The sequence below is a fragment of the Numida meleagris genome, chromosome 2 (genome assembly GCF_002078875.1).
Source record: "Numida meleagris isolate 19003 breed g44 Domestic line chromosome 2, NumMel1.0, whole genome shotgun sequence".
Lineage (NCBI taxonomy): Eukaryota > Metazoa > Chordata > Aves > Galliformes > Numididae > Numida > Numida meleagris.
This window is the reverse complement of record NC_034410.1, coordinates 101,450,383-101,522,471: the sequence shown is the minus strand read 5'-3', so window position 1 is coordinate 101,522,471 and position 72,089 is coordinate 101,450,383. Positions and strand designations below refer to the sequence as shown.

General features: G+C 39.5%; 1 protein-coding gene and 1 long non-coding RNA gene across 8 annotated transcripts; one reads left to right on the top strand and one right to left on the bottom strand.

The window, feature by feature from the left end:
* Window positions 22,443-61,196, bottom strand: RBBP8 (RB binding protein 8, endonuclease). 7 transcript variants are annotated; one of them, XM_021389014.1, is made up of 20 exons: window positions 61,007-61,195; window positions 53,872-54,095; window positions 48,739-48,781; window positions 45,234-45,329; window positions 43,594-43,706; window positions 42,472-42,547; window positions 39,767-39,936; window positions 38,229-38,327; window positions 37,034-37,131; window positions 36,274-36,401; window positions 35,586-35,637; window positions 34,752-34,979; window positions 34,543-34,669; window positions 33,332-33,429; window positions 32,496-32,610; window positions 31,248-31,418; window positions 30,571-30,640; window positions 29,466-29,562; window positions 25,534-25,675; window positions 22,443-23,043 (listed from the first exon to the last, which is right to left on the bottom strand). In XM_021389014.1, the coding sequence occupies exons 2-20, from the start codon at window positions 53,981-53,983 to the stop codon at window positions 22,946-22,948; spliced, it is 2,133 nt and encodes a 710-aa protein (XP_021244689.1). In that variant the 5' UTR covers window positions 53,984-54,095; window positions 61,007-61,195; the 3' UTR covers window positions 22,443-22,945. The 7 variants fall into 7 exon arrangements, with proteins under 7 accessions (XP_021244689.1, XP_021244686.1, XP_021244687.1 ...); XM_021389011.1 differs by lacking the exon at window positions 61,007-61,195 and adding exons at window positions 55,231-55,397; window positions 55,755-55,829 and having other exon boundaries at window positions 34,752-35,637; XM_021389012.1 differs by lacking the exon at window positions 61,007-61,195 and adding exons at window positions 55,231-55,358; window positions 55,755-55,821 and having other exon boundaries at window positions 34,752-35,637.
* LOC110394939 lies at window positions 55,906-58,108 on the top strand. Its single transcript, XR_002436046.1, has 2 exons — window positions 55,906-55,991; window positions 57,469-58,108. It is a non-coding gene; the product is annotated as an uncharacterized LOC110394939 (long non-coding RNA).

Genomic DNA, 72,089 nt, shown 5'->3' with positions numbered 1-72,089 from the left:
ATAGTCAGGAATGGAAATTGGATAAAGACAGTGCAAATTCTTTATGAAAGACTAATACTGCATCTGGATAGTAAAGGCCTGTTCCAGTGCCAGACCCCAACCTTCAGTCTGTTGTAAATTTAGCCTGATTCTCAGAAATGCTAAGTACTTGCTTCCCATTGGAAATTTTTCAGGAGCCTGAGTGTTTTATTTTTGAGGGCCGCCTTTACTAATTGAATATAAAAGCTTGACACTAACTTGCTTGTCATCTTGTTAGAAAAACAGATTCCCTGGAACTGCATAGATCCACAGCTGTCTCTTTATGAGGAACCTAACTTTGTTTTCTTGCCTTGTTCTAAGGTATGTGCCAACATTAGCCAGTGAACATAAAGCTAAATTGTTACGTGGTGATTATAACGTGGGAGAGATTTGTGATTGCCTAACATGATGGTTGGAGCAGAGTGAGCAAGATCCCGAGTGTAACTGGCAGGACGTGCAGAAGCAGATACCCACAGCAAAGGTGACACGCTGCCTGCACAGATCAGGTGACACACGGATCACGAGGGCATGGAACCTCATTGTGTAAGATGTCAGAGGTGTGGCACATGTGGTGTTGATGTGCTTGTTGTACTGCCTTGAACGGCTCCTGAGATCACCGGAAGGCGAGCAGTGGGCGGCAGGGCCAATTGGATAGATATTTGTCTCTTAAAGAAATTAGGGCACTCTGATTAAGTGGTGAGACCTGGAATCCATACCATTACTCCGACTCGCAGTACCTTTAGGTGAGGCTGGTGGCAACAGCTTTTCATTAAGATGACTTAACATTTTCCGTTGTAAGTCTGTGGCGTTTTCTTTGTTAGATCCTCTTTAGGCCAAACATTGTTTCAGGAAACTTGGGTCAAAATCATTATGGCAGCTCCAAGAGCAGGAACAAGAAAAACACATTGCTTCTCCCACGTTAGAAATTCTTCCGACCTTTCCTTTGAAATACCCAAGCATGCCTGTACTGAAACAAGAATTTAGGAGGTGGGCTTCTGTGTCTGAGGTGTGGCAGAAAGAAGGAATGCCCTTCCTATCAAAACCCACCAAGCTCTGTCCGGTTTTAAGCCTTTGAATCATGTAATGTGTACATGGTTCTAGGTAGAGACTTATTACTGCCTAGCTGCTAAAGCTGCCAGTGGTGAAAGTGAAGCCTTCGTTGAGCAAATTTCAGCCTTCTGAAGCAGCTGAGAGCATCCAGACCCTAGGCCTACAAGAGTGCTGCAAGGGATGTTCTGAGCTGCTCTGGGTCATGGTGGAGGCAGCTGACAAAATGTGGGTTCAGGGTGTGCAAGTGGTGTGGAGGAGGGAACCGTATGTTTGGGTGCGAAGAGGGAAGGAGCTGTGTGAGAAACAAACACTGTCCTCCCTTCTGATGAATGCACAGCAAGGGGGCTGAGGAGCTGCACACTTAGTCTGAATTCTCCTTCCTCACTTCTTGTATGCTTGAATTTTTAAGGTTACTCTTTCATCTTAGGCTGAGTTTGAGGATTTTTGTTGTTGTAATTGTTTGTTTGCTGTACATACTTTGCAATCTCTTAAAGACCCGTCCTAAAGACGGGAGCTCCATTTTTCTAGTTGCTGCTAAAATGCTGTCCCATACCGCAATGAACTTGCAGATAAATAGACAAAACAAGGAAGGTGGCCATGTCCAAGCTGCAACTGGAACGTAGCAGTTTCTGGCTCCTATTTGAGTGATTAAATGGGAACAGGGCCACATAGCTCCTCCCTTCTCTTGGAAAACAAAAACTGTGGACACTTGTAGAGAAAACAACCCCGATCTCTGTCCTTGTCTTGCTGCAGTTTTCTTCGGTGGAATCAGAAATGTCTTTGCAGTATCACAGTAAGTTAACATAGGTGTGAGATTGAAAATGGAGTAGTCTTTATTCAGATGAGCAAATGTCCTATACTCCTGGCAATCTCCTTAAGCAGCGGCATAAATAAAAAGCAGCTTGTAATGGCAGTAGAACTGAACAAGACTGATGTCTAAAAAGAACATTTATACTGTTTTTGTAAAGTAACAGCTGTGATTTATCCCATTCTTTACCATTTAGAGATAATTTGGACTCGAGTATAGAATTGCTGGATGTGAAGATTTCAGCAGGAAGCCTGGGAGAACATCCGTCATTGCCATGGCTTGTGTTAATTTTTAATCATCTCCAGATAATTTTAAAACATAGCTGCAGGTTTCTGAAACATTTATGTGAGCAAGTCTGTAAGTATGTTGGCTGCCTTGGGTAGGAAAATCCTCCAGTTCACAGGACAGGCTGACCAAGGAGCTGTGAGAGAGCAAAAATGCTGTTGACACCTACTGAGACACAGTCTTCAATGAGAGTAAAAACATCAAATAAATAGTATCTGAAGTTCCCAGAGGGACATGCTGGCGGAGCACTTCACTGCAGAGACTCACACAAGTTCAGCCTGAATGGAAATGTTTAATATACAAGGGGGGAAAAAAGTTCAAGAGATTTTTTTTTCTCTTCTTGAAACTATTAAATTCAGGGAGTGCGACTCCAATGGGAATGAAGGAGGAGAATGGAAAACTTTTGGTGGGGCGAGCTGAGGTTTTGCATCTTCTCAGTGGCATTCTTCTGCCTCTGTGCAACGTGATATCCCATGAACACTGTGCTTGGTTCACTCTGAAATTTCAGGGTTGAGTTGTCCAGCTCTGTGAACTTTGGGAGATCCTCAGCAGGTAGAGATCATCGCTGGCTGGTGGAGATCAGAGGCAGAGCGGGCTCCCCTCATGCCACCTTGACCTACCTGCACAGGTGGCCTGGGTCCATGGCCTCCCCTTCTCCTTGCCCTCCAGTGAGGCACAAGCCCTGCCGAGGTTCTCCAAGCAATACTCCTCTGTAAATATATGCCATGGGCAAATTTCCAGCATTATAGTGCCCAGCAAGGTCAGCTCTGCCTCTTTCCCAGGGCAGTCAGAAAAGCTGGCACAACACACTGAGGAAGACAGAAATGGTGGCAACCTTGGTGGGGCTGAGGCCTGTCTCGGCCATGAACTGGGTAGGAGGAGGGAGGGCAGCTCTGCTCCCTGAAAAACCCTGAGTTGGTTAAGTCAGCATTGCTGATGCTTGTGTGTGCTCATCCAAGGGTCCCCATGGCCAGGAGTACTTTCTGGGGGGCTGAGGGCCTTAGGAGTCTCAGAAGTAGCATAGGTGGCCCAACCCAGGCATGGATGTCTAAGAGAGATGTCTGGAGGATGGATTTCCTCCTTTGTCAGTGAGAGTTGTATGTGGAGGGGGACCCCTAAATCCTGCTGCTTGCCTTTGTGTTGGGACAGAGGAAATTCAAGACCTGTCTGGATGCCTTCCTGTGTGACCTACTGTAGGGAACATGCTTTAGCAGGGATTCGGCTCAGTGATCTCTAGAAGTCCCTTCCAGTCCCCACAGTTCTGTGATTCTGTGAAATTCAACTCTCATGAAGAACACAAAATTCATCTGCAGAGGAACAGCCAAGGGTACAGCTAGCTGCCACTCAGGGCAAGCCAGCAGCTCAGTGCTACTCTGAATAGCCATAACTTGCCATATGCTTGCCTTGTATAAGCTATCTGATAGCTAGAAATTGGTCTGAATGGGATGCCTTTTCCCCTCAGGAAGGTTTTGGCAAGAAATTTTTGTAAGCAGCCAACAGAAATAAATGGAAAAGTGGTCCCCAAGCAAGAGAGATGCAAAGTCTTCCTCTGTCTCCACTCAAACTGAGTAGCACCTTCGTGTAATAGTCTTCGTGTTGAGATCAGTGAAGTTGTTTAAATAAAGGAAGCATTTAAGTGTAGAAGAAAGTAGAGAAGAGAGACTGCATTTAAATCAAAAAAACAAATTTCAAGTTTCCTTGAGCCCCAAGGGAAGGATAAATCCTTTAAGCTGTGAAAAAGTGCTAGAAAAATTCCATGAAATCCATTCTAAGTTTATCACAAAATAGAACTCAGTTAAGGGGCAGAAAGGAAATTGAACTGTTCAAAGATACAGCAGTGTGGCAAAAGGGAACATCTCTGCTAGAATGACTTTTTGTACATATTTGGTGTATCCGCAGGTCTTTTGTTTTGAATCTTGACACAGTAGTAATTCCCTCTTCCAAAGTTCAGATCACTGGTTTAGTTCTAATTTACTGCAATGCCTGTTTTTTGTGCCAGATTTCCCCTCAGGCGGGGGGGCGGGGGGGGAGGGAGGTGGAATTAAAGTTCAGGCAGATTCACACCAAAATAAATTATATTTTGCATATATATAGTGTATGTGTATAAAGGTATATGTATGCATGTATATACAGATAGAAGGGTGTTGTATTTTCCCCTGCAGGGATGTAATTTCAACTGGATCTAATAGGACATAATACATACACTCAAACTAGAGCAGCTGCAAGAATATGCAGCAGAACTATTCTGCTGGCTGTTTCTGGAAACATTTTAGCCATCTCCATTTTACCAGCATGACTGCGTTCCTATGGGAACAAGCTTCCTCATAGCAAGAATCTTCTATAGCAAGAGCAGGTGACTCCTGGTTAAAAACTTGGGGTTTGGCACACAACTTAATATTTTCTAAGTATCAAATATTCTGCAATACTTCGTCTAAACTCACTCATTTTCAAAACTAATTAGATTTTTTTTTCCAACTCTGTCAATGAGGCTAAATACAACAAGCCCTGTTAAAACCCTCATTGGGATTTACTATTAAATCTGCTATAGTAAAAGCCTGTTTGCGCCTACAACGTTGCTTCCAAGAGCTGCAAGCAAGAGGTGGTACCATACTGCAGCAATAAGGCTGCAGTAGGTTTTAATAGGACTATTGGTGAACTAAAGTAGTAGCATTCTTTGTGAGGGAGCCTATTAGAATCTGACTTTGTGTTAACATCTGCCTTAAATACATATCTCCTCTGAAGAAGGGTCTTGTGTTGTATACTGTGAGAATATTCCGTTGCCTTAGTGTTTACTTGCTGCAAGAGCGATGCTCACAGGAGGGAACCCTAGAACTTTACAGCTCTCTCAAGGATGCCTTGGAAATAAAAAAAATTATAGGAGAAAAAACCCATCATTCTAGCTGATGAGTTAGAGAACGAAGCAGTCACTGTAGCTAGCTGAATACTACTTTGAATCAACATTCTGAGCCTTCATACCCTGCACTGAAACTGATCTAATGTATCTGCTTTATTTTTAACTCTGAACTGTTAAAACTGCCAGCAAAGTATCCATAGCGCATATAAGTGATATGAAGGAGGCAGAACTTAATCTGCAGTTCTTTGCCAGCAGATAATGAATGAACATAGCTGGAAGTTGTAGCGAGGCCGGGAATCAAATTTCAAGGCAAGCTTGTAAGTTGTGGGGAAGTACGCAGTTAAACTGAGTCAGTTGTGCTGTGTATCAAGGGTACAGATGTAAACAAATGGAACAAAGATGTCAGGGTTGTATCCTCTGGTCTTGTCTTTATCCCTCCTGTAATCACGGCTGCAACTCCTCTGGCTCAATTCTCAGCACTGGTTCATCTGTCTTACCTCTGCTGGTATAGTCCTGGCTTTCCTTGCTGAGGCTCTAGTCTTGGCTGCAGCTCCTCTTGTGCCTTGGCTGTGGTGAAGCATCCACCTGCTGAAGGCAAGGGTACCTCATCTGTGGCATTTAACTAATCTCCTTAGGGCAGATGATGGTAAATTGGCCCTGAGGAAATCCCAAAGGTGCCTGAGACTCAGTAAACTTCAGGCACTTATGGAAACCTCCAAGAAAAATGCTGGAGTAATGGTCTCGTTGGTGATACGGTGTGACCAGGGCTTGGTGTTGAGAAATTGAAACACATTTCAGGAGAGCCTACTGTCTACCCTGGTATATGCACTGCTGGTTCAGGCCCCTTCAGCAGCTCACAAGCAGCCCAAAAATCCCACCCTCCCGTAGAGTTTCACCTGACTGATTCATTATTTTTGAGAGTAGAAAATGTTCATGAGAAATAGAAATAAAGAAGAACAGTGTCTAAAGAAACGTTTAACAATTGCAAAACTTAGTGTTGATGTTCTATTTAATCTCAAGAACCTTCCCAGTGTACACTTCCAGCTGCTCTTAGCAATGACAAGTTGTCACATCTCTCTGTTTTTGTGCTTCAGAAGCTACAGGAATTCTAAACTGCAACACCTAACCAGCATTTCAGCAGAGCCACTGTTCTGATAGTAAATCATGAAGCATATACACGGTACCCTTGGAAACAACTATTTGCAGTTGCTCTCTAGAACAATCCTTCTAGCTCAAAGGAGAGCTACGCAGTAAAAACATGGGTGTGCTAATCCTTGGTGTGCTTGATAAGATGTGAATTTGTTTGCGTAGCCATCTGCTTGCCAACTGGAACAAGGTGGGTTGAGGGTTATAGTGCTTGCTCTTGTTGCTCTATATGAAGTAAACTTGGATACAGAGAAGAACAGTGGAGCACGAAGGCCATAAGAATGATAAACGAAGGTAGAGCCATTTTTTTCTGGGAACTTCAAATGCTTAAGCTCAGCAGGCATGTATTTCTGGAGTGAATATATATGCCAAAAGAAAGCAAGACAGTACCTTCTAATGGGATACAAGCACTACAGAGGTAACAAAGAAAAGTTAGCTCACCTCTTCCCATGACCAGTAACAGCCCAAAAGAAGTACAACCTCTGTTCAGAGAGATGCTACTCTCTTGGCTGCTAGCCCTTAAATGAGGGTGAGGAGGGGTAGATCCAGGCTCTACCCCTTCCAGTCCCTCAGGTGCACGGCTCCCTAACCCCTCCCTGGGTTAGCCACGCCTTCTCACCTGGTGCTCAGCCATTGCTACAGGCCGTGACCTGGCAATGCCACTGCAGGATGTTTTTAAAGGGCAGAGAGCCAAGTTGTTTTAAGCCAAAAGTGTAGCTGTTTGGGGAAATACCTCAGAGAGTATTGATTGACTCCACCAAATATCATTTTAATTGGGCCTGAATGTTTGCAGTTCTGCCTCAGCTTGGAGGCCAGCACCTGGCGTGGCAGGGCACTGTAACACTCAGAGCCAAGCAGGACTAGGGCTGGTCCTCTTAGAGGGGCTGGTAACACTCATAGAGGATCTTCCTTTCCCCGCCCTGCTCTGAGTGTTCCCTTGCAAGTGTTATGAAATGCAAACGCAACAGCACTGTGTGGGTGAAACCTAGAAAGCACAACTCCTCTAGAAGCTGGCTAGCAGTGAAGCGTTCCAGCCTTGTTTATTCTCAGGACAAATGCTGTCTCAAAGAGTGTGCTGGTGTGCCTTGCTTTGTATAGGGAGGTTCTTCTCCCCTGCTGGCAGTGCCCTGGGCAGCCTGTTCCATGCCCACGGCCCTCTGGTGCAGCACCTTTCCCTAACCCCCACCTGCCCCTCCCATGACACAGCTCCATGCTGTTCCCACAGGCCCTGTTGCTGTCACCAGAGAGCTGCAGGCCACAGGTGGAAGGGAGATGGCCTGAAGGAGAAGCAGAGCTGCCCTTTGCTGTGGATGCAGCAGGGTGGTGCTACACCAGCTCCCCAGGTGTGGGACTGGCTGGCTCTCTGCCTGCCCTCCAGTCAAACCCCTCCCCTGGAAGCAGAGGCTGTCTCCAGTCGGGGAAGTACTCTGTGCTCGTACTTTGCCTCCTCTGAAGGCTGTGCGGCCTTGCCTCCACAGTTGCTGATTTCAGCAAGGCTCTTTGAAGTCCATCAAAGTAGTCTTTAATGCAGCGTGACCGACTTAAAGGCTTTTTTCTTTTTCATCAGCTTCACGAGGAATAAAGCACATCTTATGCAGGGCACAGCAGTGCTTTCTCTTGTGCTGGAGGATGGGCGCTCTGGCAGGACAGACTGCTGAAGGAACAACATCCCTACTCTGATTCTTTCTGACAGGACTGATGGAGCTGTTTTTCCAGGGAATTTCCAGCTAGGCTGTTCAAATAAACTGCACTAGAACTTCTGCCTGGAAGCCATCATCCTGCCTCTGTATTTGCCTCCATTCAGTAAGGGTCTGTGATGTTCTTGGAGATCTCCTGCAGAGCTTTCCCTTCTGTGGCAGAAGCTACCCTGTACACCACCTGAGAGAGCACTGGTACCTCCCATAGTCATGCAGAGCACTTGGAGGCATCCTGCCCCTCTGATAGTTACCTGAATGCCGCCCATCAGTGCTATCACAGCCTTGAGTGAACTGGGTGATGTGTTGTGCCCCGTGTGTGGTTTGTAATTAAGTCACTAGGCAAGAGGGTAGGTTTTTGTCTGCCTATATATATATATAAAAATAAATATATATATTTAGCCAAGTTCTAAAGTCCATGCTTAAGGCCTCACATGCTCAAATTTCCTTTAACTCTTGACAGGGGGAAAGAACTGAGTCGCGACCTTATGGTCTGAGCGTGAGCAAACAATCTGTTCCAGTGAACACACACAGAGGGAGAAACAACGATGATTCAAGGCAGCAGGATCCTCAACTTGAGATCATCATTATCGTGAAGGCAGGGGGTAACGGCTGGCTGTCACCCACAGGATCATATCCTCCCGCTGTCCCTGGAGTGACCTGAAATGAAACCTCTAATGCTGGCAGGGATAAATCCCAGGTCAGGGGAGGCCAGGATGTCTGGGCATCACCAGCCTTTCTGTGCCTGTGCTGCCAGCCTGAAGGAGGTTTCTGGAGCCTCCGTGTTTGTGCTTGCTGTGATGTTTTTGCTATTGGGTCCAGAACGTGGGGATTGAAATAGTTGCCCCCGTGCTGCAGATCCCTCACTAAAATCATAGCTGAGAGTTCCCTGTCCTGCTGAAGGTGTGACAGAAAAGCTTTATAACACAGCGCTTATTTCCAAGATGTGCCTGTAGTTTGGTTAAAAAAACTGTTGGATTCTCGAGCTTATTTTGTGCTGGATTTAAAAACATGTGTTCTTCCAGGAACACAACATGAATGAATGCGAGCTCTAAATTATGCTGACCTTTCAATTAGAAATTTTCCACCGCCTATCATTCCAGGACAAATATTGATTGAACAATCTGTGTGTGTGTGAAGCGCGGCCTGACACCCGGTGTGACCTTCCTCTTCTGTGCCTGATCACCAGTGGTGGCTTTAAGCTTCCTTTTGTACCAAAACCTTGTTTCATAACTGGACTGCCTGCTCTTTGGAACCTGAGTTTCTTCGTTTGTTTGCTCAGTAAGCTGAGGTCTGTTGGGATATTTCTGTTTGATTTGGTTGTTAGCTTTGTTGCCGTCTGAAATGGCCCAGGGCTGCTTTGTTCAAGGCCATTTTTCTGGAAGGGTTTTGTTCTGCACAAGTTTCCGAGTATCACCAGTGTGATTTCTGCTCCATTGTGCGCTGCTCGCCTGCTCAGGCCAGGCCTTGTTGTGTTTGCCTGTGTTCTTGGCTCCGCAGCTCTGACCATCCACTGGGCATGGGAAAATGTCTTTCCACCAGGAGATTTCACCACTGAATTTTCATATCTCCAAATCCTATAGAAAATTTTGTACTTCATGAGGTTACAAGAGATCAGTGTTCATAAATGAAAGAATCACAGAATGGCTTAGGTTGGAAGGGACCTTTAAGATCATCTAGTTCCAACCCCTGAATGCTCTTAAAAATATGAATGAAGGACAGCATTAGCCTTCCTCAGACTGTACTCTGTTTTTGGAGCAGAAACAGAGACACGTATTCCTGTTGCAGTGTAGCAAGTTCCTCCAACAAAGATGGATTTGGTCCCCAGCTAGTACTTTGCAGCAGTGCAATCTGCCGTTGCTGGGAGAGTCAGCACAAAGCCACCCTGCACTCCCCATAGCATCGATGCACAGGGTGAGTTTTATCCAAGAGTCCTCAATCTTTTTAATAAAAGCACCAGTCGGTATCACAGAATCACAGAATTGCAGGGGTTGGAAGGGACCTCTTAGATCATTGAGTCCAACTGCCTCTAAAGCTGGTTCCCTATAGTAGGTCGCACAGGTAGGCGTCCAGACAGGTCTTGATGTCTCCATAGAAGGAGACTCCACAACCTCTCTGAGCAGCATGTTCCAGTGCTCCATCACTCTGACAGTAACCAAGTTCTTACTTGTGTTAGTATGGAACTTCCTGTGTTTTAGTTTCTGCCCGTTGCCCCTTTTCCTATTGCTGCTCACCACCCTCATCAACTTGACTCCCACACTGTAGATATTTGTAAACAGTTATGAGATCCCCTCACAGCCTTCTCTTCTCCAGACTGAAGAGCCCCAGGTCTTTAGGTATCTTTAGGTGCTGCTGGGTTTTTAGGAAGTAGGGCTCGTGAAGAGCGGTAAAGGGAGTCAGAATCACTGACTTGGCCAAAGTTGGAGAAATGCAGGGTGCTGCTCAACAAAGGCATTTCGGTGAGTCACTTAGGGATGCTCTCTTTTAGAAGAGAAGAACAAAAGTATTCTAATTTACATTGTAATTAGAATCATAGAATCATTAAGATTGGAAAAGACCACTAAGATCATCCAACTGTGAGCCCACCCCCGCCGTGCCCACTGACCATGTCCCTCAGTGCCACATCCACACGGTTCTTGAACACCTCCAGGGACGGTGACTCCACCACCTCCCTGGGCAGCCTGTGCCAGTGCCTCACTGCTCTTTTTGAGAAGAAATTTCTCCTAATTTCCAGCCTGAACCTCCCTTGGTTTGCTTTTCACAAACACGGAGAGCAGTAGATAATGGCTCCTTTAGAGCCTAGAGCCCCCGGATTCTGCTCAGGGGAAAGCTTGGGTGGGAGCTGAGGCCTGGATGTATTTGTCTCTCATTCATGCCCCCACCAAAACTGCTGACGTGCAGGCCTCCAGCTCCCACCAAGGGCATGTACACCCATGGAATACACAGGGCTGCCTTCTGACCCCTTTAAGGAATATTATTTCTTCTCATGTTAACGAAAATACTCCTACTGCTTTCTTCTGAGATTATGATTTGTGCTTCTATATATAATGCATATACATATATAGAATGTAAACACATGCACGCTGTATATATATGCACACTACATATATATCCCTTCATCCCATCCCATTTCCTTCTCTTCTCACAGACCCAACATTCCCAGTGAGAAGACGGCAAATTTCCATCACAAATGCTTTTCCCCTGACTGTTTTTTGTTTTCTAAGCCTGCGACATGAAAGCAGACATAATATTTTCATTTTGGTTTTCTATAAATAAACAGAAATCTCATTTCCAGAAAGTGTTACTGGAGCAAGTCAAGTCCTGAGGCAGAAGAGCACCCCGGTTCTCTGCTGCTGAGCCCTGTTGTGTCCCTGAGGTTGTGCTGGAACCCCCAAGGGGTTCACAGGGAAACATAGACCCCCTTTAGCTAAAGTACAACAGCTAGGTCTGGTTCTGCTGCCCTGCTCCATCTCCTTGGCTTTAAATTACCAATAGGTGTACAGGTCATTCTTTGCAAGAGATGGAGCCTAAAGCAAGGTGTCGGAGGCTGGCTGTTCCTTCCCCGTGTCTTTTCCTAATGACAGTGGTTTTGTGGGCCTCCAAGCAGATGTGCTGCTCTTCCCATGGCAATCTTCTGGATGTAAAGAGCAAGGCTTTCAGATTTAAATGCTGGTACTGGGGAAAGGGGGGCTTACTCAGGCTGAGGCCCTCAGTGAGGGTTGTGTTCATGCATGGACGTGGAACAGCTACTGCCTGACCAGTGTGCATGTGGGTCACTCCACTGACCGCTCTCTGGAGCAGGCACATGTCCTTGCTTAGTGCCCTGGCACTGGCTCTGGAAATCCCTGCTGCAGGGATGTCTGCCTGTGAAGCAAGCAGGGTCAGTGTTAGGAGCAGCTGGAGCCTGAGAGTAGTGTTCTGGGCTGGGAATATACTGCTCCACCGCTCCCATGGAACTGCTGCATTACTTACCCACCATTGCTGCATTGTGGCTTCGGGATCACTGTGCTCCTTCGAGGTTCAGCTGCACATGGCCTGTGCTGGTCACTGGTCAGCTGTGTGCACGCAGTGTGCGCCTGGACAGCGTTTCAGGGCTTTAAAGGGAATTCTAAAGGATCTCAGGAATGTTAGAGGGTTTGAAAACTTTCTGCTTTCGCAAGGTTTTTCCAGTGCTTGTTTATGGTTTAGATGCTCAGAGCAAACAGATGCTTGTTTAGAAGCAGGTCAGAAGTCCCAGACTTGTAGGAGACACAGTCTGCCTTATTTTCCACTGTTTAGTACCCAAAGCTAAGCACGTAAACTGCACCCGTGAATTACCTGAGTGGTTATCCTGCCCTGGGCACAGCTTCTCGCTCACGATGAGCTCCCTTGCAGCATAAGGAGTGCGACACTGTCCATGCACAAGCTGGAGAAACTTGTGCAAACATCCCCGCTTATTTAGAAGTTGCAGAGCTAAATGATTTATTAGTGTGCTCAGCACTGAAGCTGAGAAGGTTCTTCTCAGGTTGGCTTTTATCACTGACACCTTACGGGGTCTCACTTACTGGAAAATTCCTGGTAACTGGATAGTGGGAGAGAAGGAAGCTTGTGGCATAGCCATCCCAGGGGCATGGCCCCACTCTGATGACATCGAAGGGGAGAAGTTGCTCCCACCACACTAGTATCTTTCTCTTATTTTTGCACAGGGGAAGGCCAGAGGCTGCCGGTGCAGTGACCAGAAGCACTGTCCATCCCCCTCGGCAGATGTGTGAGCAGCCACCAGCAGGGACTGGGAGACCTCTGCTTCTCTGCAGGCCCAGGAAGTACAGCCCAGCATCTGAACATGGAGCTCTGTCCTGGGTGAATGGGTAACACTGCTGTGTGACTCTAGTTATGAGACCAGTTCTCATCCCCATACACTTCCTTTAGTTTAAAACCTCTAGTATCATAGAATCACAGAGTGGTTAGGGCTGGAGGGGACCTCAAAGCCCACCCAGTCCCACCCCATGCCATGGGCAGGGCTGCCCCCCACCAGCTCAGCTGCCCAGGGCCCCATCCAACCTGGCCTTGAGCGCCTCCAGGGATGGGGCACCACAGCTTCTCTGGGCAGCTGTGCCAGCACCCTCACCAGTAGTCTAGAACTCATTTAATACATTGTGTGCATTTCTTAAATAGAAGCAGAAAATTCTACAATCATTTGATTGGAGAGGCTGGAGCTTTAGCAGTGTGACAACTGTGATGAGATCACAACCATCAGCAGCATTACGGTAGTAAAAATGGAAAATTCTCTAAAAAGAGGAAGGCAATACCTAAATGCATGCACATAACTAGTAAAAGAGGGAGTGCAAAACAGCTGTCACTAGGCCAGGAAAATCCTGAAATTTCATGTGTTGAGAATTTATCAAACCTCCTAGATAGGAAGTTACACACAGGCCACTTGTGAGCAACGAATGAGTCTCTGCAGAGGTAAAGGAGCTGTAGGTCTTTCATGATAAGGCTGATTTCTGCCTTTCAAAAGAATGCAAGGTCTGAAGCTGAGCAGATATTCTCTGTGTGGCCTGTGGGGTCAGCAGCCACAGAAATAACCACATTATTTAATTTTCCTACTCTGTTCCCAATATTTTTCCACTTGTATGATATATTCTTGGTTAGTATACGGCATATATATCTCTACATATTTATAGAGAGAGGGTAGAGCTACCTCAACCTAAATGGTAAAAACATGCAGAACAAAGAGGGAAGTGGGATTTAAAATACAGTCAGCCAATTTGAAATATTTGAAGCACCGGCTGTGTGATAGCTGAAGGAAAACCACTAGAGCAGGAGGGTAATCCAGATGGTGCGTTTTGAAAGTGGCTGCAGAACAGGCCATGGACTAACAAAAGGATCTCCTCCATCCTTACGTTAGCACGCTTCTCAAAGCTTGGGGAATCAGAGGATATTTTCTCTCCAAACTCCCTCAGCATGGCTTGCCCTCTGCCAGTGACCCAACCTACAGCTAAGCTGTTTGCAACGGGATGTGGATTGCTTTCTGATTGCTTAACTTTGGCATGTTCCAGAGCATGCTGAGACTCTCACCCTTTGCAACAAAACCCCCTTTTTGAAAGCACTTCAAAAGACTGAGTCCGGATTTGTGAGAGATACGGGAAATCGCTGAGGGAAATATTTTACCAAGAGGAAAGCAGACAAACGCTTGGCAGGCAAGCATTAGTTTTGTTCCTGAAGAGGTATGTAAGTCTGGGATTTAGGAGAGCTGAGCAGAACTGGAATAAATGTACAAGCTTCAAGGGATACGATAGATACTAAATTATAATGGCCTGCTTAAAAATAACCTTGCACTTCATAGACAATGAGTGTGCCACAGAAATATTTCAGAGTCTGGGGATAAGTTCTTCAAGATCCATCAGACAAACCCATGTGGCATGTGGCTCAGCAGGCAGAAGGGGGCTGTAAGAAAGAAGGGGACAGGCTCTTTAGCAGGGTCTGTTTTGACAGGACAAGGGGAAATGGTTTCCAAGCAGAAGAGGGGAGATTTAGACTAGATATAAGGAAGAAGTGTTTTACAATAAAGGTGGTGAGGCACTGGAACAGGTTGCCCAGAGAGGTGGTGGGTGCCCCGTCCCTGGAGACACTCAAGGTCAGGCTGGATGGTGCCCTGAGCAACCTGATGCAGCTGTAGGTGTCCCTGTTCATTGCAGGGGAATTGGACTAGACGGCCTTTAAGGATCCCTTCCAGCTCAAATGATTCTATGATTCTATGATTTTAAGTCACTATGTGCACAGGGCTGTGCTTATCCTCCTGTGAATCCCAAAGGTTCCCTGTGTGCCCAGAGCAGCTTGGTTGGTGTGGATGATTGCTAGTGGGCTTTGGCTGGGATCCTTCCCAGTTTCCCTTCTGGGCTCCCTCCATTTGTGAGTGAGCAGTGAAGGGGGTCCTAGAACACTGTTTGTGGAAAGCAGGATGGTACAACTTGGTAGCAAATAGGATGACAAAAATGAAGCACCGGCTTTGGGGAGACTCCTGCAAATCTCATCGTTGCACAACGAAGGCAGAATGACTCAGTGCTGCTCAGGGGTCTCTGCTGGTGTGAAAAGTGCAGCCATGAGTTATGAGGACGTGGGTGAGAGCCCCTGCTGTAAGTCATGTCAAGTTTACGTATTCATTTGGAATTATCATCTGTAGTCTCTTGGTAATAAATTCCTTATGTCTTAGTGTTTGTTTTCTCATGTCTTTCCCAGTTCAGTCCTAGGATAAACAGATTCTGAACAAATTTTCTACTGTGAAAGCCCAGAAGATCCACTTTTACGTATACTGAATTGAAAGCAGTTTTCTTCACGAAGGGAAATATATTTCTTAAAACATTGTTTCAGTGCTCGTTCACATTTGCTTTGACATAAATCCCTTTATAAATGCCCCCTTTTCTGTGGAGAAATCACAAACGCAGTGATTTCAAACAGCCAGCAAAGCCAGGAGACCATCAGCACCACGTGCAAGCATGTATTTGTCTTTTAAAAGCATTGATCAACATGAGTTATGAGATCTTGGTGTACATAATGCTGTGTCAGAACAGTGTGGACGTTCACACCTTGGCAAAGGTCACTCAGGAGCCCTCCCTGCTCATGGTGATGTGGGGAGGGCGGTCCTGATGGTGTGAGCACCCACTCCACACTCTCAGGTCACGGGGGCAGGAAACGCAGCAGTGAGACGCGCAGGCCATTCCTTCCTCAGGAATGCAGGATGCCTTTCAAACCTCTCCGAGATAACACCTTGTGTCACTACTGACACACGGAGGCTGAGGAGTAAGATGTCTTTTTTGCCACCCCTGCCCCTCTGAGACAGGTAACTCACTCCACATGGGCTTGAGAAGAACACATGTATTCTGATGGTTTGACATGTCTCTGTTACGGAACAAGAGAGAAGTAGGTGAAAGAATGGCTAAAAGCGTATTCTTTCTTTCTTTTTTTTATATTTGTTTTTCTTCTTAAATGTCAAATTATTAGGACTGAACTTCAAGAGTTCTCTTGCTTTGTCTGCACGACTTGCTAAGCAGTTAACAGTTCATTACTAATTAATAGAGAGTATTTGGCAAGCCAGCAAGCTGAAAAGTATTAATTCAATTGATAGCCAGCAAGCACCGTGCATGCAAAGACCAGAGTAATTTCAGAGAGGAGTGTCACGATGAATTTGAATTTTTTGCCTTCTTCTAATCTGACAGTAATTGTATCAATTTAATTACATTAGCACAGAGCGAAATACTTCAGCAAGTTTAATAATTCAAACTCATTTCTCTTAGATGTAACTTTGTGGAAAATGTTGCCTTTTTGTTCCAAATTAGCGTGCTGATAACAATTTGAGACAGGATGTTTCCCTGGGATGGAAATAGTAAATCACGTTTCTGATCGGTGTCTTGGTTCTAATCATATTCATCCTTACACGTGTGATGGAGTACCTGTACTTCTGCAAACTGACTGAAGTAAAAGAAAATTTGAATTAAAATAATTGCCTCTTCTAGGACATCTGCTCAACATTAAAAGAATATCAACTCATTATCTGATACGCATTATCTGAGATAATGTTAGCAGTTTTTTTTTTATTTATTTTATGCTTCTTTTCAATTGCAGCTCGAATTCCCAAGCTCTCCGAAATGGTGAGTCATTAGGAACGTCATTTCAAAGACTGTATTTAATCTCTTCATCTTTTCCCACAACTGATTTACCCAGGGGCACAAGTAAAGCACACGTAGCAGATTCCCAAAGGTCCCCAAATCATAATTTCTTTCCTATCCAGCCTTATTTTCTCTCACATTATTTAAAACCATTCTAAAAAGACTCACTGAGTTGGTAATTTTAACTGTGAGGTAATGGGTGGCTTTTATCACCACAAAAATGTTATCTGATAACTGGATCTGAATTTTGTCTCCTCTGCTTCTTCTTTCATACATCCGACCCCCAGCACTGTCTCCTGGCTATTTCTGCTGTCCTTTGACTACAGGTATAGAAAGTTCTTCCCCAGCACCATGTCATTTTTAAGGCCTTCTCCCTATGAACCCATTGGCTAAGCGCAGACAATGTGAAGTTAGGTATTAACTCACTAAAAACGAATTCATTCAAAACAATTATTCAAGTCGGTGCTGAATTTCAAGCATAAAACCAAACCAAATCAAAACAAAGACCTGATTTCTATTCCTAAGTTTTAAGTCCTTTGTAAAAACAACAGGGATGCTGTATGCAAATTACTCAGAAGTAAGAAAAAAGTGATCTTCTGTATTTCCACATTGCATTTGAAGTGATATTCATTCTTGTGCAGCAGCTGAAATGAACTGGTACGTTTCATCACCACATTAAACTGCTCAGCCTTGTTTGTGGCTCCAGCTGGAGGGCTGACAAGAACCTTCCAAGGGCACACAGTCTCCAGACGTGCTTCTCGTGGTTCCTGCCAGCAGGGCTGTCTCCCACACTTGTCACAGTGGGAGACAGAGTTCTGCTTCCACCCTTGCAGGCACTCCATGCCTCTCTTGGCAGTGGTTGGGTCCTGCCACTGGGATGCAAGATGGTGGGTGCCCCATCCCTGAAGACACTCAAGGTCAGGCTGGACGGGGTTCTGAGCAACCTGATGGAGCTGTAGGTGTCCCTGTTCATTGCAGGGCAGTTGGATGACATGGCCTTTAAGGGCCCCTTCCAACTCAGATGATTCTGTGATTCTATGCTGTACCTAAGCAGCGTGCCCAGGGTGGCCAGTGTCTTGCCAGGTGTGAATTCCAACCATATTCTAGAGGAGAGGCAAACCTACACTAAAAAGAGTGGGAGAAAGAAGACGCAATTGTAACTCAGGAAAAACGTTGTATCAAAATGGTCATCGAGGGAAGATTTGTCCATATGGATACCACCCATCATTTCCAACTTAATGGTCAGATGCACTCTATTTTTTTGCCATATCCTTGATTTAAGACACAGCACTCACAAAACTGTGAAGTTTAACCCAAGCTGTGCTGAGACTGCACTTTGAAACCTGTAACTTAATTCACAGAAGACATCGCTGTTTATTGTGTCTACAGCACATCATTTTTCAATGTACTGGACACATACAGGAGCACAAATTGACCTCCAAGACCGCATGCAAAACACAAACTTGGGAAAAAAAAGCTTGACATCTCAGGTTTTATCTAATGAAACTAATCTAATGAAGTGTCAGGGGAGGTTCAGGTTGGATCTCACTTCTCAGGAAGTGGTGAGGCACTGGCACAGGCTGCCCAGGGAGGTGGTGGAGTCACCATCCCTGGAGGTGTTCAAGAACCGTGTGGATGTGGCACTGAGGGACGTGGTCAGTGGGCATGGTGGGGATGGACTGATGGCTGGACTAGCTGATCTTAGCAGTCTTTTCCAGCCTTAATGATTCTATGATTCTGTTGGCTTGGTCCATCCTCCACTGAGTGGGGCTTTGTGCTTACGTCTGCCTCATCTTGCACTTCCCTTGGCAGTTGTTCATACTCAGACAAAGAAAACGCTCTTTCAAATTTTATGCTCAGTCTGCGCAGGGACCAATGCGAAGATGGAATCTGCTTGGACTGAGCAGTCTTCCTCCACTAAGACGTGGAAGAGAACATCAGGAGTTCTTTCTTCCAAATTTTCCACAGCAGATTCACTTAAGCACAGCAAAGCCCTTGCTTTGAGGGTTGAGATGACAAGACTAGGCTGATTTTAGTGTAGATTGTTTCTGAAGGAGTCCGCTGGTAGCCCGGTATCAACGACAAGCACCTCACCAATCTCTTCTTCCCCCCTGCTCTTCCTCCATCTGTATTTTTGTTCTCTTGTACTGTTTTTTTGACAGAATTCTTCATTAATCAGCAGACATTGTCTTCTTCCTGCTTCATTAGGGACAAGCCATTCATCTTTTCTATTTGGGTTCAAAAGCGCAACTAATTAAAAGCAACTAATGACCAGAATGACCTCACAGGCAGTGACACACAGCTTGCCCGCGGATGTGTTAACACCACCTGATGCCTGCGCTCCAAGCAGCCCTAGAAACAGTTTACGATCCAAGACTTGCTTCTGGGGCTAGTATCTGTAGATCAGACAGATGTGCTAAAGTCATCAATCTGCCATCTCTGTGCTTTTGGGAGCGGCACTAGGTCACCAGCTTGAAAGCTGTACCATCATTAGACCTATGCCAGTGTCTTAACGTCACAAACTTGAATGCAGGCTAACAGTCACAAGCAACACAAGGATGATGCTCTGTGCTCCGGTGCTAACAGAAGCTCTGCTGGAACCGCTGAGTGCTACCTTGGATCTAAATTAAGAGAAGCTGACTTTCAGAAGCCACTTCAACCCATTCCAAGGGGAGGGGTCATTCTTGACGGTTGGGTTTATAACACTGGCTCTTTAGAAATTGCTACTATGACGTTCTTATCAATAGAAGTGAGACAAAGTTAACCATGAGAACATCAAGTCTTCAGCTCCTCCTAGCCATGGATAATTGAGTAACATTATATATCTACATTCTCATTTTAAAAGCTGAACAAAACCTAACGTGAATTACCATAATTTCTCTCCTATTTCATAAAATGAGAAGGGGTAATGTGAGCATACATCTGAATCCCAAGACACTATCACAGACAACATGAGGAAACTAGAAGACCATTGTGGCTGTGCCAGAAGGTGCAGTCTGATCCAACAGGCATTGCTACTCCGAGGTTTCCATTTAGATAATTATGCCCACTTTAAGTCAGTCCACTCCTGTCACCTTCACCTCAACTTGTGAGTATTGGCTTCAAATCAGAAAGTGTATGAAAACTTAGCTTATGAATGCTGTTTTTAGTCAACCATCCCGTTTTCCTCCAGACATTAAACCACTTCAACTTAGCTTTTGTCTGGAATTTTCTTTCTTCTTCACTATGCACAGATGTGGAGAAAAACAGCCCAAAGAACGCAAAGCCCGTGCTTCTGACTGCAATCACAAGGTGCTGCCACTGCCATGAAGATGGCCAGTGCTACTTCTGAACATAATAAGTTGTGTATATACGCGTGTAGTGGAGGTAAACTGGGATTAGAAACTGCTATTCGAAATTACTGCACATAGCTGAAACTGCGCTTCTAAAATTAGCAGACTTCAGTTAGCTTTTTTGGTATACAAGTAGCTCAAATTTCTGGTATTTCTTTAGGAATTTCTCTCTCTCTTTGAAAGGGAAAGCACAGTGCATCTCAACTACTGTTTGTATTCTTGTTTTTTGAGGATGAAATATGTGGCTTTGTGGTTTTTTTTTTTTCCCCTCTTTTTGGCACTAGAACAGATGTACAAGAGATGTAAATTTTTGAGGGCAACTGATGTCTGAAAATACCTGCTAACCAAAGTGGAAATAGTAGTTCTTACATTCTTTTTAAAGTATAAACAGTTCCTTACTGTCCTCTAGTGGAGTAGTACAATCTTCACAAACACCAATGGACTTTCAAAAAAATGTTATTAATAGAATATTCATGGTTCACTCTTCTGTACCCCAAACTTCTGCAAACTGCCTTTTGAATTTCAGCTGAAATACTAATGAACTTTGAAGTACATAAAGCTTATCCAACAGCAATCTAAATAATGGTACATTTCCACAATCATCACATGGATCACAATGGATCATGTTTTTAGTGACACAACCCTTAAGCTACTGCTAGGCTGGCAGGTACAAACCGAAAGATGGGGTACTCCACATTTTCAAGTGGGAACTGGCATTTCAGGTAGTAAGATGCTCTAGTAAATACACTATGGAATTTTAGTAGCATCAACAGCATAACATGAACCTAAGTATAACCATACTGATGGACAAATACCAAGATAGATACTTCCCCTAGGATACTCTCTTAGCTTCCTGTAACCCAAACTTAAGGAATGCCTGAGGCAACAGTATTATCTTTAGCACATACCATCCTTGATGACTTTGTTCCACCTTTCTCTTTTTAACCTTCCCAAACTGTCTGTACCCATAATATACTGCAGCAGTTCCATAGTATCCAACAATCAACTGGATATGCAGGGAAATGCTCCTTTCCACTAGTAATGAAACCTTCTACCTGATGTCCCTTATGAACAATCTTTCCTATTTACAGATTCCACACCTCATGACTTCATTGGCATCTATTACATCCCTTTTTTGATGTCTCCCTTTCAGATACTTTGCAAATTCTGCCCTCTTTTCTAGTTATGCTTGTGTCCCTCTGACAGCAAATGCTGTCAGCTTTCTACACTGCCCTCCATCCCTTCTCAAACACTTACAGTTAGGCTGAACACAACATATCCTAGCAGAATTCCATTGTAATTTCCTATCTCTGTGGTGATTTGATATACCTTCAAACAGTTAAAAGCAGCCTCCTACCTTTCCTTGTCAAATATCAATTTTTTAAATTAAAAAAAAAGTAAACATTTATTCAGAGAACAAAATCATTGTCATAAATTTTCAAGACACTTGCAGAGTTTCTAATTTTGGCTGCACCTACCAATTTCCTTCAGAGTATTCAAATTTTTCAGAACGCCAGATTCACCTTGGCATGGATTCTTCAACCAGCTGCTATATTGTGTAAACATCTGTTGCCAGCACACAATAGGATACATGGGAATAACTAAAGATTTTCATTGCTATTTGGCTTTCTGCCTTTGTCATGCAATAAGATATCCCTTTGCAATGCTAAGGCAAAAATTAATCAGCCAAGCAGGGTAGATGGTGACAGTGCCTGGTGATACACTATTCTTATGCAAGGCTTACGATGTTAACTTAAAAGGTTTTTGTGCTACTTACCGCAACAGTTAGTTTACTTCTTTTTTAGTTTTCTTTTTATGCATATGCCATAACCTCCCCACCAGCAGAACCTACAGTCACTCCTGTATAACTGCACCTGGAACAACACAGTTCTATCTGCCAAGTACTTAAACATGTACTTGCTCTACATACAAACACACACGCCCACATAAACAAACTACACAGATGAAAAGATACATATATGTATGTATATTTACACACACAGCACTTTATATAATGTGTGTGTATGCATATATGTGTCTCCACTTTATATACATATGAAAAAAAATCTCTACTTTCTATTCTTTTGTTTTGGTTAAAGGCATTTAAGTAGTTGCTTATTTTATGATCTCCTCTTAAAGAGAATTCCCACTGGTTGGGCCTATCGCTGGCTCTGTACTGGTTGAACACTTTCATTCTATCCTAAAATTCTATTTTATTCTTAAGTATCTTATTCTTAAGTGATCTTTTGTCTGTCCACCTAGCTAAAAGCGTTATCTGGCCTCCTTCATTCTGTTCTTACCCTTCAAACACAAGTATGGAATTAACTATACTCCCCACAAATAATTCATTTAAAATACCTCTGGAGAATTCTTCATAAACTAGTGGGTAGCAGTGGTCATTGTCTAGAACCCAATGCACAGCTGTCATACAAATTTAGAAGTAACAATGTTTATCTCCCTATCAATAAATGAGACATTGTAACTTAAAACAAAACAACAAAAAAGAAAAACTGGATATTCTAATTTAAACAGTGAAGAAATGTGGTGCTATACATTTAAGAAAGAAAAGACTGTACAGGTTTTTACAGCTCCAAAACTATGAACAGTAGATTCCTTTCCAATTTAATATACTTTTATTACAAGTAGATAAAACTATTATTTCTAGAAGAAAAAGTTCATATATAAAAATCCAGTGCAAAATGGAATCACCCTACAAAATCTGCATCTCTGTTCCCATTGACAGGCACTTAGACCTTGCAAGAAGAACTGTGATCTCAGTGACTTCAAAGAAGGTACTCAACAACAACAAGATTAGATGGGATTTGCAGAAATTGTAGCAGTCGACTTCAAAGAAAAGAAAAAGACTCATTGTTTGACAGGTGCAAAAAAATAATACAAAATGTATTAACACAATATGAAACAAACATACATTAAATAGTTTGGTTTCCTGGTAGATACTTCAGATTTCCAAATGAATTTTATAAAATTTACATATTTAACGAAATGATTTATCATTGTGAAAAACAGGTCTCTATTTCAAGTTTATATTAACTATAAATATCTAAGGACAGGAAAGACGCTCTTCGAGTTGGTGTGCTTTACTTCCCCATCATTTATGTCTTCTGCTCTTTGCCTTTTGGAGAGAACATTACAGCATAAGGCTGCCGTCTTTTTGGACGCTGACAGGGTGCGACATCCTCTTTAATATATCCTTAAAAGAATAAGAACAAATCTGAAGTAATAAATATAACAACATGCATAGCTTCAGCTTTATTTTTTCTTACCCTCAAAAAACCTTCTGATTATTCTACCCCCCCTCCCCACTTGACAAAAAGTTACAAATCCCAGGGTGCTGTATCATTAATGAAAACACTCAGTTGCTTTCTGGTAGGTGACTACAGAGTAATGCAATACTGACAGGTAAGACTGAAGAGAAGAATAGAGGCTATGAACTGTTCATCTAAATACAAAATTGCATTTTTCATCATCTTTCCTGCAGATTTTACTGAAGATTTTACATAAGAGTAACAAAGTACGCTAGTCCTGCAAATTCAGTTGTCTGACAAAATTAACTTCTTAAAATGTATTCCACTCATATACAGGAAAATTTAGGCACGTGCATTTTGTGAGTTTAAAGAGTACATCCCTCTGTTTTGAGAGCATTCTCTTTAATAAAAGACTTGTCTAACTGGAAAAAGCCAAACCTACTGATCAAACATACTTTAAACAGCTTTCTGATATGAAAAGTGCATAGGAAATTTCTGTAACACGCTCAACTTAGCTAGCATAGACAGTAAGCAGGCACTTCATGCAAATCAGTTACAGCATCTGGCTTTTGTCAAACCTTTACTGTTTATCAGCAGTTACATCCGCTGAGGTGAGAGTAGTAGATTCCTACTTCATAGCTGGAGAACACTTTCTATACAATCTTCTGTTATTTTAAAAATCCAGTTGGTTCAAGATAACAGTAAGAAATAGAAAATACATCCTACATACACTCCCTACTTCTGCAATTGTTCATCATCATTGGAAGCCTTCCCAGTGTTCCTGCTCCACCACTGCTTTTATAAAGGAAAAGCAGATCTAAAGTCTGTCTTTCATATGCTGTTGAGGACCATTAACAACTGACCAGCTCTTATCCTAGCAGAACAAGGAGACTGCTGAGAAGCCAATGTAACAGGAGTGCAAGCAGATTCCAAATGAATAGAAACAGACAATGTCTCTAACAGGATATCTTGATCACCTGATGTTGTAAAATGGACATTGCTTAGTCTGGATCAGCTTTCTCCTCGGTTGGAACACATAAAAGGCAACCAACGTTGGAAGAGGAAGGACAATGGTTTGTTCATCTCAAGAAAATCATCTCAAACCAAAGAAGAATTCTCACCACTGTAGTGCCTCTCACAGACTAATATAAAGGAGGAATGAGTTAGCCACAGCCAAGCCATAGCTAGCTGGATACAGAAAGGAGGAAAGAGATAACTCACAAAGGAAGTGGTGATTCAGCAGTGTTCCTGTGGTGCAGGCTAGCTGGACTGAAGAATTCACTGTACCAGATGCAATATCAGAGACAAATTTATGGGAGAAGAACAAAACATCTTCACGAAGCCTAATGGCCTGCAAATTTGGTAACTAGCTTAACCTCTCACAGCAGATCTTTAAGAAGGGGGAACCTGACTAAAACTTCAATGGAAAATGTCACATTTGAATCCCACGATGTGCAGGGAAACTTACAGTTCTGAACGTTACGCTTGAAATCACACATTCCCTAGAAATCCAGCTTCGAATTTATATGAGCTCAGCTCAGTACATCTTAATTAAGCAGTATGATTTGCACTAATAAAGTTATCTTAAGGATCTGAAAATCAGTGCTGTTTGTTCTGAATGATTAAGTATGATACGGCAATCACCATACAAGAACACATTCATATCCCTGGTTATGTTTTCCTACACCTGCCCTGAAACTGCTAAGAGAACAGATGAAAATAAGTGAAGATTAATGTTTTGAGTTACTTTATTCATATTAGCTGCAAAGAGAGCTCATATAGGACTCCTTACCTCACAGTTTCACCATTCTCAAGAAATGTACATACAGTACAGTACGAACTTGTTTTAAAGTTTAGTAAAAACCAGTTTTTATACCAGCATCCAGGATTTACAGAAAGTATTTAGAAAGAACAATCTTCTGTGTGAAGAGAAGTCAGAAAAACAGCTTTTGAGTTTCACTGATAAATAGGGTATGTGTACTAAGAACTACCAAAACACCTCTGACCCTCAACTTTTCCATTTTTGTTTTGTTATAAGGAACTCCCAAGATACAGACAAAGGAGATCAGTGGTGCTGCCTGTCTGTCCTCAGCAAGTACAATCTCTCAGCCTTTGCCTCTGAAAACGTCGACCCACTTCTTGTTTTGGTTCAAGGACAAGTAGGGTTTCAATTAAGTTCTATGACAACACCAATTACTTCTGCCTTTTCTATCTAGTTTATAAGAAAGTTTCCCTACATTTTCTTCTTCCTAGTAGTACAGCAGCTGCTGAAATAGACAATATTAATTCGGAATAACAGTTACTGATAAGTAAATGGATCTCAGAAAGGCTAGGTGAGAAAGGCTGCCTGAAGAACTAGGAACAAAGCACTTTATAAAGCAGATTTTTTTTTCTAAAATGGTTTCCTGGATTTATGAGCCATCTTTTACACTAACCTCTTTCCATACAAGTTTGAGTGGAAGGAAATCCAACCTCCCAGAAATTTTCAGGTGTATTTGGTGGAATGTAGCGAAATCTGTGTCTTGAACAGGCAGCTAGCTTCTTTTCTCTCTCCTCTTCTGGAATATCTGCATAATACTGTATGTTAGAAAAAAAATTCCAAGTTAACAAATTCGTATGTATAGAGGAACTGCTTCACACAATGACATTGTCAATCAGTGTTTACTAACACAGTTATCTAAAAGTAATGGTGAGGATAGCCAAGAGTAAAGATTTGTTATCCAAATGACAAATACCTGGCTGTTATCCCAAAAGTTTACAGAATTTATACACTAAGCATAGCCTTACAGTGGCACATTTGTTAGCTTTGTATCTTTTAGCATACCACAGGTAAAAGGTTTAGCAAGGTGTATAATTACTTATGTCAACAGTTTTACTGGCTGATTTTGTCAAACTGGCACAGGTGTCAAGAAAGATATGAGTTTCCTAGTAAAAGAAGGTTCAGTTTGCATTTACAAATAAAACAGAAAAGAAGTAAACATCAATGCCACAAAATTAATGCCACTACATTATAGTATCTAAATTTACAGTGCCTACAGCAAACATAAGTCAAAATTCTTCCTGCTTTAATATCTCCAAACTAGGAGCACATAAATAGCTAGATCAACATGCTGACTGATCATTGAGTCTCCAGAAACTACTTGACAGTTGTACTTTCTCTAGAGTAAGTAGTAAATTGACTAGCTACTTTTTGTTTAAATTAATAATTAAATCTGTCAGCTGTGCTAGGGAATGCACAGAGAAAAGTACACACGTCCTCCAAGCTTCTTTGCTGCATGTTCCCTTAAGTATAATGAAAGCAAATACTAGATTGTTCAGTGCAGTCTTCTAGTGTTTTAACTTGTGATTTTAGCTTAACATCTCCTAAAACTGCTATTGGGCACTTGCTACCACAAGATACTATGGCATTTTCAAAGCTGAAAGCATTATATATGATTCAGGAAGCAAAGACAGACTCAGTTTGGATTGCCCTCATAAAAGTGGTAAAACAATTTCATCAAATGATAGCGTTGTGATTCAAAAAAAATGCAGAATTAAAACCTCATTAAGTCATCTGGAAAGTAATCTAGACCGGGAAACAGGAAAGGGACAGAACACTTCTGTCAATAGAGATTACTTTACTTCCTGTCTCCATCTACTGGTAGCATTTCAAAAAACCCACTTATTTAGAACAGTAAAGTATTCTGATAAATTCCTTTTTTCCAAATTGATAGCAGGCAAACCATAAAATAGGCATGAAAACCTTCCTGTTTCCAAAATTCCAACAGCAGAACTCCTTTCAGTGCCTGAACCTGGAGAAACTTAGTTTACTACTGTCTTAATCAAGGTTTCCTTCAACAGCAAAAAGCCTATGGCCAAGGCCAGAACTTGAGTGGGTATCGACAATTGAGGGATTGAGTCAGATGAAGTAGGGCCACTGTTAAGTCAGCTGGTCTTCAGAGACCCAGCTGGAAAAATGTCTGGCACTCTGTTACAAATGTAGAGACTAATGAAAAAGGAGGAACAGACAATTATCATCTAGTACATATATCACTGATAAAAGTTAAGAAATGACGTGGAGCTAGAGTCAACAAAATTAATTATAAAAATTGTATGTGATTATTAATGAGTCTTATTTAAGTGGTACACACTATGTTTGGCCTTTAAACAGTTGGGATTTTACAAAGTAGCCTACTGAAAATCTGCAATGTACTGCATTTTGGGGGAGGGGATAAAGAGATTATGATTGCTGGGGAGTATTTACGTATCAAGCAATGAAAAATACTGAGCAGTTCTGGAGGAACAGATAATTAAAAAACCAAATCAATCAAGCTGCATGTGTAATCCAAAGAATTCAAAAGTAACTTTTCTAAACAAGCTAAAATTAAGAAGTATTGCGTTGGTAAAGACTGCAAAGGTTACATATGGCAGCTATTAAGAAAAAAATAACTCAGCTGTCTTCTAGATGGAGATATCCACACCATTGTCAACCCCCACAGAACACTGCATCTAAGTTTTCCTATGTGTGAGAAGTTAGACCTGCAGTACATTCACCATCAAATGATTTTTTGTTTACAAAACTTTACTTTTATTTGCAGTCTTAAGAGAACAAATCCTTCAAATGCTCTCCTTGTTAGGTTAGCACAGTTGCTTAGTCATTTCTCTAATCTAAATGTGTGTAAAAACACTCGACTCTGATTATCCTACTTAAAGTGAAGTGAAACTGAATCACACTAACAAACATTTTATTTTACAAACTCTATGCAGCTCCTGCACACACTCTTTCTCCGATCTCATCACCAAGTCATCATAATAGAAGACATCTTACTACATTTTACAACTGTGAGATGAATGGAACATTTGAAAAAGTTTTATGATCAGGACTTAAAGGACTTAAATATCAGATTGCCAGAGTATGTGCAGAAGTCAGATCTCTCCCATCAGCTTGCGGTGAACAGGTAACCCCTCGGATATTGCTTGCAGCACTTGGCCAGAAACTATTTACCAATTTCAGCCCATTCCCTAAACATTTCCTCAGACCTTGGAAACTTTTCAAACCCTCTGACTAATAAGCCAAGACTTCTAAAGTATTAGTTATGCTTTGTCTAAAACTCCTTTTTTCATAGGCATTTCATTGAAAGGTAGTTTTATTACGCATGTTGCAATGATACAGCCAAGCATTCCACAAATTCTAAGACATTTATCTTCAATGGCCTGGACTTTAAACTTTAAATAAGATATATTTTTTTAAATGTAGAAACCTACTGTAAAAAATCAAAGCTGTTAATGTTTCCAGAATTGCCACTCTAGTAGTCAGGAAGTAATGAGAACTATATTGACTGATCCGTAGCTTACAGATGCAGGAAACTGAAAGTTAGTATGTGACTCTTGGGCCAAGAAACAGACTAAAGATTTTGGTTTTTCTTTTTTCCCTTCCTTTCAACATCCTGTTTTCCTTCAAACTTTCTGAACTAAGCACACTTTTGAAAACTGTATTTTTAGTTGACTGTAAAAATTATTTTAATTTAATGACTTTTACCATGGGTATTTTTCAGTAATATGTTTTAGTTCAAAATAAGGTCCAATAAATTTCTTCAGCTAAATAAATGTAATGTAGCTATAGGATGACCAGCAGCAGAATCTATGAACAGTGTTGGTTCCATACCAACACATATTTGTGTGGAAATTACGTGAAAAGACTCCTGAGAGAATCCATCATTATTCAGTCATTAATCAACACTTCTGGCATGTTTACTTATTAGATCATTGCCTAATTAACTCAGTCTACTCGAATAAAATTAAATACGTCATTACTACACATGTAACTATGTCAATATTTTATCTTTCTTCAAATTATATGTAAGCAGTTTAGTAGTTTTAAAGGAAGGAAAAACTCGTAATGGAGAAACCTAAAAGCCCATACTTTTCTCCTAGTAATATAAATATTTTTGTATACATTTGCCTATCTATTTACATTAGTAGCTATGTTGGTGTAATGATCTGAAAATACAGATGCCTCAGGAAAAAAAAGAAACAAACAAGACAGAGGTACAACAAGAAACAAAACATACTTATTCCAGTACCTGTGAGTTTTAGTAGAGTTTAGAGCCTTATAATTCTTTGACTATCTAACGTTTCTTTTGTTAACAAAAACTGTACTGGAATCACACTGTCAGAAGCTTCAAACTTCATACAGGCATACAAAAAAAAAAGAGAAGTTGCATGCAGTTACTACAGATTAAAAAAAAGTAACTTTGTGAACAGCTTTGTTAAACAACTTTTTGCTCCTGCATATACAGAAGATGATGCGACCAGACTCAATTTCAACAGCAATTCAGAATGTAGATAGTAGAAGAGCTAGAAGACCAAAATTTCCAATGCTACTTACAATTTCACATTCCTTACAAGTATGGCCAGGCAATTTTCTTCTTTCTTCTTTCTTTCGAATCACCTCAATATGAGGAAAATCTAGAACAGTATTCTTTCTGAAATGCAAAAATGTTTTCATAGGATAGAGCTGTTAATTCCTCTACATGTCTGAGGAATTTCCCTTTTTTAGGATACAATAATGGATAGCTTCCAAAGAAAAAAAGTCACAGCATCTACAAAACCCAAACATCCTACATTTCGTATTTGAATATGATTACTTTTGTAATTAAAACAGTTCCAGAGTTTTTAAAATATAACAGAATCTTTAAACCACATGTGTGTCAGGTGCTTATGGCTTTTCATCATATGCAAGTGACTTGATCTAAATTACTGAAAAATACCAGTTCCATAGAACACATTTTGAGACTTGGAAGCTCCTGCGCTGATTTCTGCAGGAGTTATGTTATGTTGCAGTTCAAACACTGAACTAAGATTTTTTTTTTCCAACTAACGTGCTCTTTTTCGAAACTACAAAACACTGAACGAATTTTCATCTACAAAGAAAACAGGCCAATGTTAAAAAAAAAAGACAGTAATTATTTAACTGAAGGGCTTGGTATCATTATGAAATTAAGACTCGGACTATCAATGATGATGATTAGGCAGAAAGGCAACAGAGGAAGCCCTAAGGCATACAGTTACGTAACATTCCTCATTTATTGCCTAGAGGAAGGGAAAAAAAACACCAGAGATAACAACTTTTTTCTTATTTGTACAAGCAACCCATCGGCTCTTTGATGATAAACTCATGCATGGCTACATGCCCATAAGAAACCACATGGATTACAAAATACTTCATTCAACAGGATTATAAAAAGCAGAAATACCATTCCTTACTTTGCAACAAATGTGACCGATAAACCTCAATGTGCTTTTTTTTTCCCCTCTACTTCAGCTTTTATCTAATTTACAGTATCTTTTACCTGTGCATCTTCAGCTGCTAATAAGCTGCATACTAACAGGTTTACTTTATGGCAGAACAAGTTCTCTTTAAGGAGGAAATACCCTTAGAATGCCTATGTTAAACAAACTACTTTTATTACTATTTATATTGGGCAAATTACCTTTCATCGCTTTTGAAATATGGCTCCACAAAAGCTTTCTGTTTGGCTTTATCTTGTTTATCCTCATGTTCTGTAAACAGGCAGAACAAAAAGTCACACGTCACATAAGGTTAATAGACTGCCTGCAGAAAGGTCTCTAAAATGATTAGTGGGCTATTAAGAAATACAAAAATGCCATGTACACGCTGCTCTGAGGCAGCAGATTCAAGTAAGAAGTAAAAATAATATAGAATTGGTTGATCAGTGATCACAAAGCATTAGGGGAGAAGAAAAAATAGAGCAGTGAGATAAGATGAGCAGAATAGGAAAGGTTACTTAAAATACAAAGTATTGGGAAATCTCAATACAGGTGGGGAACACAGAAAGCAAGTAAATCACAATCCTAACCCACAGCCAAAAACTGGTGTTTTCTTGAGGAGTGACTGTTGTACAGCTTCTGTGTCAACTTCCATTACAGCTCCCATATTTATATGCATGTAATGTAAATGAATCAATAGAATAATTTCCATATTGGTCTATATTATGTCATTACAATGAATGGATTATCCCATGAACTTATGGAAAATGAACTCATGGTTTATTTGGCGTATTTGTTCCTATAGAACAGACCCTGACTTCAACTCTTGCAGTTTGACCAGTCTAATAAAGAGGAGGAAAAAAAAAAAATCATATCCCACTCTTTAGTTTCTTGCTTGCTACTGTTATTCCTTTGTCCTGCTCTTCACCATGAAGAGTTTCTTTTTCATCACACGCGGAAAGACTATCTTCTGGTAGGCATGATTCATATTGTTCATCAGCTGTCCGATCAAACATTTCTGTTATGGTATCATTCATTTTTTTTTCACTTCCTATTACAGAAAAAAAAACCCAACAAACAATGAACATCCAAAATACTCTCTCAACAAATTAAGTAAAGAATCATAGAATCATAGAATTGCTCAGGTTGGAAAAGACCTTCAAGATCATCAAGTCCAACCGCAACCTAACCATACTACTCTAACTCTAACAACCCACCACATCTACTTCCAGCTCTAGTACTGATTAACTCAATAATACATTTATTCATTCTGCAGCCACTCCAGTAACGTTTAGAAAGTGAATAACGCTCATATTTTTCATAAAGATATCTTGTTTCTATTTCTAAACTTCTATTAACTGCTGAATCACTTCGATATACCTTGAACTTCAACAGTACATGCATGAGATTTTGGTTGTTGTAATGATGGACTTTTCCAAGCAGAAGGAAATACTTTTCTTTGTGTAGGAAAAAAATTACAGTAATGTGATCAAGCTGCAAAATCTTGAAACAGAACCAAAACAACAGCAAACATCCCCAACCAACCAAAAACCAACAGAACCAAAACAATAATAAAAAATGACCACCACCACCCTCAAAGCAAAAACCAGAATGCAACTGCTGTCATCGAAGTCATGGCCCTGCAACTGTGATTTACCACATATCGTATGTTAGAGGTGATATAAACACATCTGGATTTATTTTAGCTACACTAGTTCTAATTATATGCTATTAAAAATGAGATTGGTCTTCCATAGAAAGTCTGATATGATTACCTATCAGCCTTTCAAAGCTTTTAGTTGTAAGTGTGTTCATTACAGGTTAGAACATGGAAAAAAGTATTTAACTATTTAAGCACTGTAAAAGCACAGTTCTAGCTTTGTCTCACAACAAACCTTGTTTACACAGCATAAGTTTAAAGAAAGAAACAACCACCAACAATTCTACTATGAGACAGGCTCATCTTTGTAACTGCAAAAATAAGTCTGTTTTTTTTTTTTTTTTTTTTTTTTTTTTTTTTGCTTCAAGCCAGTTTGTATTATCTAATCACACATGGGAAAAAAATATCCTTTGTTTTCTCCTCCAAAAAAAAAAAAATCAAACCAAAGAGGGAAAAAAGAAGTCTTACTTGGACTGCTTGCCTGGGTTTGCTCTTGATTTTTCATTTTTAGTAGCACACTTTCACTAACATATGTATAATCCATATCAACAACTTCCCCTGCAATTCTTGACTGAGAATCATCCTGAATAAAAAAAGGAAACATGACAACTACACTCAGAAGCAACCGGTGCAATCACTATTAGTCTAAATAATCTAAAAGCATTTTGTCATTGTTCCTGGAAACTCTTTGGAAATTTATCTGGTGAATTACATTACTTGCTAGGCAAGACACTCCTTAAAGTTTTTGTGTTAAAATTCTATGATGAAAAAATTTACATTAAAGGTACAGAAATTCAGAAGCAGTCAGTGTCAATTCAAAACACGTTAAGATTGATCTTATTTGAGAGGAAAGCCAGCAAATTTCAGGAAAATTCGCAGTGATCCTCTTATTTAAATGTTATTCCTTAAATAAGGAAGGATAATTGTCATGATCTGCACATCTTCTATTACTTAAAGAGAGATATCTTCATGAATGTTTTCACAGAAAATGTCATGAGATTTGTAACATTTTTTGTTTTCAAAGAAATCCCAAAATATTGTCAAGCCCATCTGTTTCATTCTGAGTATCCACATGGCAAAGTTTATCAAATACAACAAGATAGCTGAAGCGTTACAGGATAACTGAACTATACTGTGAATAAACAAACATTTCAGGAGCGTGAAAAAGCATCAAGTGAGCCAAATCGATTTCAGTTAGCAAGTGGGTTTGGTCTGCCTGGAATTAAGTTCCTCTTATTACTTCTAGAGGCTTTTTTTCCCCAGCATGATGGAACATGCTGACTTGTTGCAAAGCAATTGCTCACCTTCGTATCAATCACAGTTACATCCATTTTGTACTGCGCAAGGTCAGCTCCTGGGTCTATGCTCCACTGAAGGTTTTCTAAAGGTTTTTCTTTCAGGTCTGGATACAGAGAATATGACAAAAAAAGACAAATCAGAATCAAACTCTGGAAGTAGCATCTGATATTTAAAATTTAAGTTAGCTTTCATTTCATCTTTGGTTTTAGGGATTGACTTTTCCTCAAATAATAAATATAATAAGCATAAATCATGTTTCATCTGAAGATTCACAAATACATCTCAAGGTTTGGGGTTTTTTTTTTTTGGTCATGTTCAGAGAGCGCACCATGCCTATACATTTCTACAAGGTATTTAATACATAACAGATACTCTTGCTGAGAAAAATCTCTGTACTGTGCAAATCAAGTAATGTTAAAATTGCATAGAAGACATAAGATTAATAAGAATATAAAAGTTAATTTTTAGAACACAAGAGTACGGTAGTGTCTGGTCACTGTTCTAGAGATGACTCCCAGTGTAGCTGTGAACTAGAAGTTTAGATTTCAAGATACATAACCACACAAACAGCTTAAAGATTTTTTTTTTTAAACTTATAAACTTTTAAGTGTTTCCACATCAAGTGTGCAGTGCGACAGCATAGCTAAGGAACATATGTAGAACCATAAATCCAGCTATAAAAAGAAATTAAGACTGTGATCACCTACAGAAAAAGAGTATACAACTTCCAAGGAAAGTATTTTACAGCATCTGTTCATTATTATAGATACAGATTTCTCTATTAGATCATAAAGCATTAACAAAATGGCTCATTGTTACACTTAAGAACAGTTTTCGAGCATTTGATGTAGATAGTGAGATAAAATTTCAGGAAGCTTGAGTTTAAACTATCTGTAACTCATGCACAGCAGTAAGGCGCCGTGCAGATAAACATGCTAAATAAATGAGATATAAAGACTATTCCATATTTGTTAAGTTTACAGCTGAATGCCAATGATATATTCATCATATAGAGGCAAAAGAATATGGGGAAGATACTACTAAAGGAAAGCTTAATGAAATGCAGCAAACTGTAATTGAAAATCTGAACATGATCTTGAGAAGTGCAGAACAGAAAGAGACTAAATATGAAGAAGACAAGATATAAAGAATTCTATTCATCTGCAGCATAAGCTATGAGGATAAGGTAATGAAATGAACAATTTCTTTAAGTTACCTTGCTCGTTTGGCTGTACTTTATTTTTTGATAGTCTACAAGGGTTTGGTTGAAGTACAGACGCTGGTTCAGACTCTCCATGCCCTGTCCTTGTTTTCTTTCTGTTTGGTACATGGTCACTGGCAACCTAACAACATATTGCAATTTTACTCTTTCCCAAAACTTAAACATGGCATTTCAAAAGAGAAGAAAAATCAAGAAAAACATACCTTCACATCACTAAAAAGTTGCTCTGTGTCTATAGTACTTGGCAGTGGCGTAACTTTTAAGGGAGGAACTTCTTCTTTCATTTGGATCTGCTTTTTCGTATCTGCAAATGTTTTTGCCAGTACTGCCTCTTGTACATAGGATTCCTCTCGCATATCTCTGCCAAACAAACTCCTCTCATTGTTGGCATTCTGAACAGATGATGAACCCTCATGAATGGGCTTCCCTAGCTGCAAAAAAACATCATACAGAGTCACCTGCTTCAGTTTATTTTTACAGGTCTCCTCGCTTCCTTGTTTTTTCTCTTGACAACGGACTCCAGAGAAGCGATCAGACAGATCCAAGGGCTTATCACCTGTATGTTCCCCATTAACGTGCTGAATATCTGATTGAAAGGGTACAGAGTTCTCTTTGTTGAAGGATGCATTTTCACAGCTAACTGCATCCTCATCTTCAGCTTTCTTTCTCTTAGCACACCTTCCTTCTAGCTGCTTCTGGTGTACGAGAAGGAAATCATTCTTCATCACCTCACTTTTAGCCGCACAAGTGTTTCCAACACAAGTTACAACCTCATTACTATTCTTTTTCACAACCATTTGCCTGTTGACAGAGACCTGGCTGATAACTGAGTTGATTTCAGTTCCAAGATTCAGTGGTGCGACAAAAGCGACATCTTCAGATTTTGATCTATTTTTATGAGATCTGGAACTGGAAGGATTGTTGAAGAGGTTGATTTTGACATTAGGCTTTGATTCTGAATCTAAAATACAAGGTGTATGACTTGTACTTGAGTTGTTCCTCGTATTGCTAGAAGCTCCAAAAACAGGAGAAACTACCTGAGAATCCCAGTCAACACGTGGTGGAGTGTTCTGAGATGGACCTGAAAGACTGAATACAGTGAGAGATTAAATCATTTTCTGGTGGCTGGGGGAAGAAAGACAGAAAAAAAAAAAAACCTACACGCTTCCCATCAATGATCTGCAAGAAGCTGTCAAGAGTATTAACTGACATTATTCACTAAAATGAACTGAGAACAGAAGGAAAAAGAACAGGGAAACTTTTGGTCTAGGAAGTAAGGAATCTCTCCTGCTGAAGGACTGCCTACCTTTAAGTTCCATGAAATGGTAGAAAGTGGGAATGGCTGAGAAAATAATCTATGTAGGATCTTGTACAGACTATAACCGTGACAACAGACTCTCAAAGCTTCTGCAAGTGAAGGAAAAGTGTGCAAGTTTTGTTTTTTCTTTTTCATGGCTTTTTTTTTTTTTTTGGAACTACTCTGGTTTTCACTTGTGATCTATAAAACATATGAAAAACATACGGAAAGGACTGCATACATAGAAAGCTCACACACTGCAAGTGTGAAAGGGAAGTAAAAGTCCACAGTTTTGCATTTTATGAGTTCCTTTCTAGTGGTGACTTATTTACATCAAAGAAAATATGAAAAGAGTTTTATTTCCATGTCTGTACCTTTAAAGCAAGATGTTGTTTAAAACAATATTATTATAACAAGTGGAAACACACCCTAAACTGTTGTCTTCGTTTCTTGATTCAGAAGCTGAATGTTTTCTCAAGTCTTCACAATGTATGCTCTCTGGAGCCTGGTTCATAGCAGTACTAGTGTGGGGAGAACTCAGTACGCTCTGGGACTCCTTGCAAGTCGTGAAATAAAATGAAGAATGAAAGTGTTAGAAGCTGTTAAAGTTTATCAGCATGCTAGATTTACACATAAATGCTCTAAAGTCCCATTCAAATATAATCATTCGCTCTGAAAAGTAACAAACTAAACAAGAGATGAACTTTTCACGAGCAGCTATTAAAGAAATCTTATGGAAACTTAAAAATTCCTTCAGAGACGTACATACAAACGCAGGTACTTTTTCTATTTAAAGGAAAAAATTACTACCACCTTCATTGTACTTACAAAGCAAAAATATCAAATACATCAAGAGTCTCATCACCAAGTAAGCTGCTTTAGTGTGTTACACCTTGATCACAGCACAAGCACCCTAGGATTTACTCCACTACCTTTGTCAAACTTGAAATATCTTTTCACAGCAAGAAATATGACCCTCCTGTCTCCCCATTCTGCAGACAAGTCAGCTCAGTTATGTCCCCTCTTGCTATAGAAATCCTTTATAAAGTAAGAAAAAGTAAGCTAGAGGGAGCTTACTGGAACTCTAAATACGTTCTGCAGAATTTTAATGCAAAAGACGAAAACACTGCTTTCCAAAACAACTGGCAAAAAAGTTGATTATGTGTGAAATCCGTGACTAATACTTACAGATTCATCCTGAACAGCAAGACCAATTGTTTCTGCAACAACTGCAGCCAAGTTAAAAGATGGCTTTGGAACAGGATAACCTCCCATCCTTGGTTTATCTTTATGAGTAGAAAGAAATTCATTTAATAAGTTATATATATATATAAATATATTGTCTTAATCTAGTACACAAGGGATACAAACTCTGAACTAAAACAAAAAAAAATCACGAAATTGAAATCTGATTATTATGGAAATAGTTTGACCTGTATCAGAATCACATCTGGAAGCAATGAGAGAAGGAGAGGGAAAAAAAAATATATCGATTTCTGTGATTATACAGCAGTTTGCTCTCATCAGAGACATACAATTCCTGCTGGCCTACAATTCCCCAAAATTAAAATACAAAGCTATGCAGAAGTTATATTTCAAACTCCCAGTCCATGGCATGAGCAATCTGAGAACAACACGTAGAACAGGAATAGTGAGTATTTATAGCAAAATGATTGCATGGTTTATTTCCTAGGTGATACTTCTATTATTCTTGTGTTTTTTTATGAAAGCCAAGAGATGAGCTTCCCTTCTTTCAGAAGCATAATGTTATTCCATTTATTAAACTGAATCAAAGTAATGATATGATGGGAAAGTAAAAGAACTGCAATACCACAACCCTGACTTGCATGAGTCATTCCAGCTCAATCATTTGTAGTTAAATACTTCAGAGGAAAAAAAAAATCAGGGACACAAAATTCTTGTCAAAGAACTGTTTACGGAGAAAGATTTAATATTTAAAGACTTATAATCAATTCACAAGTACAAAGGAATAATTAATAGAAGCACTTCTAAATGTTATATACTCACTTCAGAATAAGTGCAATGCTCAGAGTATTTTATATCGTGTTACAGCTGAAAACTCAGACATAACTCAATTGAATGAGTTGACCAAAACAAACCAGCAGTAAGAGCTGCACTGAGGTTCTTTTTATTTCTTGACTCTAAGCCCTACTGCTATTCCACCAGGTCACGTTATCTACTGGCACTGAGGCAGGTAGTTCAGAAGCAGTTCTGTGATTAAATGGGATTTCCTTTTCCTGGATCCTTTGTTTAAAGGGAAGGATCAAAAACTGAACCTCCATTGTTGGTAACTCCTCAGCTGTACAAAGTTTTCTTTCCTTATTTCAAATAGAATTAGAACTAAAACTATTAATACACTTACTTGGTACAGGGGACAGTTGTGGATCACAGGTGTCAGCCACTAGTATCTCTTCTTCATGGTGACTACTCACTTGTGTGGAATACAGTGGAATTTGAAACTCTAGAAAACGTTGTATAAACATTATCACGTGATGAAACTACATATCCTACTTTTACAGTTACAGGCAGACACAGAACTAATGTCCTAATCTTAACAGCACTTGAATATGAACTTTGGTGTTAGTAGATCCATTCGCCTAAGCACATCTGACTATTTTCAGTATTTCATGTTAATTCTCTTTCTCTCAGACATATCGTCTACTAGTCAGTCATAAAATAATGCTGACAAAACTATATCAGTTTCTATACTGATTGCATAAGCAGTAGGATCTCATTTCATTTGTTAATACAGCATCAAAAGTATTAAAGAGTAAATTGTCCAAGAGAATGAATTTCTGCACCAGCTAAGGTAATGAAAAAGCAAAAAACTTGAGATTTGAAAAATGAACAACTTCCCGTGTGCCACATAGCCTTGGACACCTATTGCTTTCCTTAACCATTAACTGACATAGGCATTTACATCATTTCTTATATATATAACTTTGGTTTAATCTGACAGCTCAAGTTTTTTATTCAGAAAATTGAGAGAAGTGTACGTTTAGAAAAGATCAGCTGTTCACATCACCAAAATTAGATGCTTAAAATAAAGGCATGAATAACCAACCCACCCTCTTCACCCCACATTTGTTCTGCTTTTATTCTTGGAAAGCTTTCAGTCAAGACTTACATTTAGATCCAAACAAATGTTTTTAAAATATTTTTAAAATTATTTCAGAAGAGAAATGAATGCATTAAAAGCACCTGGATTCTTTATCATATTTCCTGTGCATCACTAGAATACAAACCAGGAGTCCCTTACCCCAAAATTATCTGTTATGGTCAAAATACATTAGAGCTATTTCTATGACATTACAGAAGCAAGTTTGGAAATTAGATATGCACAGTATTTCCAGAGTTCGGCACAAAGCAAATGCAAAGATCGAATTGGTACTAGAAAAAAAAAGGATCATGCAGTTACTAGAATTAGATATCTACGGGTTTTAGAAATATTACTGTAATTGCAGGATAATTGCAAAAAGTAGCAAAACTTTGTTTCACTCTCCACTAGGTGGTGATAAAGCTGTACACACAAGTCAAACCCTAACAGTTTTGGTCAGTTTGGAGTTACAGATGTATGGGTCAGGAAACTCTTGCATTTAATAGGAGGTTAAGACAAGCTTTGAGCTGTGATATAGCAGTTGCTGCTAAAGCCATTTTTCCACTCACCAAAATATATATATATTTATATTGACATATATATACACACACATATATATTCATATATTATTGCATGAATAGAAAAATAACAACAAATGGGCAGAAGAAGAACTGAGACTCCTTTTTTGTTGTTTTTGTTTTCACTCTTTGCAATCAAACTTATGTCTTTTACTCTTTATCCCTTTAAAATTTTGAAAAGTAGTAAAAAAAAAAAAAACCCAACCAAACAATACCATCTCTTACCACTGTTGCTCTTTGCGAGTTCCAAGTCTGTGTGTGTATGTTCTGTGTATCGGATATGCCTATTCTCTTTTTTCCTCCTCATACGATTAACCATAGAAAATGAGGAAGTGAGAACGGGAGAATCTGGAATGACGCCTTCTTCTGCATCCAGTGCTTGTTGCTTTCGCTCCCTGGAGACCAAAGTAGGTGGTCAAATAAAACCTCAAGTTCACAAGATGCAGAGATTTAGTTTTAGCATGCAGGACAATCATACAGTTTAAGAAAGCAACAATTTAGAATATACAGACATCTCAATAAGATCATTATAAAATAAATGCATATATACAACTACAACGAAGTAGTATAATTCCAATTCTTCTAACTTTAATTGAGTTTGTTTAGTACTTCACGAGGGCGTTGCTCCCTGTCATGTGGTGGTAGTAGAGAATGGAAGAGGCAGTGAAAGATAAACGTAAGGAAATCTAAGTCTGACTGCTTGGTCTTCTTTGGTAGCGCTCTTCCTTATGACTCTCAGGAGAAAACATGGGCCAAAAGATAATTTCTTAACTATAAAGTGAAGGATGCAAGGTTTTGATCTAGGAGAAGAGGAAATAGGGATACAATTCCGTTTGCGTTAAAATGAACCGTGGTATCATACATAAAATAAGTTAATAATATGATGGGAAAGCTATTAAAGCTGTCTGGCTTCAGACAAGGGGAATTTTTGCAAAGTTTTGCTTTTTACTATGACTAACTGTGAACATTTAATAACAAGCATTGATTCATCTATTTTCTTCAGACACCTCAATGAATCCCATTGTGCAATTCTTTAATTCCTCTTTTCTAGCCCATACACAGAGAAAATACCATAACTGGAATGCTGTGCCATCTACTAGCAATATCTTAAATCAAAACATATAGCAAAACAATGTATTCATCTAGTTACATCACAAATTTCAGTTCGCTGATGGAGTACTCGTTAACATTTACTGGCACAGCCTTGTACAGACAATTGCCTGCTATAAATATTTTTCCATAACTCAGCTCTGCGCAAGCCAAAACGTAGTTCCTAAATGCCATCACAAAAAAAAAAAAAAAAGCAAAGAAGCTGCTGCCATAGGTATCATATATCATAAACATGCATTAAATCATTCCTGAGCTATGGAAACATTTGAGATCTCAGCAAATGTTTTTGTAGAAATGCCCTCACTGCTCCCTTCCACAGATGACAAAATTCTAATTTCATAGAGGATTAGATAACACAAGTCTTCTAAAAGTTAACAGATTTCACTTTTATAAAGGAGTCTTAGATTTTCTTCTGCAATATTAAGCCTTGGTAACACAACATGTAGGATTGCAAAAACCTAATTTTATGTCCTGCACTAGAAGCAAACTGCTATTTTACACTTATCTGGCGGTGTTATATAGATCTTAATTTTTAATTCTAAATTAAGCAGTGGGATATAATTCTACTAAAATGACCAAAGGTAGTGACTATATTACAAACAGCAGGATGTTTCTCCTTAAATCACTCTTGATCCACTCAACTCTGCGCTCATTTAGATAACCAATTAACATGCTGAGCAAATAACTTGGTGTTATGTTGCTCATTCTCAGCTTTCTTACAGTGGCTACAGATTTTTATTGCAAGCTCAACTGCAACAGTATGGATCTAGACAAACTTGAATGGATCTGTGTGGTGTCAATTCATCTTTTTTAATGCCTCTTCCAAACTGCTGTCAGTCAAGTTACAAAGGAGATCCATTATAAAAAATGAATTATAGAGTAGAAAACAAAGAAATTTGTTACTACTAGGTCTTGAAAATGAATACTCCTAGTGTGATGGATTAAGTTATTTTGAAAAGATGAAATGCCTAAGGTGCAAAAGTTGGGAGACGAACTGAAAAATACAAAAGAAACAGAACCATAGGCATTTTCGAAATGAACTCTTGAGTTGCTTTACTCCAATAACAAAGTTACTTCGTGATGAAGATAAGAAAAAAATTATGTGCAAAAAAAGCCTTACACATCAAGCCCACACTAACCATCCCATTCCCATCTGCCTACACATGTGACTTCCTCACAGACAGCAAAAATTGGGATAAATTTTGGATGATGTCAGACAACAGCTATACAAGAAAGGAATTACTACCTCTGCCTTGCACAGTGTACCATATTGCTTATTAACTACATCATACGGTACATTCTTGGTATCATATCAGAGTGCAGATTGACAGTTAATTTATAGCTTTTTAAAAATCATTTTTATTCAAAATTTACTGTTTTCTTTTTAAAATTGTAAGGTTAACGGAAGTTTATTTCAAAAATTTACTGAAATATCCTGGAACTCTGACTATTACAAAAAATACTTCTCTGAAATCTTATCCTAGGAGGAAACTGTAAAGAGTCTATACAGGAATAAATGAATGAGAGGCAAGACTTTCCAATGCGTTGTGCATGAAATCAAGCAACCAAAAAGTCAAACTGAACTTCTATGATATTTATCCACCTTTTCCATTCAAAAGCCCTGGTGTACAGAGTTAAAAAAAAAAGTTCCGTAACACAAAAATGTTAGTTTTACGTTATTTGTGTAAAGTGGCATTAGACTATTTTTTTCACATCTATTAAAAGGAATAAAATGAAGTTTAAAAGACTTACAAGTCAGTATTTATATTCCCAGACACTACTACCAAGATTCAAGGAAACCAGAAACTCTCAAAACTTACTCCAATTCCTTCTGCAGTTGCTGGAACTGTTCAGATATCTTTTTATTTTCATCCTGCAAGCTGTTTTTCTCATTCACTGCAATTAATACAGAATAACAAAATCAATTTACACATGGTTTGGAGCAGAGGCCTTATGAGGAGTGGCTGAGGGAGCTGGGATTGTTCAGTCTGGAGAAGAGGAGGCTCAGGGGAGACCTCATCGCTCTCTGTAACTACCTGAAGGGAGGTTGTAGTGAGCTGGAGATCGGCCTCTTCTCTCATGTAATTAGCGATAGGACGAGGGGGAATGGTCTCAAGTTGTGGCAGGGGAGATTCAGTCTGGATGTTAGGAAATATTACCTTTCTGAAAAAGTGGTCAGGCGCTGGAATGGGCTGCCCAGGGAGATGGTGGAATCACCAACCCTGGAGGTGTTCAAGGAACATTTAGACATTGTGTTGAGGGACATAGTTTAGCGAGAACTATTGGTGATAGGTGGACAGTTGGACTAGGTGATCTCATAGGTCTTTTCCAGCCTCGGTGATTCTATGGTATCATTGTGTTATATCTGATTTTGTCAAGTCTTCTAAAGAAACCAAATCAATTCTTAAACCCTAATACCACACATCCTCTATGCCTTACCAAAATGAATTTTCAAGTTAAGTCATTAAAAGTGTTAGAAAAGGCAAAGGTGTCACACCTACTAGATCACCACATCTCTAAGATCCATCGACAAAATTGCCATAGGACACAAGCTTGACTCAGGTAACTTTTGAACTTGCTACTTTCAGACTACTAGTTACTTCTGAAGTCAAGGCTTCCTCTGGAAACCATGTTATCTGTCATTTTATGCTTTGACACTAGGAACAAACTAAAGCAGTCAGACTTCAGCTCCACTACCTCATGTTGTAAGATTTTTCACATCAATACAATCGCAGTGTTAGCACTTCAATCTAAGCGAAGGTGGTTCAAATGATGAGTAATTGCCATGTGTTACATACTGTCAGGAGATTCTGCAGTCTGACAGAACTTCCTGAACGTACAAAAATGTACCATACATAAATTCTACAAAGTTCTAGGAATTCATGAAGGACTAGTTTACAAAACACACTGCTTTTATCTGCAGACTTGTGGGTAAAACTTACTAAGCTCAGTGATGAGTTTAAGATTTTGCTGCCGGATGTTTTCAAACTCTTGCTGTTTCTTTCTCATATGTTCTTCAGTTACAGCACAACGATCACATAATCCTGCTCTTAACCTTCAATAAAATCAAGAGAATAAAGCTTTATAAAAATAATGCCATACATAAAGCAGCTATCCACACTTAACTGGCTGTTTGTACAGCAAAACTACCAATCTGGTAAAATAAAAAGGATTATAGTTTGGCCGGTAACAAATATCAAACAAACAAGAAAACCTTTAACTTTGACACCCATACTTAGAAGTGGAACCAAAAGGTCACGTGAGGCATTGCCTCCATGTTCTCTCATGGTCTAGATCAGTTGTTTAAAGCTCATCTATGATCAGAAAAAGACTCAACTATCAGTACACCTTATCTGACACATTCGTTCATGCTGTGAAATCTGTGTTCGGTTTACAGATAATAACTAAAGGTATTTTATTTCTGGTACACAACAAAAATCTAAGCAAAATACAGATTATTTTCCTGTAAAATAAGATACCAGCTGGCTAAGAGTTGTGCTTTGCTGCTGTTAGCAGATGAAAAAAAGTTAGATTTCCAATATTGCAGTTTAATATTGGAAATAAAAGCCATCTTGATTTATGAATATTTTCATATTGTGGAATAATGGAAAAAGTAAAATACTGGAGATGCCTCCTCATACTAGCTTTTATCATCTTCCTAAATTAAACCATTTTAAATACTATTTATTTTTTCTTTTGTTTCCCAGTACATATTTCATCTGCCAAGGGATTGGAGAACTCCGTCCTCCATGCAAATGTCTCTCTACCTATGTGTTGTGAAAACTGAGTACGTGCCTGGCTATGAGTTTATGCCTAGTGCATTTTACAGAGAATCAGAGTTGAAAGCAAGTTTTGAGTATTGCAGCTCTAAAATTTGATGTAACATGGGAACGCGAGAAAATAATTTCACATGAAATGATCTGTTCTGAGAAAACTTTTAAGAGCCTACTAGCAGCAAATTTAACACCCACTATCCAAAACAGTTATCATTTCTTTTTAAGAAGATGAAAAAAGCACTGTCATCTCACATCTACTGTTTTTGGCAGGCTATAACAGATTAAACAGAAGCAGAAAAGTGAAAGGCAGAACAAGACAAAAGGTGATCAGAGGAGCTGAATCAGAGCAGCTGAATCAGAGCAGCAAGAGATAGAACAACTGATGAAACTTACACAGAACAGACATCTGAAATCAGTCCTGCAAAACTGGAAAATTTCTTAATGAATCATTTCATTTGCTTCAAAACACATTACAGACCTTACCTTAGGGTTTTGTATTTGATACAAAATTTAACTCTAAAAATAGGGATTAAAAAGAACAGGGCTTAAAACAGCTGTCTGCATCCTAGGCTAACCAGTTAAATTTCCATTTGCCTTTACTGATCCAAGCATGTAGAAAATAAAATAACAATTTGATTCGCTCAGAAGAATATGAACTCTACACTTCTCCTTAAAACACACTATCTGGACTGTATTAGAAAAGGACTGATTTACAAACAAGCAATGCTGCAAAATATACATAGCTACTCTGGAAGAACACAACAAACCCCCAAACTAAAAAAAAACAAGAAAACACACAAGTTCACCTGTCTTCTAGAACCTTGATTGTGTCATGAAGCGCCTTTTGCTGCTCTCTGAGCTGTTGGTTCTTGGTGTAAAACTCTTCAAGCCTCTCTGCATCCCTAAAATCAAAAGAAAATAAAAAAGTTACTTCCAACTTTAAGTTACAGCTTTTATCTTTTCAATAGAGAATTATCGCTGGTATATTTCTTTCATATTCTTGGGTAAGGCAATAGATCACCAGAAAAAAAAACTAAGCTGAAGATAAACAAAGCAAGTGTTTCCTATGAATGGTAATTTAGAAATACCTGAGTTAGACAAGGAGCAGCTAGTTTCTAATCCTACCACTGCAGCTGAACTTCTGTTGCTGTATCTGATTTTTGCTCAAGACAAAATTCAATTAACAACAGTTAAGACATAAAATCCAATAGCATTCAAGTAATAATGTCAGGGAACGTAAGCTCGAGTACTTCCTACTTGTGTCTTGCTGAGGAGCTAGTTGGGGGCTTTCACAACCAGGTCATTTCGCTCTTTTTTTTTTTTTTTTAAGCAGTGAGTTCAACTTGTAGCACAGCAAACCACATTAAGTTTGTAAATCTTAAAAAGCAGCAATTCCCAGTCTATAGAACATGGATTTCCAGAACATGGACAGGAAGCGAACTCTCTCCCCAAACACTTCTGAAATAGCAGAGCTTGGGAAAAAAAAAATCTCTACCAAACCTGACTGTTAAAATACTAAAGAACATTTCCTCCTCAAAAGAGCTAAAGAAAACCAGTAGCATGAAATTCCCAACTTTAGCTCCCCTTGACTTTTATTATCCGACCACAGTATCTCCAGGATTCAAACTAAGTATGAGCAATTGGCACAATTTTTCTACAAGCCAGTACAGCTTTCAGGAGAAGTGAAGCAGCTCAATCTACGCAACATGACAATATCTAACTTCTGAGAACTCATTCCTAGCCCTTCTTTTTAAAGTCCGAATCTTCTGTGTATTCCAAGAAAGCAGGTGTTTGTTCTCAGCACCCCGAGATGAATTATTTAAGAAAGCCATGAAATGGGCTGAGACAAAGAGATGACAAGAACACACACAACAGGTAAAGAAAACATATTTACCGACTTGTTCATACAATTCTTTTTCACAGATATACTTTCAAATCAGCACTTCCTTTAAGATACATTAATCAAACACATTATCATATTGCTGGTTACGTGATTATTATAGAAATACAAGAAATTAACCATGAAGGGTCATAAAGTGAATGGGACAGCAGGAGCCTTTGAAGCATACGATCCAGACATTGTATTAATTCTGAAAATTTAGAAGGAGCTCTTTTTTTTTTTCCACTGTCATCCAGACTGTATTGTCCTTTTCAACTGCTTATATAACATAAAATGGTTAAATGCTGTGTGATGGACTGTTGGAGTCGTACTTTGATATAGAGAAGGCAAAGTTTTGTTACTTCTGTTCATTAACCAAGTACAGCTGGGTCATGGAAAATGAAACGTCTGCAGAAAGCAGTCTGTTTTCCTGATGCTTGTGACAAAAAGTATTCAATGTTTTTCAGTTTGTGAAACTTACAGAAGTCTGAACATACACAATTTTAAAATGTTTTTCTGGGCTACTTTGAAGTCATGCCTTACTCTATGTCATTATCTGTAGAAAATGCATAATATAAACTAATACTCCACCTCTCCCACTTAAATCCTACAAGATGTCACAGTAAGATATTAAAATGACAGGAAGAACAAGGCTTTTCGTTTTTTATTCCAGTTCAGTTGATAGCAGACATTTTTGGCTACGAGGCACTCTTCATAATGAATGGTCCCTGACCTAGCATTTACGAGTCACTAGATCCAGCACTGAAGTGGGGTACAATATAAGGCACACATTGTCAGCCAATTACAAAGTCTGAAACTTTAAACCATAGGTATTCAGATGAATCAAGGAGAACAAGATCTCCTATATAAGAATACTATACCTACAATGTGGTAATTGGATTCCAACAAACAATAATTAAATCATTTGGTGCATGTTCAGTCACATCACTCGTAACAGCCAGCATCTCGGAAGATTAATTGATCAATTTAAGATTTTCAGGATGCGGAAGCAACTGATGATATAAGTTAACAATAACAGCAAGAGACTATCTAACCCTTTCAGATTAGAAATGAAACAATGACTTCAATTTGTGAACTGTACATAATAACAAGATATTAAACTGTTTTTTCCTCCCCCCTAGGAAAGTACATGTAGCAGGTACAAGTATAAATCATAACACCATGTGCTAACTGAAAAAGAATCGAATAACTGCGATAGCTCATCCATATATAGTAAAATAAATATATTTATTGTGATACCGCACAAAACTTGACCAACCTTGATCCTGAGGAGCAGGTGCACATGTAGGGGAACTCGGAGTTAGCAACATGAGTATTCTTGGGATTGTAAGCCCTGCTGTGGGTTTGGGTACTGGTGTGTAAATGCAGGGGATGCCTCATGGTACTGGAGTAAGATAAATGCTGTTCTGGGAGCAATTCATTAACCCTTCCTTTTGTGATCCTGTCCTGAACTGTTCCTTCAGCTGCCACCGCTATCTTCTAGCAGCTTCTCTGCAGCATTTAGTAAGCCCATCATTCACCCATCACAGATTTTTCTCTAGCTATCTACTGGAAGTTATCTAGGGAAGGGAGCAACATATGCACAAGCATAACACAACTGAAGCCAATTTCTTCCAAAAGCTAAATGAGAAGAAACAAGAACGGTTTTCCTGGAAGTGAGACACAATTACTGAAGAACAGTAACAACTGAAGACAACGAACTGAATATGTACAATAGTACAATAAAGTAAACATGGAAAAGGCAGTATTATTTCATGATGCAATTACATCACGCTCTAGGGTGGAGGTGCAGAAGGTAAAATCTACTAGAGGGACTTCACTACTACAAAAAAGAAGCATTTGTTTCCCTCCCAACCAGAGATCAAAGCACACTGGGAGTTAATAAGAGAACTGTCAGAAATGCCAGATAACTGCTTGAGCTACTGTTGTACAAAAAGTACACAATGCCATAATTTTCCTTACCTAAGGGAGACTTAATTATACAATTTGAAAAATGTAACTAAGAAAATATAAATATGTATTAAAAATGTATTAAATACAAATATCTAGTTAAAAAAAAATAAAGTTGTCTCGTCTTGCCACTTCTCTTTTACAGATCTTAACGAAATTTTAAAACGTCTTCCTAATCAGGAATGTTAATAACCTTGGTGGGCATCCTAGAAATATCTGGAAATAGTAAAATTTGACCAGTCATTTGTTCAAGGAAGTCACCTGAAAACTAGGTTTGTCATTTCCTATAAAGAGTGGCTTACATCTTTATATGACTTCAGCTGAATTATTAAAGTGAGCAGAATTTTCTATGTCTGAAAGAATCATCCACGATACCTTAATTGATCTTATAGAAATAACAGGTCGTTAATTGTACTTAGACTCTGCTTTAATAAGTTAGGTCATCAGCCATCACTACTTACAAGCACCTTTCCTTTTTCAGCTTGGATATTTTCAGTTGTAAGCCTGAGAAGAGGAAAGAAAAAAAAATACACATTATACACCATACTCAGTGGATAAAATAAACTCTTGTTTTGCCAATGACATATGTACAAGAGAGAAAATAACTAATTTGGAGAGAAGAGAGTCAATTCTTGGGTATGTTCTGCAGTATCCTGGAAACAAATAAAGCTATTACAATCCCCTAGCACTCAGATTTGCACTTAACAGTACCCTTTTGGAAAAAAAAAGGGGAAAAAGCCAAACCACAAACATATGAATACCAACTACTGTCAATGTATTTTCAATGCCTATGCACACATGACACAAAATACATTCTGTGTATATATAAATGCATAATACTACACTTGAAATCTAGCATGCAATCAAAAATCAAAAAGAATCAAAAAATGTACTACAGCAGATATACATGAGGGAAACTAACTAAAAACATATTTTAAAGCTTTTAAGTACAAAAGGACAGCGCGCTCTGTTGGAGGTATGCTACCAGATCCTCTAAGCCACCTCCTAATATGGACTGAGGAATGATATTTCAGCTGGGTCCCTTCTTCCACTAAAGTACATTTACTCAAAAATCTACATTCTGTGCAGAAATAGAGTTTGCAAATACAAATGCTGCTCTCAGGAATGAGCTGCCAGCACACACCAATCCAGCCAATCTGTTTGCATTGTGTTAGGTATGTGTGGATGTGCACAGGGGCAGGAATATAAAGGTGCTTTAAGTATTGCCCAGCTTAAGCCGGATGCAGTGACATTTGTAATAGTATCCATATGCAAGCTGGCCACTCCCATTCTGAACAAATAGCTGTAAGTAATCAGACCCCAGCTATTTAACATTTTCTTCATTATATATGCAATAGTAATTTTAGTAAAACACCAGAAAGCTATGAAACATCCCTAATACCATATTTTCTTCACATTGTGAAAAGCTGTGAACAATTTGAGTTTGAACATCAGGCGCCTTGTGAACCTTCTTCCAAAAAGACTAATGCTTTTGCAAGATATTATGGCACCAGAGTACTTCTAGAAGAACTTCTATTCAATTTTAAATTTAAACCGAATAACATATCCAGTGCATTCTTACTGCAGGAAAAGTGGGTTAAAGCTGCTAGCAGACTTCTTTTTTTTTTTCCTTTCACCTACCACACTTGATTGGGATCTGCTCAAAGGGGAAACTACTTGCTTGAGAATGCTCGCTTCTCAGGACACTTAAAACATAATGGCCAGGCCAGCCAAAAACTTGATGAACCCATATCACTGCTACAAGATGCCGGTGAGACATGGAGATTAAAAATATACACTTCCTGCTTAAAAGCAAAAAAAAAAAAAAAAAAAGTATTGAGAAATACGGCAAGACTTCTTTTATTTCTAGGTGTTCAACACCTGTGAGATGTTAGGTTCTGTCATGCATATCGGCACAGAAAGAGGGTTTTTTTTTTTTTTTTTAAGTAGTTACTATTCATTAAGTCAATTAGGCATCTGCAATTAAAACCCCTATAAAGGGTGCTTTAATGCTGCTCCACACCCATCAGAAGGAATGAAGCTGCACAACAATGCATCTCCTGTATGAACAGGTAGTTCGTTCAGCAAGTATTCAGGATTGTAACACTGGCAATCTGAGCCACAAATTGAAGAGGCAGCACTCAAAAGGCTCAGTACTGTGCTGCAGGTAACACAATCTCACCTCTCACCTGAATGCAGGAGGAACTAAACTAGTTCCTTAGAGGTTGCATTTTTTCTTAATTCAAACGATTGCAATGAGAAGGCAGGAAACCAGCTTGTTACATTTCTCTCAGAGCACTGAATTACTACATTAGTTGTAATCTCTTATTTTTGCTTTTCCAGAGTGTTGGAGACTTTAACCAAGATAATTAAGACAGCTTTCCTTCAACTGTTAAGCAACGTGAAAGAACTTTCACATTTCCTTATTTAACAATAATGTTGCATATAACCATGTGCAACCATGCTATCTACATTCCAAATTCAATTTTCTCTTACACAACAATCCAATGAAATTGACAAGCTACAAACTATGTAAGTTCACGTTACCTAAAGCTCACTAGTGCTTTAGTAAATGACACTGTTTCCACTAAGATGATGGAGACTTTCTTTAATTTATCATTAGGCAGATTTAATACACGACACTATATTTAAAAAAATGGCAAGTTGACTAAATTATGTACTTGTAACATTTCAATTAATAGACATGATAATTACTGTTCTGGAGAATTTTCAAATGCAAGAATTCTATCTTCTTAAAATGGACAATGCCCAGGAACCCTGCAGGATGTGTCATGGAAGTTTTCTAGGAATGGGCTGGACAAGCTTCTGGCAGCAGTGACATAGATAAAATCCTACCTTAAGGGTAGAGAAATTGACTGGACGACCTCCTGCGTTCCCTTCTAGCTGTTTTCCATGACTATTTATTTTTGAAGAGTCTCTAGCCATTTTCTTACTGGTGGCAATCAATGAGATTGCTTTCCTCATAGTTTTCTCTCCTTCAAGGACTACAGTTTTTCCCCCCCATTATCAGTTTCAGATAAGGAAAAAATTGAAAAGAATTAAGCTATATCACGTACACACAACTCTCCTCTCACATTTCTATGTGAAAATAGAAAGCTTTACGCTAAAAAGAATCATATCTGAATTCAACCCCAAGAACCATGATAAGACACGAGCAGTAAGCATCCGTATGATTATTTTGAGCTAGATGTAAGCGTTAGACACCTGCAAAAATTAGCAACCTTATAAAACAGCATTATCACACTGCTTTCTAATTGGTATGAGCTACCATAAATAAAAGCAAGCATAGTTTTAATAACCATTATTCCAAGTTGCTGAGCATGCTTGAATTCCATGAAAAGTCAAACAACACTGACCATGCCCGATACCTTCAGCAGCTGGGTTGTAGAAGTCCTATTATTTGTCACAATGATTTTGAGAGAAAATGCTACCTATTTTGTCTGGAGAGCCAAAGTTTGGAATTTTCAGGTTTTCTTTAAGAGAATAAAAAAAAAAGTTTCACTTTCTAATGAAAAAGTTGCAAGACAAGGTCTGTTTAGCTAACACGGTTGAAAAGAAAAACATACACTCTTCACAACGCAGCAACAGAAAAAAAATCAATGCAACCCATTTAAGAACGTATGAGTTTGAAGTATTCTCTTTATATATTTATACATATTGACTGTATAATATGCCTGATCACGTCAAGCTCTCATGTAAAAAGAAATTCAGCTTTCCATGGATTTGTAATAAAAAAAGAATTACATCACGATAGTACCCTGTGCATTGTACACACAATGCATTTCTTCTCCAGCTACTGACTTTCACTTAATTCAACATCCACCATCTTTAAAATAAATTTTTGCTGACATTCAGATTGGAAACTCATGAGTCAATTTTAATTCTTATTTATAGACTTCAGAAACAAGCGAAGTCCAGGCAAGCCTCTGTTTGATGTTTCTAAAATATCTTCCAGTAACATTTTCTATAAGAGGATCCCCACCTTTTGAAAAAATTAACTCTCCTTAAGGCATGTCTTTGATGTTATCACAGAAGACCTAATTTTACCTAACACGGTGTGGGACACACTGACAAAGGGCTAGGCATGAAAAAGTCTGCCTAGTGGCAAAATTATCTGGCCCCACCCAACATACATTCTAAAGAGCATCTTTATATGCATAAAGAAACCCAAAATGTTAAATCACGTGCTGCACATCCCAAGAAACTAGAGAAGGGGTCACTTAACATCACCCTCCACATTAGAGCTTTTTGGTTTTCGAGTTTTAGTTGTTCAGACACGCCGCAGATTGCCAGATCCCCTTCTGTCAGTAATTCTGCATTTATCTGTAGCTTACATCACACCCACTCTGAAAAGAGCAGTCAAAATTTTTTTTTTTTTTAAAAAAGTAAAATCTCAAGAACATAGTAATTTTTTTCTGTGATTCAGGATACAGTATAAAATTATTTTTAATACAGCTACACATGCTATTTTTAATGGAATAAAGAGCTACTACCTGGCATCTCTCTGCTTTAGGTTACCAAACTGTTGGATTTCTTTTTCTCTCTAATTACTAACACAAAACATGAAGGATCAGCCTTACAAATTGTTGAGTTGTGAGGTAGGAAGCATCTCTACATCACAGAGTAATCCCCACAGTTCTTAAAATTCAAAAGTGGTGATTTAACTGGACCAAAAATGGTCACACCTAGATCAGGTTTGAAGCTGGGGAAAATGACCAAGGCTACTGGAATGGTCTGACTATAAAGATCCACTTGTACAACTAAAGCTCATTATTAACAAAAAACTCAAGTACTATTTCAGCCTAATGGAAACACTACTTTATGCATAGCAGTGTCCTTGTGAATATGCAAATACTGTTCTAATTGCATTCAGAAAAATGGATAGTGAGACTTCAGATAACTAGATACAACTTCCAACAAAGTATTTTTAGTCCATGTTATGAATACTACTTGTGAAACAATATTACAATTATAAATATACAATGCGATAATCCATCTTTGAGTGTTGCTAATTTCCCACACTGCTGAAGAATGGAAAGGCACTAACAGCCAAACCATAGTAAAATTAGTATCACAGAGGTCACAAAATATAATATAAGAACGAGCAATATTTTTATGAATCATGTTGAGAAATTGTGGAACACTGAAAATTTAAGAAATACTTTTCACTTCATTAATTCTAATCTGCAGTGGGATTTGGCACAAGTCAGGTGAAATTATGCAGATGTTTGTTCTGTCATCATTTTGATGTATTTGAAGCAATAAAAAAAATAAAAGAACTTGATCTGCTAATTTTAAATCATAACATTAAAGCTAAGCCACCATTTGAGCATTTCCCAAGCAAAGAGACTCCACATAACATTGCATCTCATCTGATTACAGTTGTTGGCAGTTTAAATGTGACCCTGTGAAATCAGGCTTAGGTGGTCAATCTGTAAGGATCATTTGTCATCATCCAGTCATAACACAAGACATTAAGAATGCATTTAGTTCCACGCACACGGAGCAGTACTCTGGTTCAAACCTCTCCAGTGGTACCAGATAAAATCTGCTTTCACAGAAAGCTGTTTTACCTTGCACTTCTTTATCGTGACATTCTTTCAGTTTGGACCACAGTTCCTTGAAGAAATCTCCAGCAGGTTCTGCAGAACTAGGGCTCCCACAAGTTCCTCCAGACGCATTCATCTTGTTTTTTCTGCTCTCAACTTATTTGACTTGTTTGCAGAACTGGCGCGCTCTCACACGTTAAGTTTTAAGCAGCATAGTTATGAAGCTGTTTCTGAAGACAGGTGTACACCTGTAACGACAGATTGACAATGTTTGCATTTATCAGAGCATAACATGCAGCCATGGATGAAAGGCAAAGCTCACTTATATTCCTGTCAAGTTGCACTTATTTATGGACAGTCACACTAGAAGTATGGAAGATGTAAATACTGTGCTGCAACTAATTATAAAATTGTCCCTTCTACCCCCCACCCCTTAAATGGTTATCAAATTAAAAATAGATTAAGATGTTTCTGTGTTTTTATTCCTTCTCTGCATAAAACTGCAGCTCTTTTCTAAAAGTAACCCACGCTTCCCAAGATTAGCTGTTAGTAAAACCGTTTGTCAGAAGTTTTATCAGACATACATTTGTGTACATGCATTCTTTACATACGTAGGGATTCAAATGACACTATCCTGCAAAGAGAAGCCCGGATCTCCTTGAAATCTTCCTGATTCTACATTGAAAGTATTCCTACGCCATGATGCAAAGGAACTAGATCAATCTCAGAACTCACAAATCCCCCAAACACCAGTAGTTCAGGATAACTACCAGGTTGCTTTGTCTTAAAAACCAGACTGCCTATACAGATAAAACAATCTTACTTGTAATTCTTCTTTGTTTTTAAGGGTTTCTTAGCAGAGATGATGCCCTCAGGTGATGTACAGAGGAAACATGGTACTCAGATCTAATTGGTGCACTGGGTGTCCACAGACACACTCATGTAATCGCTGTCCTTCAGTTCCCTGCAAATGCGTCTACTGGTTTAGCTTATCACCACGATAAACTGGTGGTCAGTGACCTAGTCTAGGACCTGGAGGCCTTGGCTCCTATTCCCTTTCTCACGTCTCTGTGTATAGGGTTAAGCAAGTCGCTTTCATTTCAGTTTGTGCATCTTTAACATGGAATAAAAATGATGGAATAAATGGTACTAAGCGTTACTCTTGATAACATAGAAATACTCAAACCATATGTTTTCTACAGTGTACTGACACTGAGATACTGTAATGGCAGCTGACAGAACATTCAGCAATCGTTAGGCATTGCCAGATTAGCTTTAATATGCCACATCTCTAAAAAAAAAAAAATGCAGTGCCCATTTCAGTATCTGATTTCAAACTGGCTCACATTCTTATACTGAGAATATAAGAGAACATAAAATTACCTTTTCAAATCTGCAATGCCTACAGCTCTTCAACTCAAGTTGGACGGCACTCTGCTCGCATCTTCGTGGCTGAAACGCTCCGCTTTGCATGCTGCCATCGTACAGTGCTTCCCTACGGAACCGATGGCCTAGTAGCACCAGCAATGGCTCGTATGCTCTTTATTTGCCTACGTCCACCCGCAGATACTTCAGAAAACATCCTTTTCACCCTCAAAAATGCCCGGGCCGCGCTCCCCTGCTCCAGCTCCCCCTCACATATGGGGCTGACGGGCACACCTCTCCCAGAGCCCTTCCTCACCCTCTGACCCAGCAGCACGGCACCAGCGCTGTACCCTCAGCCCACAGACGGAGCTCCCCGTGCGTCTCGGCCATGACAAACGCCTGACAGCCGGCCGGCGTCCCACCACAAACGCGGCCACTCGGCGACGCCGAGCCCCGGCAGCGGGGGGCTCCCCACTGCCGGCCGCGCTGTAGCGCAGCGCCCGGTACCAGAGGGCGGTGAGGAGGAGGGTGCGGGCCGTTACCTGGTTGGCTCCCGGCGGCTCTGCGGGAAACGGCGGGAAAAGCAAAAGCAGAGAGCGAGCACCTTCCCTGCCTTTGAGGAGGGGCCAAAGCCAGATCTCGCGATGGTTCCGCGCCGCTCTCGCGAGAGCGGAGCTGTGAGGGACCTGAGGACGCTGTGGGGAGTCTGAGGGGGTGGGGTGTTGCTGCGGGACGCGGTTGGGTGTAGACGGCACGGAGAGCTATGGAAAAGCAGGGATGTATGTGTGTGTCAGGATTTGTTGTCTGCTGGCTGCTGGGATTTGCACACCAAATGTATTTGCAGTGCTTCTTATCCCCTTCTTGATCTCGGCAGATTGTGTGTGTTTGTCACCCTGGCATTTGGCAGAGAAGCCCAAAGCGTGCTTTAATGCATCATGTGGGTATGAAGACCCATGTAATTGGCTTATGTAATTGGCATGGCTTTAGGCAGCAGAGGCTGTCTGATCTGTGTGATACATTTTGTGTCACTTGAGATTTTTACCAATTTTTTTTTTTTTTTTTTAAACCCAAATTGCAGATGAATGTTCTGTTTCCTTGGACCCAACTCTGCTCTCTGCCATGAAGTAATCCGCTCAGACTTTGGTTCATAATTCTTAGTAATGAAATAGAAACAGCGCTTTTCAGTAATATTATTCTGCCTTTGCATGATTCCACATTACCATTTTAGTATGTGTAGAAATACTTACATATACAGATTAGTGACATCCTTACATTGGTGATCTGTTTGGAAGGGCCAGTGCTGCAAGCACATGCTTCCCAGTCTATTAATTCATAGAATCATAGAATATCCCATGTTGGAATGGACCCACACGGATCATGGAGTCCAACTCCTGACTCCACACAGCACCACCTAAAAATTAGACCCTATATCTGAGAGCATTGTCCACTTATTTCTTGAACTTCCACAGCTTGAGGCTATGACTGCTGCCCTGGGGAGCCTGTTCCATTCCCACTGCCCTCTGGTGCAGAACCTTTTCCTAAAATCAAACCTGATATCTAACCTAGTTACAGTATTAGTTGTTCAGGTGTTCAATAGATGTTAATAGCACTTTCACCTTAATCTTGTTACATTACTCAGATCACCCAAATCTCCAGAAGGTATGATAAATGCAGAGCTACAGCATAAGTAAAATGGGATCTGAGATATCGTTTGAACATTTCTGAGGTATCTTGAAATACTGTCAGACAGGAGTCCTGATGACCAGTGATTAAGTAGACTCAAATATGTTGTTCATCTCTGTTGAGAATGCTCTCAGTTTCCCATCAACTATATACCTTGAATTTCGAAGTATTTCAAAAATCTTGTAGTTAATTCTTCCACTAATTCCTCACCATTTTTAACCACTTATTTTCTAACTAACTTAAAATAAATTCAGTGTTCAGTAGCTTAGCAACAGATTACTTACATTATAAATTTGGTATATTATAATTTCAGTACATGCATCTTACAGAAGGAACTATCATGATAGGTTGCCTTAGATGCTCCAATATTCTTAAATAATCACTGTAAAAACTATCTTAGTGGCAGCTTTGTATTCCGCTTTTGGAGTTGGTGAGGTAGGAAAGTAATCATTTCCTTACAGTTAAAAGAAACAGGTGTCTTGGGTACATATTTAGACCTGATAAGTAGCAATAAAATTGTCTTCTTCCTGATTCGTTGGGTGATTTACCATAAATCTTTCTTTCTGTTTATAGGAAGCGCTCCAGAAAACAGTGTCATCGATTTTATTTCCCAATAAACTCCATGAGCAGCTTATTTTCATATTTGCTCATGCTGAATGAACTTTACAGCAATATAATTCCATTGACTTCTACAGTGCTATCCTTATCTGCATAACAGTAAGCGATAATGGATTAAGCCCAGCAGCTGAACTTTACATTTATCTCCCTTCCAGATTTATTTGTTTTTATGTATTTCATAATCACATATTTGATCACGAATTACTGCACAGATCCCTGGCTCATTAAACGTACCAGAAAACTACTGAAGAGTCTTATATTGCACATCCACTTATACTGGATGCCTCAAGCTGGCTAGTCTGACTGGAACTCATCTCATTCATCTCCTAAGAGTAAACACCACACCCAGACAATAAAACTGTGGAAAAAAGACTTCGCTGTTCAGCTTGAACAGAGGCGAAACTTTTTGTAGTATCTTGGCTCACTTTCAGATTCCAAAATAATATGGCACATTAAACTAGGTGACAGAATACTTATCCATGAGCAACTCTGAAGAAGGGAATCTAATTTAATCACAGCAAATCAACTAATGACGGAAATTCTATTGTAAGAGTACTGCAATTTTGCAGCACAGATAAAATAACAATTAAGAAAAGCCTTTATGACCCCTTCTTTTTTTTTTTTTTTTTTTGATGACACAGAGGCTGCATCAGCGTCTCTAACCATTCAGATAACACTGCATTCAGATAAGACCTAGCCCACTGCATATGCATACAAAATAGGGTTAAAAGAGATTAGCAGATAACTTACATTTTTCTATTATTTTAAATTTAGATGGAAAGATTAAAACCAGCTTTGAATTGCATTGGGGAACTCTAATTTAGATATTTAATTGTTTTGAGTACAACAATAAATATATCACTCTTTTTCTGTATGTATAGATATATATACACAATGGTGAAGTCCTTATTTATTTATGTAAGACTTAGCAGATTGCACATATACATACATGGCCAGTGTGCTCCCAACCTCCCTGACTTGCAGACCTGCACTGAGGGATTAATATGTTGCTTAACGTCTAGGCATGTTCATTTCATGAACTTTATGTTGCAGTTGCCAATAAAGACATCAAAGGAGCCCAGCTTCAGATGCGGTGAATAGGAGCATGTGGCAGTTCAGCTGCTACCTAAACGCCCTGAACAGGGTTTAACTAGGAGTGCAGGAACTGGCAGTCCTCTGAGAGGTATGATTTCTTACATCTGGGAATGCACACAGAGCATACCATTGCTGTCTGGCACTGGTATTATTTGCTTTTTCTGCCACTCCATCACCCCCCACTAGTTGAATGTGATTCTTCTCAAGCTGCTTGCGTAGCCACTTTTGAAATGGAGCCAAGATCAAATTCCCTGATGCCAGTAACAATGTTCACTTTAAGGGACTCTCTTCTTTGAAGTGCTTTCCCTGCTCATCTGTGGTTAGAAACAGCCTGAATTTGTTCAGCTGAAGCTCTCAGGTCTTTTAGAGAGTCTTGATGGAGAAAAAAAAAAAACATACCAGGATCAGAGGGATTCTGTTTCAGGACCACAGTGCAGTGTTCCTGGTCCTCCAACTATAAAGAGAGGACCTGTTTGAGTTAGCTTCATGCAGAAATGTTTTGCTCTTACTGATGTTTCTCAGGTTGTCATGAGTAGTGTTGAATAGTTTTGCATATATATTTCAACCTTGTAAGGCTATTTCAGCTTGGGAGGCTGAAGTAAAACATTTACAGGTCTGTGTATAAAATCATGCCATCTACCTTCTGCTGTAGTGAATAACAAGAATTCAGGACAGGAAAAAATCAAAAGAGAAACAATAAACAGCAAACTTTTTACTTACCTTTTTTGGGGAAAGAATTTCCAAAGAACAGCCCCTGCCTTCCAAGCCCCCCACCCCAAGCCCCCCAGAAAAGCAGCTAAGGAAAGCCCAAGTAAAGCAGAACACACAAACTGCAGAGAGGGAAGATGGCAAGCAGTATTTTGTAAAGCTGATTTATTTGGTCTGAATTTTTAAAGATGTACTGTGTTCCAACCCTGCAGCTTTAGAAATCAAAACTCTCTTGTAGCATTTCATAGGTTCTACAGAGAGTCTCTGCTCAAACCATGAAGTTCAGCCAGTTACGTTTGTTTTCTTTGGAGACCAGTTTATTCCTTAGCAAAATTTCCTTCTGTATTTAATAGGAAAATCAACAATGAAGATAAAATTTAAACTTTTTAAAAAATAGTTTAATTTTTTGTGAAAGTGCAAAAACTTTAGGGAATCTCTGTGTTCTTTTCTGTTTACCCACACTTTGAAGAACAGTTTTAACAGGGAGATGCAATGTGATTAATGAGAAAGTGGTTTGATCTGCTATTCATTGGGTTTTTTAGCTGCTTAGAAGGATTTTTTTTATTGGTACTTTACAGAAGGATAATAATATTCATTTTTCATCAGCCTGGAAATAGCAGGCAGTAAATACCTCCATAACTGAAGCTTCCTGATGTGTGACTACTATAACTTCTTGCTTAATCCTGTACAGATCTTTCTGTATCTAGTGGCTTATGTCCACTGGGAACACTGATTTATTTATATTTTTAACAAAACTTGTAATAATTTCACTTAAACTAAATTAAGACTCCCAGGGAGACACAAGTAACTATGTAAGGGTTTTCAAAAATGCAATTACGTGGACGGTGAGAATATTCACATTTACTTAAGGTAAAGAGTTATTTTGTCCTAACAGGCATGACAAAACCTGTCTTCATTCCTTTCTGTTCAGCTCAGCAAGTACTTCTGTGCTGCAGTAGTTAATCAGTTACCAGATTCCACAGCTTTTGTTTTCACACTGTTTAATTTTTCTTATTTGACACCATACTTGTGAAAGGATTCACTTGCTGATACAGGTACAATCTTCAGGTCTGCCTACTCTTTATGCCTAGGTCTGCTTTTTGTTACCATTGCCACCACCGTTACTCAGTATGTTCTAAACGGGAAAACTTCTGATAAGTATGTAGAAAGGAAGCGGTAAGAATGACAAGTACATTTCCTATTTTAACCAGGAAGCCAATTCTGAACATGTAAATCAAGTTTTAATTTAATCATCTCTTAAAACGGAATAATTAAAAAAAAATCCAGCAAGAATTGGTAACAGCACATCTTGCTGTAGTTGCACTATGCCTCATCACAGCAAGAGTTAGTATGAGGAAGGGATTACAAAAACACTGTATTAAAGAGGAGACCAAGAGGCAACACTCCTGTGACATGCTCAGTGTACTCAGTCACTGGCAGTGAAGTTTCTCTCTCAATCCCTGCTTAGTTCCTTAAACTGTCTCCAGTAAATACTCCTGCAGACAGATGTTGAGCTGCACACAGAAGGGTCAAAAAGCTGCTCTCCCCAAAATCCTGTCACCAAGCACCACAGAGGTTGGCAGTACCCAGACACATTAAGGAGATAGCCATTATACCATTTCAAGCATCAAATAATTTTTTTCTTAAGGTTATCTTAAATTAATTTTAAATAAAGTCTTTCAAAACTCACCCTTCTCTTTGAATTGTGCAAAGTTCTGCTCTTGATCGGGGTGATAAATGTTTACTATTGACTTCCCCTCCAGCTACAAACCTCAAGCGTAAGTAAGATGAGGAAGCCACCGTGGACCACACTAGAGAGTGCCGAGAGGAGATCTGCTGCACCTAGGATATATACAATGTGCAATGGATAACCTAATATGCCTTTCATTTAACTGGCTGGGCAGGTTTCTGCATTCTGGAGAGTGTGGAATCATACCAGAATTTGTTGGCATAACAGGCCTGTCGGACCGGTTCCCGGGGCGCCGGGAACCAGCACAACCAGTTCGCATCAAAGGCCGCCCAACATGCTGCAGCTCAGCGCTGGGGAGGCTTCGTGCCTCACGCCTCTGTCAGCTCCCGGAGTGCTGCTCAGAGGGAATGATGTAGCCTCCAGCAAAGTAATTTACGGAGGGGTGGGGGAGTGATACATTCGTGGTAAGTGTAGCAAGATCGTGGTGTTATAAATTTTCTTTCATTTTATATGCTGATGCACTGGGCTAGAGGTCTTGCTCAGCATAACTGCAAAAGGAAATGGGACAGAAAATACCTTTTTTATTGTACTAACCTTACAGATTTGTTATAATCAGCACCAAATCTTGAGTGTGAAAATACAGAAGTTAGGCTCCAATTCAACCTTATTTCATAGAATCACAACATTGTTTGAGTTGGAAGGGACCTTTAAAGGTCATCTAGTCCCCTGCAATGAACAAGGCCACCTACAGCTACATCAGGTTGCTCAGAGCCCCTCCAACCTGACCTTGAGTGCCTCCAAGGATGGGGCATCCACCACCTCTCGGAGCAACCTGTTCCACTGCTTCACTACCCTTTTTGTGAAAAACTTTTTCCTTACATCCAATCTAAATCTCCCCTATTCTAGTTTGAAACCATTTCCCCTTGTCCTATCACCACAGACTCTGCTAAAGAGTTTGTCCCCTTCTTTCTTATAGCCCCCCTTAGAGTCCTGCTCTAAGTGCTTAAGTATACCTATGAGATTTGTAGAGAACTCTGCATAGCTTTGCTATGTGTGAGAGACAGGAGCCTGGGAGCCTGGGAGCACCTCGTGCCTTCCGTGGAGCTCTGGGTCAATATAAGCTGCCTGGAATCACTGCACATGATATTTCAAGGTGAAACAAGCTGGAGAACACCAAGTGTATGGGACATGCTTCCATAACCATGAGGAACTACTGGTGAGGCAACACCCTTCTCTGAAGGATACAGCAGCTGCCCTACTACAATAGCACACAGGCTGTAAGCAGCAGCTGTGCTGCTTCATATTCATGGCTGGGAGGCAAGAATACTTCATATTAGTCCTGCGAACAGCATATTTATTCAAGCTGTAGGCAGAGAGCAGGATATGCCCCAACAGAATCCTGCATCTGTGTCAACTTATTACATTCTTTCAAATACAAATATAGACCATAATTTTCAGATTTCCTGCTGTGATTGTCAGAGATGTTGACTAAAATCAGTAGGAGCTGTAGGAGTTCCGCACTTCCGGAAATGTGATCCTGGATACCTATAATCGGCCTAGCTAAACTCAGCTTAGGCAGATTCACAGAATCACAGAATGACAGAATTGTAGGGGCTGGCAGGGACCTCTAGAGATCATCAAATCCAACCCCCCTGCCAGTGAAGGCTCCCTAGACCAGGTTGCACAGGTAGGCGTCCAGGTGGGTCTTGAATATCTCCAGAGAAGCAGAATCCACAACCTACCTGAGCAGCCTGTTCCAGTGCTCCATCACCCTTACTGTGAAGAAGTTCCTTTGCATATTGGTGTGGAACTTTCTATGCTGAAGCTTATGGCCATTTTCCCTTGTCCTGTCCCCACAGACCACTGAATAGAGGTTGGCCATGTCTCTTTGACTCCCACAATTAAGATATTTATAAACATTAATGAGATCAATCTTTTATTTGAGTACCTAAATTTAAACACTCTATCTTGAAAAGATTGTCTCTATTTAATGTTGTCAAAGACTCTGAGTAACTCCTGAAACCTATGTTCGTTCATACCCCATAGTGGCATCAGTTACCCTTTTTTAGGTCTTCATTTCTAAATTTTAATAATAGATAACTAGTAAGCAGTCAGAATAGGAAATTACCATCAACATCTACCAGTGTTGTGCACCATGTTTTTTCATCACTGACCAGAATAAGTAAAAGAAATAATGCTGGTATTTCTATACACTCTATTCAGATTATTGCACTACTGTTTAACTAGTTACCCTCCTTATAAGACTACATTTTCTGACAGCCTTGAGAGAAAGGCTTAATTCTGCAGAAAGCAACTGGATTACTAACTGAGCTGAAATGACAGATGTACACTGTTTGTGCTTGCAGTCACACCACCTTAGGGTATGAATTCATACGACTAAGCAAGGCTGGGCTTGGTCAGTATTTGAGAGGTGATTTACAGGAAAGTCCATGGCAGGAAGTGGTTTTGGTGATTCAGTGGGCTGTACTGAGTAATTGGGCATTATTGCCAAATGTGATGGAGATATGGGTTCTGTACGTGCAATAGTTTTGGTGCCATAAGGAACTGAAGCTTTGTAGACTCCAAACCCTTTTCATAGGCACTACATTTGGAACTGTAAATTCCCATCCAGTGTGCAAATAGCATGTGTGGAAACACTGCCTTCAATTTGTTTTAGTGTGTGTCACATAATTGGATAAACTGCCTAACTGATTAACATAGGTAAATTACAACTCAAAATAGCTGTTAGACTATACCGGGTGGAGAAGGCTCTGCTTGTAGAGTAGACTGAAGACAAATTGTTGTGCTTCGAAGTTGGCCCGCTCCTTCCAGCTATGTCAGCTGATCTCATAAATGATGCCGTCTGAAATTTTCCCTCTTGCATCCTGAGTTCATCATGGCAACAGCAGAACTGAGGAAAGAACATTCTGACCATTCTTATATGGGTACAATAAACACCAGCACTCTTGATACCGTTTCTCTATCTTCAATCTGGAGTCCTATAGTGGATCTCTTATAGAGCCTTTAAAGCACATTGGGCTCGCCATTTAACAGGTTGCTGGAGTCTGAAGATAGAGGGACAAAAGAGATCTTTATTATCTATTCTTTTGATCTGGTGCCTTAAACAAGAGTTAGAACACTTTTTCACCACTCCAGCCCTTTCCTCACCTGAAACAAAGCCACCACGTACACACTTTACACACTCAGTAGGATCTTTTCATCTAAGGTTGCTGACGGCGTGGAGACCTTAAATTAGACTTTCACATTCCTTTCCACAAGTTGCAAAAATGTAATTGTTCAGAATTAAAAAAGCAAAGGTACTGGAGACAAAAGTTATTGCATATATCAATACAGTTTTAGATAAGCATGACTTGACTGTTGTTCTCAGCCTTCTGACAGTTCTAAAAATACATATACCACAGAAATAGTTATCATATTATCAGACTTGCTTAGAGTTGTCTGAGAGAGAGATTACTTTTCCACCTAAAGAAGTCAGTATGTTTATCTGAAGTACTGATACTCAAATCCTTTCTCATTTCTAATACAGTTTGCAACAAGGAGACCTTAAAGATCAACGTTTTCAAATCAAACCTATTATTAAATGCTTTTCCAACTGAGAACAAATTACGCATTTTTAACATCTTCAGCTTCAACTAAGAAAAGTCACGTAATGCTTATCTGTAAATACTTCCAACTTACACAATGATCACATGAAGTCTTCTTCAAGAGAAGAGACTCAGAGAGGTGCAATTCTGAAAAGTAGGCAATCTAAATGGTGCAGGCTTGAACTTGTTCTTATAGTAAAGGTATGCACAAACATTCATGTCTACAAGTATTCATTACAGAAAGTTTACAGCATACCTCCCGGTAGCTATCAAAAGCTGCTCAGGGCTTTCACAAACAAATTCAGATAACACATATGCCCCCACACTCTATCAGAGTTAGGTAACATCTCTCTTCTTGGCTTTAAGGACAGCAAGACTTTTGGTTCCTGAGGAGCAACCTGGAAGAAACGACAAGTCCTGCCTTGGATGGGGTAGGCAGGTAACTTCTGACCTGGGATTTAGCCAGAGCAAAATGCCTCCCAGTGAGCCAAAGGATGAATCCAAAAAATGGATCTAGATGTCTCTCTGACCAAGAACAGTTTTAACATTTGTTAGTACTGATTTGCTAATGAGAACAATTTCTCACTTACCTCAGCTGAGACAGCAGAGCTGTGCCTTGGAAGTATGAAAAAAGAAATTACAAGAGAACTTTCACTATTCTCCATACAGGAGTATAATGATACAAGAGAGGAAAAATCCTCAAAATGTTACTCTTCTACTTGTCAGTTTGCCTCTTTCCCCCCAGTTCTGAAGGCTGTCATTAACAATTGATCCATTTCAGTAATTCAGTAAACCATTTCATAATTTGAGAAATTTTGGATGCATAGAAGGCTCCCTACAGACTATAACGCTACAGGAATGTTTTGTGGGGAATGTCGTAAGAGCAGAATTAGTTCTGAGGAAATTCCAGCATTCCCTTCTGCTCTCAGAGAGGAAGAGATAATACAAGTAGAAGAAGCACTTCAGACCATGAGGCTGAATTTGCTGCTTTGGAATGAGATCACAGAAATGGCTGAAAGAGGCCATCCATCTCTACATGTGATCCTTTCCAGCACTAAGAGTGATTGGTTATTATATTTTTGGAAAAAAAAAAAAAAGACTTCTACAGACTAAAGTATCAATAACCCCTGTAATAGTTTTTTCACCTTGTCTACTGACTTAATTATTATTACTAAGCATTGTAGCTTATCCTTTAATAGGTGTTTAGGAATACTTTGTCCTTTTTTGTTAGAAAAAGAATCTTTATGGGAAAGTTAATATTGCTATGAAGATGATCAACTTCCAGCCAACAGGACACAGAAGTGGCATTGCTGGTGTTTGATTTTTCTTAATCTGATGAATGAATATTTTTTTGCTGTTGTTTTTCTTCTTTTTCAGGTGGTACTGTATTAAGTAACAGGCCTTCTATGGGGTGATGTGAAAGCATGGGATATTGAGGACCTCCAAGTTAGCTTTCCACTGCTGAAACTCGATATTTTATTTTTGCATTTTGTTTTCTACATCTTTATTTTTTTTAAGCACAAGAATTGCCTTCCTACATTACAGTGATTGAGCTTGTGCTTACAGCCTCTTCTGCAGTCTTTTGTCAGACCTTGGAAAGTGCAATTCCCAGCTACTCGTTTATCTGCTGTTTTACTAACGCACCAGATACTTTTAACAAGGAGCTACAGTTTTCTATTGCAGGAATCTTGTTGAAATGTCCTTACTAGATTAGGTTTCTCTTTGTGTTTCATATTGCCAAATGTAATTACAGTTTAAATCAAGTTGTTCCTGAAGAAAGACCCACTAAATTTACCCAAGATTATTCACTAAGTCTGTTTTAAAAGAAGAATATATACTTGTTTTTCAGTTCTTTGAGTGAGAAATATATTTTTGGTTTAAAACTTGACATTTGTGGGAAAATGTCTTTTTGTTGGAAACTTAAAAAGCCTCTTTGTTACTAAACTTTCTCAAAATCCAGAACATCAAGATAAAGCCAACAGCTCTTATGCTCTGTTACTTCATTCAGCAGTTTGTTGTAGCATTTTCTCTTCCAATACCTCAAGCCTCCTCAGTCTCTCATGTTTCTCGTACCTAGAAACATCAAGATCAGGAGAGTACTGGGAAAATAATAGGTGAAAGTAAAGGTAGCTCCAATTTTACTACTGAAAAAAAAAAAGGACCTTTGCAATAAATACTTTTCAGGTAAAATTCAGATCTTCTGAAGTTAAAGGGAGTTTTGCTAATGACTTTAGTGAAGCGAGATTTCTAATCTTCTTTTCCTGCCTTCCTATTCTGTCCAGAATATCTTTCTGGATTGAGACTTTAAGGGAGCTACTTGCTTCTTGAGGCAATGGGGAAAGATAAACTTTAGCTAGTTAGTACACATAATATGGGCCCATGCATTATTGTAACCTGAGAACGTCTTCCAGGCCCTGCATGATAAAAGCAGCAAATGAAGACATAGACCCATCAAGCCTCCAGCTTTGACCCTCAGCCTGTGACTTGAACCATAACTACACTTGTATCATCAGTTCAGTGCATCACTGGCAGATCACTAACCAGCTGTCATCCAGTGACCATCTCCCTCTGGTGAACTGGATTCTGTGGGAGAGGTGTAGCAGCATCTGTTGCACTAAGCAGGAAAGCACACTGCTTAGTAATGCCTTTGCTCAGAGAAGCCCATTAGTGGCAGACTCCCCAGTGCACTGTAGTGTTTTTCCATCATGATTCTTGCTGCTAGAGAGCACCATGTGTCAAATGCATCGTTTTTGCCTTGAAATGAACTGAAAAGAGGTATCATAGGAATATTTTTAATGAAATACGCTTCATTGTATTTAGTGTTTTTGCTTCCTTAGTGACTGCTCCTCTAAGGTTAAATGATAGTAATTTGTCAGGAGCTACTTAAATGCATGTGTAGAATATGAAGAACAAGACCAATCTTCCTTCATCAGTCTATCTCCAAAGTAGCTAATCTGCTTTTTCATCCACTTCACAAGCTGCAGCTTACTTAAATCAAAAGGCACTATGAGATGGGATTCTGAATCTGAAGTTAACTGCTGTTGTTCCAAAAGCAGTCACTCTCAGAACAAATGAGTAACCTATAGAAAACTCGTGGAAACTGGTGTTTATATAGACCATGTCTGATTCCTTAACAATGTCCCATGTTTCAAATAGATACTCAAAATTAAAAAGAAACGTGCTCTGTTCTCATATTCATTTTATTTGCACTTCATAAGAAGAGAAAAGATCTTCTGACTTCTTACAGATTTTTGGTGGGACCCTATTTGTCATTGTTCCCTATATTAAATTCAGTATTGTCACATCTAACACGTATCCACTATTCCCACTTAATTGTCTAAGCAGTTACTTAAGTCTTCATTTAATCACACTGAACTAAATTAATTTCTATTAAAAGTAGTGGAATCAATAGGGAGGTGAATTGGATCTCCTCTGCTCCCTCTGTCAGTTCCTCAGCTTCTGTCATCTGTGGTCAGTTATTTATATTCAGCAACTACAAGAGAGTCATGTCACAGAATCAGAGGATAGCTGAAGTACTGGCAAACACTGTCAGAGCAGGCAAAAGTGATGGGCCCACAGGCAAACAAAGTCTACGCTTAATTTTGAAACAGAACCATCAATGGTTGCATGTCTGAGGGGGCATACGCTCAGCCCTTCTCAATATCTGAAAAGGATCAAACTTCTGGGAACATGCACAATAACTCAATTGTCATTTAATAAGATATGAATGTTGTTCAGGTCTTAATTTTGTGAAGGAATTGTACAGTAACTTACAGCTACCATGCAGGTACATTACTGGGCTAATTCAGTGAATGACACAATACATTTTCTTCATTCCCTACTTGTTTATTGCTGAATAGATGGGATCAACTAAAAAACAAAACAAAGCATAAAAGCATAGAGAAGGTAATTGGGATTTAACAGTGTCTGCTGTGTTAGACTTTCCTCCCACTGGCCAGCTGTATGGCTAAAACATAAACTCTTCACCTGCACAGGAAAGATTTATACTTTGAAGTGATTCTTCGTTACATGGTGCTGCTCAGGTTTCTTTTTGAGCTGTAGTTACTGTGCTGTGCATAACACCACCATATTTTCAATGCACTAGTGATCAAAAAAAAAAAAAAAAGTACAATACAGACACAATGCAAGTATTGTTGTTTCCTTAAGTACTTCAAGCTTCTGAGAATTCCAAAGGAAATGGGAATTTGCCTTAAGGAAAGCATATGTTTTTTTCTGATACTTCCATGAGCTCCTGAGAGAAGACAGTGATGTCAGGACTGACCATTCAGATAGTCTCCACCTGAATCATGATCAGAATCTAACTGATAGTTCTTTAGGACACTGAATCGTGCCATCTGAGAAAACAGACACCACAGTATTTCAGTACAGAAGGGCTCTTTGAATGATTCTGTTAAACTAAACTCAGTTCATCTGCAGCCACTTGTATTGATTTCCATTCCTAGTTAGCTCAGCTAAGCTAAGTTCTAATCTGGATACAAACTTCAGTGATCAGACAGCTTGCTGCATTTTCTCACTGCAATCAGTTTGAATCTCATCTTCATCAGCTGACAGGAAAATAAGAGGAAAGTAAGCTAAGGTGTGAATTTACAGCTCTCTAGCTGCTGTGCCTTAGTCTCTTCTGAATTCACATTCCATGACTCTGGTGGCATTCCCTAGTCCACTCGGCAGGAATTACCTTGTATAGCTGAGTTCTGAGTTACCAGCTGAAACTTGCTCATGTCCTGGGTGTGAGATTCATTTCTATTCATCCATTGTTAGCAATAAGTAGGCAGAAATTACATCAAGGCTTACCTGGAGCTTACCTTTAGTACTGGTGTTAATAGAGCTGAAGTGTCTGAGTTAGGTGCTATGTAATTCAGTCATCTTAAAAGGACTTTCCTATCATGCCTTATGCAAGTTCTCCCACTATTTTCATGTTAAGGAACTAAATCATATTTTAATAAGTGATTTTTAAAAGTGAAATAATTGAAATTTGTTCAAGAGTTATAGAAATGAGTCTACCTGTGCAGTTCAGAGGCCTTGAGTATTTCTATTTGCAATCAGCAACATGGTTTCTTCTTACGTAAGCATCTAGAAATGCAAAATCCGAACATACTGGCAAAGCCATTCTTTGTTTGGCCCAACACTGAGAAAAATAACTTTGATGCTCCCACTAGAATTAACATAACCACATTTATGAGGGCAAAAAAAACACCCTGATAATCTATTTCTAGCCAACGCTAGCTGGGTAACCATCCTCTCCCACCTGGCCCAAACAAAGGCTCTCCACCTCCCTTCTTGTAACTGGGCTGACTCACACACAGGCAGGAGTAGTCAGTATGCTCCGTAAAATGGTGGCAAGTAGCAATCTAAAAGACAGCAAAGAATTTTGGCTGATCACCCCTTTTTGAATTAAGTAAATGAAAACATACAAGCTAAACAAAAATCTGAAAGAACTTTTCCCCACCGTGGGCAATTCAGGGTAGATATGGAATAGCGAACAGTGTATGTGTATAGTCATATATTTTTTCTAACAGTCATCTCTGTAGTTCACTACTGGCTTATATTCAAGCAAATACAGAAATATGATTAATTCTAAGAGCAAATATCAGGGGCTTCATATTTCAGTTATGTTTTAAGTGACACTGGAAAAAAAAAAAAGCATAAGGTGTTAAACCACACCTGAGGTAAGATATAGGCTCTGCTACCATTTAAGCAAACTTTCCTGATATATTTTTAAGTATGAAATATTGAGCTACTGATATGCATACGTTTCTTTTTCCAACCTGAGATGGATGGTTTTCATTGTAGGTGAGGGAAGAATTTGTCCTGCTGTGCTTTCTCCTTTCACTGACCAGTTGCTCTTTAGGTTTCATGTGTTAGGATTTCTCAGAGAATCCTATGCCAGCACAGAACTCAGGGATGGAATGGGTTGCTTTCTTTTATAAACTGGACTGGCAGGGGATCTGCTGCTTAAATTCCTGTACTGGAAGAAACAGGGAGTGCTTATTGCCCAAGAAGAACATTGCTACATTCCCATGCAGCCAGATATCTAGCTGCTCCCCAGCAAAAGGCCAAAGAAATAGAAGGCTGTTAGCTAGTCTGGGAAGAGAGCTTCTCTCCTCGTAGAGACAATCATTACATCCACTTTCTTCACTGCAGCAGCAGGGGTTAAACCCTCAGCTGCCGAGTTTTGCCAGCACAAGTGAGATGCTTTGTCCTCTTTCTTAGGGTGCCAGGGTCCAATCTTCCCTACATGCTGAGAAGAACTGGGACAGTCTGGTGTCAGCAATGCTGGTTTCTAAGAATTCAGCACACTTATATGCTTACTGCTCAGATGATATCTTTGTTGTTTTTCCAATCGTGTCTGCCTCTTGTATTTTAAACACAAAGCAGTACAAGGATTAATGTAAGTGGAATGTGCGTACTGGAACGTGGCCTATTTGTTACAGGAAACTATTGTCACGCATTGTTGACAAGCTGACATAGACTCAGTTGTCTGAACTGCAGTGTAAAAAGAGTGCAGTGTAAAACTTACATTTGAGGAAATATAAACCATTTATCATTTGCTAATCTTCAGGTTGTTTTCTTAATGTCAGTGAGAAATAATAATTTGGTGACAGAGAGAAGTTGCTTTTCTGTCATAGGTACTCTTCATGAGTCACCACTAATACCAGGTGGGTTTTCTTTAGAAAATAACTTTTTTTCTCAGTCATAGCCATTTACAATGCTAAATAAGAGGAGTAGCACCAACAAAAGGCATTCTGGTCTCAGTGGATTTCATGGCAAATGGTGTTGATTTCAGCAGGTACTGGAATTGGTTTAAAAAACAAAACCACTCACTTCTTTTACCCTTGTCTCCCATTTTTGGAAGTTTCTAGACTCCATTTATGTGCTGGGAAAGAAAGCAAAAGCTCAGTTGTGACCTTGCTGGCTTAAAAACAAGGCAGGATCTGGCCCATTCTCTCATTCAGGCTGAAATGCCCTTTTAAACAAAAATATAAGTTTATTAGTGGGACAGAAATAACCACATTGAATTATTTCACACAGTCTCTTTTAGGAGATACCAGAATTACTGAGAATTCAAGTAATATTTAGATTCAGTAAAGCTATGAGAATTTCTGTCTGCCATTGGCATGACATAAAGATCAGACTGAGCTCCTGAGTGTTCAGGATGTGAATAGGAAGGAGACTATGGGAACAGCAGGGGTGACAGTGAAACAACACCTTCTGCTAAGCATGTTGCAGTCGTCAGAGAAACCAGACAATTCTAGCATCTGAAAAACAGCTGCATGAATGTTTCCAGTCACCAGCGTTTTCAGCAGTATCAATCAAGCAGCATGCTTAAGAAATCAGGAAAACATCTTCATCCAAGCAACTTTTTCCCATTTCAGTTTTGTTTCAGATCTCCTCAGATTCAGCTATGGGATAATCACCTTATGGCAATTGTTAGGAAAGTTGGAAAAGTTAAACCAGGG

Bases quoted from the DNA above. Each gene is read 5' to 3' on its own strand.
- RBBP8 (XM_021389008.1), bottom strand. From the start codon at position 53,983: ATGAATGCGTCTGGAGGAACTTGTGGGAGCCCTAGTTCTGCAGAACCT. The intron at 38,328-39,766 runs GTAAGAGATGGT...AACGTTTTCTAG, and splicing joins ACTCGCAAAGAGCAACAGTG to AGTTTCAAATTCCACTGTAT. The intron at 23,044-25,533 runs GTTAGTGTAAAA...TATTCTTTTAAG, and splicing joins TCAAACTTGTATGGAAAGAG to GATATATTAAAGAGGATGTC.